A 72,089-nucleotide genomic window follows, 5' to 3' on the forward strand; every position below is an offset into this window, starting at 1 on the left:
CTAACATTATTTTGAAAATTGTTGGAACACCATGACCCATCTGGTCAATAAGTGGAACCATAAGACGAACACGTTCCAGTTTGGGGGTTTTAAGATCACCATGACCCTAGAAGATATGTCACGAATTGTGGGTCTTAAGTGCCATGGAAGTGTTGTCCTAACACAGGATTCAAACTCTAACCCAAGGGATAATTGCACGGGCCATTTAGGAATGTCAATGGAGGAATTACGTGAGTGTTGTTCTGGTGGAGGCAATTCCTCAATGATAAAAGTTTTTTTTTCTGTAATAAATGGGAAGGCCAGTCCGCTGCATGTGCATCTGAAGCAGTTGACCAAGAGTTGCGTGGCTTCCTTCTTTATTTTTTTTGACTTACTTTATTTTTGTTCTGGTTCAAGAATAAGTTACTTGTGGCTGCATTTTCTGGAAGACTTAGATGAAGTCAACAACTAGGCATGGGATGTTTCTATGCTCGCATACTTGTACAGTCAACTTTACCGTGCGAGTAGGGGTACAAAAACTGTCGGGGGAGAGGGGGTGGCCATTTGTTCAGGTATTTGTTTATTACATATTTAGTGTTTATGGACTAAGCTCATTGAAGGTTGTAGTGTTACTCATATATTGTTTTTCTAGGCCTGGACATGGGAGTATAGCCTTGCGTCCTCAATGGAGCCCTGCAGTTTGTGGTTTTCTTAAGATCAGTGAGTAGGCTTTAATAAATGTCAAGGAGAAAAATGCTTAATTCATTTTAGATGGGCTGCAATTAAATAAGGTAAATGGTTTAAAATCGTTATAATGTTTAGCATTCTTAAGTAATCATCGCTTTAGGATTTTGTCTTTCTTAGTACAAATCGTTATCTCCTTTGCATCTAACTTTTATTAGCGTAAATCGTTATAATGTTTAGCATTCTTAAGTAATCACCGCTTTAGGATTTTGTCTTTCTTATTACAAATCGTTATCGCATTTGCATCTAACTTTCAGTAGCGTAAATCATTGTAATGTTTGACATTCTTAAGTAATCATCGCTTTAGGATTTTGTCTTCCTTAGTACAAATCGTTATCGCATTTGCATCAAACTTTCATTAGCGTAAATCATTGTAATGTTTAGCATTTTTAAGTAATCATCGCTTTAGGATTTTGTCTTCCTTAGTATAAATTGTCATCGCATTTGCATCTAATTTTCATTACCATAAATCGTTGTAATGTTTAGCATTCTCAAGTACTCATCGCATTCAGCATTTTGTCTTCCTTAGTACAAATCGTTATCGCATTTGCATCTAACTTTTATTACCGTAAATTATTATAATGTTTAGCATTCTTAACTAATAATCGCATTCAGTATTTTGTCTTCCTTAGTATAAATCGTTATTGCATTCAGTATTTTGCATGAATAATTATGTCTATATCTAAACCACAATCTTAATGGTATAGGTTGTGTGGAGACCTTATGGGGATGGGGAGGACGAGGATGATGAAGTTGTTGCCAAGGCTGCGAGACTATCTGTCTACGATATTTGGCTCTTTAGCAAATATGAAGTTGAGTTATAGCATGGTAGTCGAGTACTCTTACAAGCTGGCTTGGGACAGTCGATACCAAAATTGATTATGGCATTAAAAAGGAAGATGAATAGTGGTGGGGCCAGAAACGTGAATTGGCATGAACGCTTCAGGAAATAATTGGATAGCTGGAACAAAGGAGGTGTTCGTGCCATACTATATGATTATAAAGAATGACAATATGACCCCAACTATTTCAAACAATATTGGCACCCTATGCATGGAAATCGACAGATTGAGGAGAAGCAACCTGAAAGTGAGTTCACTCTTGTCATCGAGCATGTCATCCTCCAGCATAGACGTAACGTTCATCATGTCCATTTGGCAGATACTACGATTTCCTTTGTTGCAGTACATGATAAGGAGCAAACACAGCTCGAGAAGGTATCATCTGACTAAAGGTTAGCAATGCTGGAGAGTGAGAATAAAGAGTTACAGAAGGATATGCAGAAATTGAGTAAACAAATTGGGTCACTGATTGAGATGATTACCAGTGGGTTTAATAAGATCAAGGGAACGAAGAGGCCATCGAATAAAGAGACTCCACCAAGTCCAAGAAAGAGATGATTTCTATGTCCATCTGAGTCGTCAAGTGCAAGTGATTAAACATATGTGATTTGTGTATCCCGATAATTCTATATTGTAATTCTGTCATTCTTTATTGTAATTATATAATTCTTTCCTTAATAAGTGTAACACAGAAGTGCCACTGAAAAATCGACAAGACTACATAGACTTAGGTTTGTAATTATATAATTTTTTTATGATTTGTACTTACGTATAGCGTTTACTAGCTTAGGGTTTATTATGTATCATGATTCTTGTGATAGCGATTACTCTATATAGCGCTTACTATATATAGTGATTATGAAGTTACCACGATTTGTACTTACGTTTGCTAAATCATATAGCGATTACTAGCTTAGGGTTTATTACTTATAGCGTTTCTTGTGATAGTGATTACTTAATATGTCGATTACTCAGTATAGCGATTATGAAGATACCATTATTTGTATTTACATTTGCTAAATCATATAGCAATTATTGGTTTAGGGTTTATTATTTATAGCATTTTCTGTGATAGCGATTAATAGGTATAGTGATTATGAAGTTACCATGATTTGTACTTACGTTTGCTAAATCGTACAGTGATTACTAGTTTTTAGATTATTATGTATAGCGATTACTCGGTATAGCGACTATGAAGCTACCATGATTTGTACTTACTGTTGCTAAATCATATAGCGATTACCGGTTTAGGTTTTATTACTTATAGTGTATCCTGTGATAGTGATTAATAGGTATAGCGATTATGATGTTACCATGATTTCTACTTACGTTTGCTAAATCCTATAGTGATTATTAGTTTTGAGTTTATTTGGTATAGTGATTCATGTAATAGCGCTTACTATGTATAGTGATTATCAAGTTACCACAATTTGTACTTAGGTTTGTTCAATCATTAAGCAATTACTGGTTTAGGGTTTATTATTTATAGTGTTTCCTTTAGTTGCAAGAACATCACATAACATTAGTTTAGGGTTTAGGGAGACGTCATTTGACACGCTACTGATGTTATGCAACGTGTCATTCATTTACATATACTAACATTGTTTTGATGATACTAGAAAATGAAATGACATCTTTTAATTAATACGCAATGTAATTTATTTATTTATTAATATTCTTTTTGCGTGATTTTTAAAAACTAGCAGGATGTGAAACGACGTGAAGAATAAATGAATTAAGTGTCATGTTCTACAAGGAACACAAGACATTTCCTTTAAGAGCATGGAACAAGTGATGTTTCATTTAAAGAAGAAAAGGAGCCTTTTTTATAACCTGCTTCATGAGCAACGAACAAAAAAACTGATGTTTCCTCTAACCTCCTTTGTTGCAAAAGTTGTATCGATGTCGAAGGACGCTACGATTCAATCGAACGTCCACAAAAAAGAGTACCTTCGATTCCTGTGACATGCTTCATCTTTTTATGTCGTTTACAGTTCATTTACTGAACATAATGCTATAGTTATTTTATTAAATATTCAACTAATTTCAGTGCAACATCTATAAAACAAGGTGCCAGAAAACTCAGCAAAGTGCTCGAAGAGAACATCGACCGGATGCGAAATGAATTTGCAGAAGGACACACTATCAGTAATTTTGTATGTATGAAACAACTATCAGTTATATATTTACGTATGCCATGGGTATGTATATTAACAAGTGCACATTTGTTGTAAACAGACTATACACAATTTCGTCATGTATATTCAAAGCAAGGGAAGAACTATGTCGGTCTGTGTCGTCACCCCTTATTTTATGGTATATTGGTTATCTTATATGTTTATTTTCTTTTTTTATTTACTAATATACCTTCATATTTTAAACTTACTATTATTACTGTTTCGTTCAATAGAGTATTGTCCGCTGAATGCCATACGCGACTGGATTTCTAGATGAAATACAATACTTGGGTAACGATGAGCAAAATGGCAGACTTTTGTTCAAGTGAAAAGGTGTGACCATATCGATTTGTAAGATGTTAAATCTATTTAAGATCTTGTTTTGATTCTTAATATCGATTTTTAAGCTATCAATAGAAATTTGCATATCGATTTAAAATATTATTTTGATTCTTAATATTGATTTCTATGTTGATTCTAAATATCGATTTTTAAGATATTGTTTAGATTCTTAATATCAATTTAAGATATTGTTTTGATTCTTAATATCAATTTCTATGTTGATTCCAAATATTGATTTTTAAGCTATCAACATATCGATTTAGGATATTGTTTTGATTCTTAATATCAATTTTTAAGATATTAATACAAATTTTTAAATCGATTTAAGATATTGCTCTGAATCTTAATATCGATTTCTATGTTGATTCTTAATATTGATTTAAGATATTGTTTTGATTCTTAATATCTATTTTTAAGCTATCAATAGGAATTTCTATATCGATTTAAGATGTTGTTCTGATTCTATGCTGATTCCTAATATCGATTTAAGATATTGGTTTGATTCTTAATATCAATTTATATGTTGATTCTTAACATCAATTTTTATGGTATCAGTATGCATTTCCATATCTATTTTTTAAGATATTTTATAATCGATTTGCAGATATTGATTCCTACATTGTGGCAATCGGAAAAGCATTGGGTCTTATACGTGTTAGATGTACGAGAACAAAAAATATGACTATACAACTCCTTGAACTATGACATTGGTGTAGACCGTGACATTGTGCATTTGGTAAGTTTTTATCTTTACGATTATCGTATCTTGTACTGTGGCCCAAAATTTACTTGTGTTTGCATAAACCACAGATTGGATTTTTCAAAGACATGTTGGGTGTCAACTTTAGCCCATGGAGGCTTTACGTCGCAGAGGATGCTCCTTTACAAAATAATGGCGTAGGTTGTGGCGTCTTTATAATGAAGTATATTGAAGCAATATACTATAGATGAAAACCAGAATTCACCGTTGTATGTTGTACACTTAAACAAGTTTTATTATCCTATATTATTGGTGACTATATTTTTATGTTGGTCTGACTTTCAGGGTTTTTTTTTTTAGGATGATATACCTGGATTCTGCACATAACTATGTGAAAAATTGAAGGATTTTCTAGTTAGAGAAGATACAAAAACCCAGACTGCAAAATTACCTAAAAAGTTGTGAAGGATGCAAGGCCCCTAGGAGTAAGAGGAAGTCATTTTAAATGTCTGCTTGTTCTCAAGGATAACATGAAGAGGGTTACGTTCTACTGCTGAGAGAGAGAGAGAGAGCAATTTTTTGTTTAACTTTCAATTTTCAAATTTTTTGTTTACAGGCATTTATAACAAATTTTGTAAGACTGTATAAAATTCACATTGATCCATAAACCAAAATTATGAACCTGACACACGTGTGTTGAATACGCAAATTGCCACCTCAAGTGCCCAAATCGCAACAATATAAATTCCGCAGGCATACATTTCAAAATCATAATACAATTATCTTATAAATTGACATATCTTATAATTTATAGGATATTATATCGATTTTTGTGAGATATTGTTTTGTTTGTTAATATCGATTTGAAATATATTATGCTGAATTGCAGTATATCGATTTGTAAGATATTATGTATTTTCTAGTGTCGATTTGTGAGATATTGTTTTGTTTGTTATTATCGATTTATAACATATTATGTTGAATTGTCGTATATCGATTTATAAGATATTATGTGTTTTTTAGTGTCGATTTGTGAGATATTGTTTTGGTTGTTAAAATTGATTTGTAATATATTATGTTGAATTGTTGTATATCGATTTGTAAGATATCATGTGTTTTCTAGTATCGTTTTGTGAGATATTGTTTTGTTTGTTAATATCGATTTGTAATATATTATGTTGAATTGCTTTATATCATTTTTTAGGATATTATGCTCAATTGACGTATAACGATTTATAATATATTATGTTGAATTGTCGTATATCGATTTGTAAGATAATATATGTTTTCCAGTATCGTTTTGTGAGATATTGTTTTGGTTGTTAATATCAATTTGTAATATATTATGCTGGATTGCCATATATCGATTTGTAAGATATTATGTTGAATTGTCGTATATCGATTTGTAATATATTATGTGGAATTATCGTATATCGGTTTGTGAGATAATATGTGTTTTCTATTATCAATTTGTGAGATATTGTTTTGGTTGTTAATATCGATTTGTAATATATTATGTTGAATTGACGTATATCAATTTGTAAGATATTATGCAGAATTGCTTAATATCGATTTGTAATATATTATGCTGAATTGTCGTATATCAATTTCTAAGATAATATGTGTTTTCTAGTATCGATTTGTGAGATATTGTTTTGGTTGTTAATATCGATTTGTAATATATTATGCTGAATTGTTGTATATCGATTTGTAATATAGTATGCAGAATTGCCTTATATCGATTTGTAAGATATTATGCTGGATTACTTAATATCGATTTGTAATATATTGTGTTGAATTGTCGTATATCGATTTGTAAGATAATATGTGTTTTTTAGTATCGATTTGTGAGATATGGTTTTGTTTGTTAATATCGATTTGTAAGCTATTATATTGAATTTCCGTATATCGATTTGTAAGATATTGTGTATTTTCTATTATCGATTTATGAAATATTATTTTGTTTGTTGCTATCGATTTGTAATATATTTTGCTAAATTGTCGTATATCGATTTGCGGGATATTATGCTGAATTGCCGTATACCGATTTGTAATATATTATGCTGAATTGTCGTATATCGATTTGTAAGATATTATGTGTTTTCGAGTATCGATTTGTGAGATATGGTTTTGTTTGTTAATATTGATTTGTAAGCTATTATGTTGAATTTCCATATATCGATTTATAAGATACTATGTGTTTTTTATTGTTGATTTGTGAGATATTGTTTTGTTTGTTACTATCGATTTGTAATATATTTTGCTGAATTGTCGTATATCGATTTATAGGATATTATGTTGAATTGTCGTATACCGATTTATAATATATTATGTTGAATTATCGTATATTGATTTGTAAGATATTATGTATTTTTTAGTATCGATTTATGAGATATGGTTTTGTTTGTTAATATCAATTTGTAAGTTATTATGTTAAATTTCCGTATCGATTTGTAATATATTATGCTCAATTGATGTATATCGATTTGTAAGATATTATGTGTTTTTTAGTGTCAATTTTTATGATATTTGTAGTATAATTTCTATTGTAGAATTACAACAAAGAATTATAACATTGCAAAACAAAATTATCGATTTATAACAAAGAATTATAGAACTACAACAAAGAATTATAGAATGCTAAACATTACAACGATTTGTAAGATATGAAAGTTAAATGCTACAACTATTTTGTAGCCGAAAAATCCACACGTGATTCTTGTGATGCGTTGCTCACTTTTGAATTGAACAGAGCCTGTCATGAAACAGAACAATATCAAACACTACATTAAGTTGAACAAGAAATGCAAACATCCTCCCAAAATTGTTACATACCAAAAAACTTGTCAAACTCATGCCATCGTTTCACTCAAACAGGTTGGGTGGATTGCAGGTTCCAACATTGTAGTGTACGTCTGTATGGTATTGTTGCATGTTGGAAATTACACAAGTTAGATATTGATAGGTTGCACATAATACAATTTACATGGGAAACAATATATTGTATTACATATATGTTCATGCGAAGTGCTTGGTTGCTTAGGGGTTGGTTGTTTCTTAGACATTTTCTTGCCAACCAATTCCAGTGCACCCTTTATCCTCTGACGATTGCGATCAGAGGCAGGTTTCCTTTGATACCCTTTGTTAGGTGAATATTTTCATCATAATCTACAATGTTTACTCCTGACTTGTTGAATATGATGTTTTACGCTTTGGTGCAACTTCTCACAAGGGTCAGGTGAAGCGTGATTTTTACCTACGTTGTTCGATCCCGTTTGTTTAGATTGGTCTTCACGGTCTGCAACGGACTCATGGTAAATTAACTGCACTTTTTTTAAGTAATTTTCTTGATACTTTTCTCATACATACATAGGCTTCTTCGCTTTTCGATGTCAAATCTACAACATGCATAAGTGACCTACATAGTTTTTTGTAACAAGAGGCTATCTGGCATTTCTTATCAACACTAGATGGACTGACATTATTTGTATCTAGCAGTTCAATATTTGCTTGTCTCGTCCATCTTCGCATTATATATGACTCAGGTATTTCTTGTATCTTCTCTTGATTAAGTGTCTTTAATGCATGACGACATAAAATACCTTTGAATTCAAACATTTTGCACGTACATTCAACTGTTTTGTTATCAATATTATACGTAACATGTGCTTCTTGCCTTTTTGGATGCTCTTCGCCCTCCCATACAACATGGTATTTGTGCATATTCTCATATTGCATATGTCGTTCTATGTTTCAATTCATGACCTGTATAACCTCCTTCTTAGTTCATTCAAATACAGTTAGTGTATACAGAAGGTCACGTTAATATTTTTATGCCCAAAGTTACAGGGTGGGTGTTGAAGCATTTCACATCTTGTTCAAGCTCATTCTGTCCAAGACCGTCTACAAATAATTCATATTGTTCCATGAAATAAAACATTGTTAAACATGATTACAAGGTTTTTTTCAGTGTGACATGCATAGATTCAGCTCTTTGTGTGTTTATCATACATACACAAAACTATTGTCTTTCATATGTCAATGCTCACTTCTCTATGTCTGCATATAAATGTTGTAACTACACACAGTCTTCAAGGTCATACATCTGAATCATTTGCTCCCAATCAGACATAAAGGTGACCTTGTCTATGTTCTCAAGTGCATACTGTCTGAACTCTTTATCAAACCTTGTCTTCTGATTAAAAATGTGTCATATGTTTTTTGCTGCATTTTGAAAGATATGCTACAAACATAGGCGATGATGTGCATATGGCCATACATGAGACACTGCAGCTGCAATTGCATGATCACCATCTGTAAGTACAGCTCCAGGGTGCTTATCATTCATTGCCTGTGTAAATACTTTGAACAACCACTCAAAGGTTTCCTTGGTCTGGTCATACAAAAAGTGTGGCCTAATATGCAACTCCGTGAGTGATGGTTCACTCCGACAAACTGTGCAAATTGCTATTGTTCCGTATTAATCTTCACTATCGTATCAAAAACAAGTACATCATTGAAGCATTCATAATCCACTCTTGACTTTGAATCTGCCCAAAACATATTCACAGCATACCCATCTTCATTCAGTTGCATTGCACTAAAGAAACTAGGATCAATGTTTGATTTTTTTTGTAGGTAATCAACCAAAGAACATATTCCTCCATTCTTCATGTTTTCTGGCATCTTCCTTCTCAAGTGGATTCTTAGATCCATAGGTGTGAATGGTACATTCTCGCGACCATTATCTACGCGCATGCATAAATTATATGTCTTTCTTGGTGCAATGTCGGCGCTATCAGCTATTTCAGCAATTGCAGCATGTGCTTCAGTTATTTTATGATGTGACCTTAACATAGAAGTCATAAATGAAGCGGCTAATTTATGGTTATAATCATTGATTAAAGTACGAACTACATATTTCCCATTCGGAAGTCTTCTTAACACCATTCTTGCTGGACAGCTGCATCTTGAATCTGGCTTGTTTCTTGTTAGATTTTCACTTGATTTCTTCCAACCTTGCTTAGAACAAACATATGCCTTTCTCACCACGACACCCTATGCATTTTTTGCCCAAGAATACCTTCTAACACTGAAGCCAAGTTTTAAGGCATAATCATTGTAAAATTTGTATGAAACTTTCTCATTATTAAGTTGCATTTCCTCTACGGGAACAGAGTCAAGTGTACTATTATGTAGACTTGAGGTGCATGCACCTTTGTCAAGTGCATTTTCATGATCGTCTACCTCATTATCGAATTGCATTTCGTCTGCTGGAATATTCAAGTCAAGAGTGAATCCAATGCTTGCACCTTTCTTATCATGTGCATCATTAGTGCACATATTCAATTCTTCAGGTGCGTCGATAGTATGGATGTTTGTTGCTTCATGACTTCCCAATGATTGAGATACATCATCTTTACTACAACTAGTTGATATGCTCAGCACTATCATGAGCAAAATATCAATTTCGTTAGCTAGCGCATACGTTTACTACGATTTATTCAAGATGCATATAACAACGGTATCGATTAGTTAAGCATAATAGCTTACAAATCAATATTAACAAACAAAATCATATCTCACAAATTGACACAAGAAAATACATAATATCTTACAAATTGATATACGATAATTCAGCATAATATATTACAAATCGGTATATGGCAATTCAGCATAATATCTTACAAATCAATATATGGCAATTCAGCAAAATATATTACAAACCGATAGTAACAAACAAAACAATATCTCACAAATCGATAATAGAAAACACAAAATATCTTACAAATCGATATACGGCAAATCAACATAATATATTACAAATCGATATTAACAAACAAAATAATCACAAATCGATAATAGAAAACACATAATATCTTACAAATTGATATACGACAATTTAGTAAAATATATTACAAATCGATAATAACAAACAAAACAATATCTCACAAATCGACAGTAGAAAACACATAATATCTTACAAATCGATATACGGCAATTCAGCATAATAGATTACAAATCGATATTAACAGACAAAACAATATCTCATAAATCGACAATAGAAAACACATAGTATCTTACAAATCGATATACGGCAATTCAGCATAATATATTACAAATTGATATTAACAAACAAAATAATATCTCACAAATCGTCACTAGAAAATACATAATAGCTTACAAATCGATATACGGCAATTCAGCATAATATATTATAAATCGATATCAATAAACAAAACAATATCTCATAAATTGACACTAGAAAACACATAATATCTTACAAATCAATATACAGTAATTCAGCATAATATATTACAAATCGATATTAACAAACAAAACAATATCTCACAAATCGATCTACATATTACTACAACCACGATTTGGTTACATTGCATATACTGAGTGAATGGACGATACTGGATGGGGTAGAGGCCCTTGCTCGCATCTGTAACCAAGCATTTTTGTCAGGAGATCCCACCGCCTTACAAATATCTTCAAGTTTTCAATCGTTGAAATGATATAATCTACCTGCAATAATAAAATAATGCCTTAATGACACTCACGATGATATACGTTCTTCAACAATAACATGATGACATGGAAAGGTACTCATGATGCTTTAATGGCACTTGTTGGAATGTTTGCGCGTCATTGCTTTTTTCCATACTGCCTAACAAAAATAAAGAAGAAGAGAAGACTGTAAAAAGTGATGGCCGACAAATCCCCCTTTGACGCTCACCAATGATCGAACCAGTCGTTCGATTTATAGTTATCTCCACGAGGTAAGAACGAATCAGGAAAAGTTTTCTATCTAACACAAGGCAGAAACAAGAAGGCGGTCATGTGTTGTAGCACAAGCTAAAAACAAAGGTGGAACGTGCAAATCTATATACGAGGAGCGGGAGGACATTTTCGTCCAACGCATATTTATCTTACAGGAGGACATTTCTGTCAAAAGCATATCTACCTTTTTTATATGTTATTTTATTATAAAGTCATCGTGGGCAACATCAACATATGAATTATTGCGGATCCCAAGATATTCCTCTATACACACCAGAACACGTGAATTTGTGTTCTGGAGAGAACACACAACACTCTCCCTTGATAAAGGTGCCATACTAAAGGGATTCAAAAAGTCAACTACATAAACAGATTTAGTGTAAATGGCAACAGCTAGCATGTGTTTTAGAATTTTCTTGACAAGCAAGTAGGGAGATGGCTCTATTCGTGTTCAAACCTGAGAAGCCTTAGTTATAATAGTGCAACTACAGTACATAAAATTGGAATATTTCAGGGAATGAAAAAATAAGAACAAAGAAAACGACTTGCAGAATCTTGTTATAACAACAGAAAAGTCATATCCGACTCTCATTGTATAAAGGATATGCTTTGAGGCTCCAAGTTTAGTGATTGGGAACCTCAAAACCAATATTAGCATTGTTGTAGGAGCATTTTGGGTGCCACTTGGACATTATGCACGTGAAATTCTTTATTCCTTTTATTTTTCTTTTTTCTTTTTTGTTATTTGATAAGCAAACTGGGGATGACCCTCGTGGGATTCAAACATGTGACCTCTCTGTTGTGCACAGCTTTACCATTTGGCCTTTCATTGGATCTCTCATTATGGGCATATGCCATGTTTAGTAATTACCATTCCCATGAACCTCAACATTTCATTCAGGGTGCACAGATCAGATGCAATCACATTCAGTGTAGCCATCCTTGGTGATTCATCGACTAAATCATCATCGATGAATCACAACTCTCATCCAAAACAATTTGGGACCATAATTTTCATTGAAAATCGTTGGATCTTCAAGTTGCCGATTAAATTTGGGGCCAAAATTCAATCTAAGATTCATATTTGAGGAAAAAAATCTTATTCAGGGCAAATATCTAATTCAAGATCCATATTCGGGGCAAAAATCCAATTTGAGATCCATATTCAAGGCAAAAATTTCATTCAAGATCCATATTTGGGGCAAAAATCCAATTTTAAATCTGGGCAAAAATTCATGATTTTAAATATAATTTTGTAATCGAATCTATATTCAGGCAAAAAACCATAATAAACTTGTTAAAACATATAAAATGGTAGACGGATCGGGTCATACGATCCAAAATAAAATAATTTGACCTATTATTAGTGATTGTCCAAGTTGTCCACACATCATCATCAAACAACAGACATTTGGAACATAGTATTTGATTACAGTCCAAACAAACGTTGGACTTGAAACAGTTGTTACAGAACAAACAGAACCAATGTTATGTTCCGTTCTTTTTGTTCATTTCGTCCAACTCTGGACAAGCCATCAAACATACCCTTGAGATCTCTTGGCAGAACCATGGTCTGGGATTTATATCGAAACATGAACCAATCTAGCCCCGTCTCGACTCAGTTAAGCTTGACTCGTAGCTCATCTGTGCTTGTAAATGAGCCAACCTTGTACATTGCTCTAAGGCTCGGACGAGCAAACAAGCCGAGCTTGAACAGCCTCTTGAGCTCAATAAGCTCGAGTAGGCTCGATAGCCTTTTATGAGCATTTCAGACCCACCCCTTTACCCCTTCTTCAACTAGGGTTTTACAGTTTCCTCTCATTTTTTCTTGATCGATCTCCCCTCAGATGGGCCTCCCCCTCACCTTGTCCCAACGGTCGTCGCCTCCTCGTCAGCTCTGAACTTCTGATGTCGTCGCCCACCAGGCCACCACCACACTCCCGACACCATTGCCATATGTCTCTTGATAATCTCTTGTGTGGTTGTGCCTCCCGGTGGCTACCTGCCGACCACCACCATAGAGCTTCTTCTACCATGTAAGGTCTCTCTCTCTCTCTCACACACACACACACATGGAAGAAATGAAACTTGTTCTTTGGTTCTCTTTTTCTATCTTCAGCTCATTCTTTCCTACTGAAATTGCACTTGCAGGGTTTGAGCTTGGGGTTTTTTTGTAGGCCGAAGGGATTTGTGGTTCCAAATCACCACTCTCGCTTTCATTCTATCATAGTTTGAAGGCGGTGTGGTAATTTCTCTTTCATCTTGTTCTTGTCGGAAAATCCATCTGGAGGAAGTAGTATATGTGTCGGAGATGATATTTGGGCACCTCCTGACGAATAGCAACTATGATGATACCCTCAAGTAGACGACTAGTGGTAGAAACAGGTATGGTCTTAAGCTTACAAACATATCCATGACCGAATTCATTATATAGACGGCCAATAGAAGGCGCCAAAAGAAGTATAAGCATGTACCCAAGATTTTTTTCTCATCTTTCTTGGAAAGCTTTGAATCGTTGCTTAATTGTTTTTGCATTTTGGGTAATGTTGGTTGTTTTTTTTTTCCTTTTCATGTATACTCACCTCATCTTTCTACGAAAACAAAAATTGGTTGTACTATAAGGCAAAAATGATGTGTTTCCCAAAAAATCATACAATTTTCAAAAATCTGTGTGATGTCTAAATTGGTGAAGCGGGTTATATGTCCCCCCCGAACAGGGCATCTCATGTTCGGGGGTCCCAAAAAGCACCACGTATTTAAGCATGTGCATCTCGTATCCCCATGTTTTTCAGCATTAATTAGCATTGGAGTTTGATGTGATTGCAAAGACTTAAGTACTCTCTCCTCCATTGGTGCCAAAAAAAATATTGATTCTAGAAAAGGAGTGATTGTAAAGACTTAAGTGCCCCGAAGATGATTATTTAAGACTCAGTCTTTGCACTGCAGGATTATCCGAGAAAGAAATCTCTCCTGGAGGAGGCCATGAACATCAACCCTCTCACTCACTCTCTCCCTTCTCTTTTTGCTTCTGTGCACATCCAACAAAAGATCCTACATTGCTCCATCAAGCACCGACTGACCTGCACATTGACTGTTGTGGAGCCTGATTCAGAGTTTTTACCCTTACAGGAGGAGGGTTTGGGGGATCCTCCCAGCATGGGTAGCATCATTCAACTAAATGAGTTGTAGATCCTGATTCAGAGTTTTTACCCTTACAGGAGAGGGGTCTAGGGGCTCTTCCCAACGTGGGTAGCATCATTCAACTTGAAGAGTTGTGGAGTCTGATTTAGAGTTTTTACCCTTACAAAAGGGGGGTCTGAGGGCTCCTCCCAATGTGGGTAGCATCATTCAACTTGGTGAGTTGTGGAGCTTGATTTAGAGTTTTTGCCCTTATAGGAGGAGGGTTTGGGGGCTCCTCCCAGCGTGGATAGCATCGTTCAACTTGATTCATTGTGGGGTCTGATTCAGAGTTTTTACCCTTACAGAAGGGGGGGTTGGGGGCTCCTCCCAGCATGGGTAGCATCGTTCAACTTGATTCGTTGTGGAGCCTGATTTAGAGTTTTTGCCCTTATAGGAGGGGGGTCCGGGGGCTCCCCCCTCGGCACGAGTCCCGGGTGTCGTGGTCAAAAAAAGCATAGGGTGTTGTGGTGAGAAAGACATATGTTTGTTCCAAGCAAGGTTGTAAGAAATCAATGAAAAATCCAACAAGGAGCATGCCAGAATCAAAATGTGAATGTCAAGTGAGAATGGTGTTGTGCAACTCAAATAACACAGAATAATAGGGGTTTGGTTTTTAGATAAAATGGAGAATGAAATGACAATAGAAATCACTGAAAATTCACAAGAATAAACTAGACTCAATAACGAAGACATCACTTTTTATGGATTTGGAATATGATCTCTGGTTAGGAAGATATGGCCCTGACAAGTTGGTTCTAATTCGGGTAGCGATTTGCTTACTGAATACCACTACAAATCGCTATAGTGATTTGCGGAAGACACTACAAATCGCTATAGTGATATCCAACAACACTATAAATCGTTGTGGGGCTCGTTGGAGACTCAAAAATACTATAAATCGCTATAGTGATTTGCGGAAGACACTACAAATCGCTATTGAAAAGCCGGATAACACTATAAATCATTATGGGGCTCGTTGGAGACCCGAAAATACTACAAATTGTTGTATGAAAGCCCGATAATACTAAAAATCGTTGTTGGAAGCCCCCAAAAAAATTTGGTCCGGAGGGCGCTGCCCCCCGCCAGGGGCAGCCCCTCCTGGACCCCCGCCCGCGGTCAGCGCAGCGGGATCCACGCCGGGGGGGAGCCCCCGAACCCCCTTCTGTAAGGGCAAAAACTCTAAATCAGGCTCCACAACTCATCAAGTTGAATGATGTTACCCACGTTGGGAGGAGCCCCCAAACCTCATCCTGTAAGGGCAAAAACTATGAATCAGGCTCCACAACTCATCAAGTTGAACGATGTTACAATCAGTGTGCAGGTCAGTCGGTGTTTGATGGAGCAATGTAGGATCATCTTTTGGATGTGCACAGAAGTAGAGAGAAAAGGGAGAGAGAGTGAGAGGGTTGATGTTCATGGCCTTCTCCAGGGGGAACTCTTTGCCTCCCTTGATTTCTTCTCTAGAGAGAGAGAGGGTTTTACAGTGTTTTACGGAGAAGGAAGAAGAAGAAGATGACGATGAAAAGTTCAAACGGACATTTTTGATGGCTCAGGTCAACATCATCCTTGACTTTCTGGATTGAGGACATGTTTGTCCTTTTTTTGAACTGTTTGTTTTTTCTTTTTTGAATGAAGGGCATTTTTGTCATTTTCTCAAATCATCGCTTTATGAGAAGAATAGCAAGAAAGGGTACTTAAGTCTTTGCAACCACACCAGACTCCAATGCTAAGTGATGTCAACATACACGGGAATACAAGCCTCATGTGCTTGTATATGTGGTGCTCATTCAGACCCCCGAACACAGAGGTGGGATTCAGTGAATCATCGGGGGAGAACATACACCACCCTCCCCTAAATTGGCAACTTTTTTGCTATAAAAGGATTTTTTTCACCCTTTGCACATGTAAATTTTCTCTATACGAGAACTTTCCTGTCAAATAATCAAATATGTGAATTTTCTCTAGAATTTGCGAATTTTCAAATAAATATATGAATTTCCTTTCACACAGTTGTGAATGTCCTTACCTTTGCATATGAATATGCTTACACATTTACAAGTGTCCTGCATGTGCCCCTTATGCAATTTTTAGTAAAAGGAATTTGTTGAAAAATAACGACACTTGTGACGTTCCGTTAACAACAGTTCAAAAATGCACTAAGGCCTTTAATGAGCTTAAAAAACAGATGGGCCTTTAGGATACTTCAAAAGTACTGTTGAAACCTTTAGTGTTGCTTCAAAAGCACATATTTGGGGAGAGGGATTGCAAAATACAATACTAATTTTAAGAGAAAATTCACAAATGTGGGAGAAAATTTTCATATTTGAGAGAAAATTCACATATTTGAATATTTGATAGGAAAGTTAACATATCTAGAGGAAATTTGCATGGACAAAGGGTGAAAAGGTTCATTTACAGTCTAAAAGTTGCAAATTTGGACATTGACTGGATTTTCAAAAAAATTAGGATTTTTTCAAAAAATAAGTCATTTTTGTCGTACATAATAGACATTTTTTGTCTAAAAGATGGGTTTCTGTTCCAACATTGTATGTCAATGATCTGCATTTTTTACCTCTCTCTCTCTGTTTGTTGAGCTCGGGTCAGCTTGGCTCGTTGTGCTCAGAACTAGCTTAATGAACCAAGCCGAGCTCAACTAGATATTTGGCACAAGCCGAGCCTGAACACTAGTGATTCGGGCTTGAGCCGAGCCTGTACATGGAATTGGTTGGACGAGCCAAGGCTGGCTTGTTTAGGCTCGGCTCATTTACCATTTGAGTCAGCTTGAGCACGAATCGTGTTCAAAGCTAGATGAACCGAGCTTGAGTCAACTGAGTCGAGCCACAAGCTGGCTCGTCAAAAAAAGACATGAATTTTACAATGACAACAATGAGATTTGAACTGCAAACCCTTTACTTACATGCCATACATCCTCAAGGCTACCTACTTATGATATGTTACACTAAGGTGTTATTTCTTATAATCTTATGAGCTTACACGAGCTGAACAGAGCTGAACACCCTTTGTTTGTGCTCATCTTGTTTTTGGTTAACAAGTTGCTCGTGGCTCGGGTTGCCAGCTACATGAACCGAACACGAACAAGTTCATGGTGAGCCGAACCATGAGCAGCTCGGCTTGTTTCTCAGCCCTAGCCACGACCTCTTGAAGTGGTAGTTACCAAATTCAGTGCTTACTGCAAATACAAAAGGGAGATGTTCTCACCTCCCTTCCCAAATGCACAGACTACCACATCATTGCCATTCTCCCATACAGCCACCACGAACTTAGTTTGACCAAGTATTACCAAAATGCATAAACCCTCATCCCAGCAACCAGTTTCCCAAACAGAATTTTACATCTTAACAGGATAATAGGCTAGGGTGGCAACAAACATGATATAGAATGGATTTGAATGAGCAGAACCGGCAGCTAGGCTGGGGCTGAATCAGTATTGGCAGCATCGTTAATATGTTGGCAGATACATGATGTGTGAAAGGGTCCAGAACTATTTTATTACCTGTAAGATAAACTAATTTGTCCATCAGCTTTACAAGATTTCCTACACTTCCTTTGTCAGGACAAAAACAGTGAAGATCTTGCAAAGATGAAAGATGAATTAGTTTAACATAGTTTTTACAGTAGAAAAACATTTACCGCTTCAAGTGCTTTTCATTCTCACACGTTTCTCCAAATGAAAAACGAAGTCTAATTACAACATAAACTTTATATAATTCAATTTTTTCATCAAAATAGTTCGGTTCAAAATGTCTTCTAACAAATAATCAAATAACAAAAACCATCTGAATGTTAAGATTAAGGGGAAAAACATTGTAAAATTAAAACAGCTTTCAGCGAAAAAAACACAAGGGCAGGAGATATAGGACCAGAGCCTACATAAAGCCTACCCACATACCAATGCCCAATCTCCTGCTGTAAACGGCATAAATTGTCTGTACCTAATGTCCACCACTGTAAACGGCATAAATTGTCTGTACCTATTGTCCACCACTGTAAACGGCATAAATTGTCTGTAGGCTCTGGTTGGGAGCGTTGAATTTGAGTTCCAATTTTCCCAACCTCTAGTATTTGGGAGCAGCACATTGCAATTGAACAATGGTGTTGCCACAACACTACACTGGAAATGGAACCCAAAATCCCCAAGAGGATGTTTTCCGCAAATCTATCCCCAACGCTATATTTTGAAATACCATATTTTTACCAACACCACAATTTGACAAACAATATTTTGGAAACTCATGGAAAACAATATTTTGGAAACGCATGGAAACACCCAAGACGAGCCATAAAAGCAAGTATTCAAAGGAATCAATTGAAGATGGGAATAAACGAGCACAGAATTTTGATTCACAAATTTCTTGTTTCCAGAAATGATAGTACCACTAATTTCTTGCTTCCTACAACAATAGCATAGGGCACTAACCAGATATTCTACGGTTCAGACTCGTAGTTTGGTTTGAAGAGATCACCAAGAAACACTCAGCATACCGATCACCAAATTAAAGACACTCGTGGTGAAACCACTACTAATTCCAGTTTATTCCCCGTAGACAAAAATTAGGATCGAAGCCACAGAAACAATCTACACAAATATTTCCATCAAAATCTTTTAGATGAGAACAATGGGGGGAGGGAGGAAAGGATGGTCCGCATAAAGTTTTATGAATTTTTTTTCCTAGTCTTGATTCCCTTCAAAACTGAAATTTTAGAGACCTTCAAGGAAACCACTAAAAAAGAGTGGCTCTTTGATGCACCCAAGCATAAACAAAGGAGAATTACAATACTAAAAAGAGGAGAAAACTACAGCATCGAATCAAACCGCAAAAATATTTTCTGGATGCACCTCTGATCCAACCCCCTACAAGAAACTCAAAATCACTCATGATTAACACTCTCTGACTTATCTGTGTCCATGGGCTCATGTGGCACCACGCTTTCTCTCTGTGGCTCTTGGCCCACGGAGGACTCGGTATGCTGATGCTGCTCAGAAGGCTGTGGTGGCGGAGGGGTCTCTGGTGTCTGTGGCTTGGGAGGTGCCGGACTGGGCTTCGTCATGATTGACCTGCAGAACCTGTTGAAGTGACAGAATAGTTAGCAAGGTCTTGTAACATAGAGATTCAAGGTATCCCAATATAGACATACAGGCTTTTTCATTCAAGCAGTAGCTAGATTGTATAGCAGTAAAAAAGAAAAACAGACCAATTCAACCGACCAAATAACCAAGAACATCATTCTCAACTCATGGTGAGGCCTACCGTTCATCAGCAGGAGCAAACTAAGTTACCAGTTAACAACAAATTATATGATCCACCATTACATCAATCCATTTGCGTGTGCATGTATGTGTGTGTGTGTGTGGAGAGAGAGAGATGCACGTAGTAACACACACACACACAGAGAGAGAGAGAGAGATGCACGTAGCAACACCACACCCAAGGGCTACAACCACAATTACAATACTCCAATTCTTCACTTCCAAAAAAGTTTGATCGACATGTAAGATAACCAAATGGAAAGAGAAGACAGCACTACCATCATCAAAGGAAATTCATTTAAAAGGCAAAGAAAATGTTGGCTTTTTATGCCATGGATGGGTCTGATACCTAGCAAAGCAACTAGATTTCATAGAGCAATGAAAATTTCACTACATATCCAAATGTTGAACACATTCATGCTTTACTGTAAAAGCTGTTTAATGGAGAGAGAATGGATTTCATGAACCCATGAATCATTGGAAGAAAACAGCTTGCCTCATTGGCATTCATATCTTACAAAATAGAGTAATGGAGAGAGCATGGATTTCATGAACCCATGAATCATTGGAAGAAAACAGCTTGCCTCATTGGCATTCATATCTTACAAAATAGAGTTACCTTTCATAGGAGCAGATTGTTACAAAATATGCAGAAGAGCACTAACCATAAAAATTGGTATAATTGGCTTACCTGTCCAATGTCTCAGCCTTTCTTTTCACGTCAGCCGACAGGAGGACAGGTGGGGCGTACTGGGGTAAAGCATCCTGCTGCTCCTTTTTCTCTTTCAGCCATGCTTCTGCCTCCCTACATTCGTTGACAACCTACAACAGCAAGAACTATCAAATATCCTTCAAATAGAAGCATCAGAAAGAAAGCTATGATATACCCAACAAACAAGCTTCAAACAAAGAGGCAGGAGGGTCCCAACTCCCCCTCGCAACCCATTAGAAAAAGCAATCCTGAAACTTATGTGATCCCTAAAATAAAGAAAGTGGTCCAACTAAAATACGAATAACAATTTTTGAAGCATCTGCCATTGGGATCACACACCGAACATTCAGAACTTGAGGGATGACTGTGAACTGCCAAACAGGCAAATACAGGTTTGCGGGGAACCATGCCACAGCCAGCAAAGGAATCAAACAATGCAATAAATCACAAAAATGACTGCCCATGGCACCACATATATTCAAGACCCTCACCAAGCACTTCAATAGTGATAAGGTTACTAAGCTCTACAAGTGGTAACATATCCTATGATATATCAACAGAACACAAATACCTTTTGCTTATCATTGATGTCTATGTGGTCAAATTTTGGATCTTTTGAGAGTGCAGCCCCGCAGAAGCTATTGATGCAGTAGACAAGTTGTTCAATAATAGGCCCTCGGTCCACAGTCTCCTTATAGCGTTGTTCAATGGGATCACCTTGCTGCAACCAAAATTATAAAATCAAGTTTTCCCAAAAGGCCAGACCTAACAACATTTTCAGACTCACCAGATGATAATTAATGGCATAGACATGACAAACACGCACCCGTTTGTCAAGGCATGACATACAAGACCCAAATCTAAAACTTAATGAGTACCTTCTTAAGCTCCACCAACTTGGCAATGTAAACACCTTTAGTTTCGTCTTCCCCATCCTCATATAACCAATCCTCCACCTCCTGAAGCTTAGCAGAAAATTCCTCCCTCTCATAATCAGTTACGAATTCTTGATATTTGTCATGAAGCTGTCACAAAGAGAAAGCGTGTCTCAACAAATTATAAAATCAAATCTATCACATCTTACATGCATTAATATCCATTAATGCACAAAGCCACTGTCACAGCAGAATTTTCTATACCTTATTTCTCATATCATACACATATGCCTCCACGGCATTCTTTTTCTCCTTGGTTTCCTCCATGACCCGGTCCTGCAGGGCCATTTCAAATTCCTTCTCCACAAACTTCTGCACATCTGCTGCTGCCATCGCACCATAAACCATCTCTGATACAGACACCTTAGCCTTCTTTACCTTCTTTTTAACTGTCTCTACCTGCACAAAGAAATCACCTGTTGTCAATGAAATCGTACAAATACTCTCATCCACAAGGAACATACAAACACAGCCTATCAAAATTTCAAATTGAAACAATCACATCCCATGCACCAACGTCTCCCCCCCCCCAAACCACCACCATCATCAAACTGTCGAACAAAGAAATTTAGAAAAAAATACAAAGGATCAAGCAATCTACATTCAGATAAGTACATCTATAGGTACACACATACATAACTGTGTTCTTAGAGCAATAAAAAACTAATGATAACCACATGTATTAAGCAAAAATTACCTATAAATATGATTTTTTGCGTTTAGGACATCTAGGAGCTCTCTCTCTCTCTCTCTCTCTCTCTCTCTCTCTCTCTCTCTCTCTCTCTCTCTCTCTCTCTCTCTCTCTCTCGTGTGTGTGTGTGAGCGTGCACATAAATGGCAAAAAGCTAAAACTAGCAGGTATTTTATCAGCTAGACCCAAACCTATGGGTATGTGGAGCTGGATGTGGTATCAGTAATCTCCATGCCTGGAAGGATCTAGTCTTATATAACTAGATCCAACCAGATATGGATACGGGTCACTATGAAAAAAATTGGGTCAGGATTTTGAGACACCTAGTCCCACCCCCATATCCAAACCATTGCCAGGTCCAGTGTGTTCATTTACAGTGATTAGGATCAAATGCAAGCATTTGAAAGGAACCTAGTCACAGCACCCATAGCAACATTGAAAAAAAAAAGAGATATCAGCGCAAACAAAATCACTAATAGTAAAAATTTAGCAGCAGTCTTTAGAAGCAAAACAACCAAGATCATCATGCTTCCATGTCTCGCTGCCGCTTTTATGTTTGCCTCCTTGACTAGGCATCTGCAGCAATTCAGCAGCTGTAAGCCAAAGGTGAGATAAAGCAGCAGAACTACATGCCATTGGCAGGCCAAAGTTAAGATGGTAATGAATTACAAGCTTTCTGGAAATTTTATGGTTAACAAGGATTTAAGAAATATATATATATATATATATATATATATATATATATCGTAAGGCAGAAATGGCAAAAGCTAAAATTAGTGGGCAATTATTGCAGTCCAACAGCCAGACCCAAACCTTTTAGTCATATGGAGATGGATGTATCAGTAATTTCCATGCCTGGAAGGATCCAGTCTTATATAACTAGACCCAACCAGATATGGACATGGGTCACACTGAAAAATGTTGGGTGAGGATTTTGATACACTTACCTGCCCCAGATCCAATCCATTGCCAGGTCCAGTGTGCATGTTTACAGTGATTGAGATAAAGTGGACGCATTTGCTGGGAACCTAGTCACAGAACCCATAGCAACACCATTGAAAAAACAAGCAAGCTCTCAGTGCAAACAAAATCACTAATAGTGAAAATTTAGCAGCCATCTTTAGAAGCAAAACCACCAAGATCATCATGCTTCCACGTCTTGCTGCCACTTTTATGTCTGCCTCCATGACTAGGCATCTGCAGCAATTTAGCAGCTGCAAGCCAAAGGTGAGATAAGGCAGCGGAACAACATTGCATTGGCATGCCAAAGTTAAGATGGTAATGAACTACAAGTTTTCTGGAAAACTTATGGTTAACAAGGATCCAAGACAGGCTCCCAGGTATCAAGCATTCAAGGCAGAGTCCCAGGTATCAACTCAGTTAAGAGAACCATAATCAGTTGTCCAATGAGGATCACATAGCATCTACCACAAACCAGTTATATGAGATGAAACATATGGATGGGCTGGGCACAGTGAGCACTAATAGTGAAAATTTAGCAGCGATCTTTAGAAGCAAAACCATCAAGATCGTCATGCTTCCACATCTTTCTGCCAGTTCTATGTCTGCCTCCATGACTAGGCATCTGCAGCAATTCAACAGCTGGAAGCCAAAGGTGAGATAAGGCAGTGGAACAGCACGGTAATGGCACGCTAAAGTTAAGATGGTAATCAACTAAAAGCAATCTGACAAAATTGGGTGAACAAGGCAGATTATCAACTTGGTTAATGCAACCTGAATCAACTGACAAGTCCAAGGAAAACCCCGCAACATTTACTTCAAACCAGCTATAAGGGATGAAACATAGATGACCAGGTAAAGTGATCATTTATCATTCAAAGTTATACAACTGGGACCAAAGTCATTCAGAGAGAGAGACATACAATGCTTGGCATATCAAGATCAGGATTTACATTCCCATGCTGTAGGGAACACAAGTAACAAAACAAGAAAAAGGGAAAAAAAAAGGTACAAGCAATCAAGGCACATAATAACTCATAATAGTCAAGGACTATGACGGGAAGAATCCATAACAACATGTTATATTCATATGCAAACAAGTTTGTGTATGCATGGCCAAGAAAGCTATTCCCAATAGTCAATAGAGAATTAATGAGAAAATTTTAATGTGGATAATTAAAGGCAGAACTAGGAACATGGCCTACATGTCCCTTGCCAAAAATTGATTTCTGCCTCCCTGAGTTAGACTCCAACATCCAAAAGAGTGGCTATAACGTCACAAATTGCCATCTGAGTTAGATTGCAATGACATGATTTTATAGCAAAACGTATAGATAAATGTGACTAGGTTACAGAAACCCATCCTAAATCAATCAATGCCAAAAATGCCACCTCAAAAAAGATTGGTAACAGATTATATGGTGAGCACCCTAACATAAAATGTAAAGCTCACCTTATATCCAAGCTACATATAAATCTTTGAAATGTTAAGGTTAATCAAACTTTTCACCAAATGAAATAAACACATAATTATTGTACAATAAATGATATTGATTAAAATAATCACGAAGCTGCTGGCAATAATGTTGCATCAACAAATCCAAAGTACTCTTCAGAACATCCAGAAGGTATGTTTCACTAGCTTCCCACGGACAAAAACACAGTTGAGTTTACACACTGGACTTCGCACTGCAGAAGGGTAAAATTGTTTCTCACAACCAAAGAGGCAATTAACCAGATAATGCCTAGAAAGGCAGCAACTAATGAACAATAGGTATTAATGAGAAAAGGAGAAGCAAAAAGGGTCTGTCAATCTCTGAAAATAAGGCAAAATAATACTGTAAAACCTAAGCAAACAGCCAAACCATAAGAAACAGGACGAGTCCATAAGAAATGTTGAAAGGTCAAAACCAAGGATTAAATTTGACTGAGAATATTCTTCCCAAAAAAAATGACTGAGAAGCATAATGCACACAAGGAAATGCTTGGAGTCTAATTTTCAAACCTTAGCATCTGCTTCCATCTGCACAGGTTTGTAACTCTCAGGAACACCATTTTCAACACCCGAACCAGATGCATCACAGCAAGCTTTGGCATCCTGCACATTTACATCACCATCAACACTGGCTGCAGGAGCTGCATCACTTGGGGTATCATCTATCTCCATTTTAGTAGGTTCCTTTGTCTCCTTGGAAGGTTCTTTAACAGGTGATGCTGGTACCTCCACTTCTTCTTCCAACAACTGTAACGGTCATTTAATTGCCTTAAAATATGTGTGAAATATAACTAGAAACAGTACACATGACAAAACTACAGAGACTTACAGTTGCAGACTCAACAGATACTATCCCATGTATGTTCAAGCGAACTTTTAATTTCAGCTTTGCACGTTCTCCTTTGGCAGATTGGAATGGACCGATCTAAATACAGAAAAAAGACAAGAAAAAAATCCATGAGAACCATGCTGAAAAAGGTTAAAACACAAATTAATGTCATGAAGGAAGAAGAACATCGCACCGTGTAAGTGCTTATCTTCGGCTGTGCTTGCATCTCACTAACATCACCATAAAGAACATCAACAGTAAATGACTCAGACCTATAAAAGGTTAAGGCCTTCACACTGGGAACAGGATTGCCCTTTGGAAAAACAACTGTTGTTTGCTGATGATCAACTGATGCACCATTTTCAGATTCAGGGGCAGCACCTTTCCAGGACAAAGCAACAGGGAATGGGAAGCTCTCATTCACCTAACAAGCACACAAACACTTCAATTTGAGAATATTCATTATGTATGAATTAAACCTCCACAAGACATCCACTGCAACACTAGACAAAAAATCAAACCAAACCAAACAAAATTCTAAACGACCAAAGTCGTAATGATATAAGAAAATTTTTAAAAAATGAAAAAACACACCAAATTGGAAATACTATTAAAAAGTAAACTATACAATAATGCTATCTCTCTGACCAAGACAATGGCTACAAATAAATTAATAAAAGGGAAAAGAAAAGGAAAAATACGAGCAGTTAACCATGTCAAATTCAGGTCTGAAAATTTTGTCTTGATTGCCTATGAAATAAAGGAGGTGACATGTTACTAATGTTGAAAAATATCCAAGCAGCCATCTACCGCCATTCGTTAAGTTATTTCTGATCCTTCTTGTACAAGATAAGCAGTTTATTTTCAATCCCCGTACAAGATTTGCACTCATGCATATACATGCACACCAATTCTCAGATTAATCAAATTTCTTATTGTGTTCTTTAGGTCTTGACAAAAACAGAAAAGGGAAAATATCAAGATCAGAAAACTTCAAATGAAAATATGGCAATAGAATTGTGAAGTGCTTGTTATACATTACAAGTTTTTGCCTTGAGTTGTTTCAATTTTTATTTTTTTCTCAACATCTCCAAGACTTACACCAACAAAGCCATTTTTTCAGATTTTTCCAATAAAAGCACTTTTCAATATTACCAGAAGACTAGCATTGGTGACTCGGTTACATACATTGGATAATATGTGTTCTGTCAGTAATACCATATTGTCTAGTAGACAACACCAGTTCTTTAGTTTTTTTTTTCAATGTTATGTGGATTAAGAAGTAAAGATGTGATCGAATAGCCAATTTAGTAGGAAACATATTCTGGAGCATGCAATTGCAACATGTTGAACATATTTTTCAAAAGCATGAGAGAGAGAGAGAGACACAAGGAATATACCTGAAACTCTCGCACTTTAAAAGTAGGGCTCAGGATGGCACATTGAAGAGCACATCCACGTGCAACACACTCGCTAGCATTCATTGTTCTTCGAGGCTCTTTCCCAAAAAACTCTGTCAGAATCTTAATAATAGCAGGGACTCGTGATCCTGAACCAACAACTTCAACTGAATGAATGTTTTCAACCGTAATCCCAGCCTCATGTATGGCCCTTTCCAATGGACCCTTCACCCTCTCCAGAATTGGAACACTGATCTGTTCAAACTCATCCCTCTTGATGAATCCTCTCACATCCTTCTCATCCATCAAGCACTCTATGTTCAGTGGTGCCTCTGGATTCGCACTCAACACTTTCTTCAGCTTCTCACATGCTGTCCGGAGCCGCTGACAAGCTCGTGCATTTGAGAAAACATCAATCTTATACTCCTTGAACTTCGATGCAAAATGCCGAAACAGAACCTCATCAAAATCGCGTCCACCCAGTGACCGATCAAAAGCATGGGCAAGAATTTTGAGCTGTCCCTTCTTAAACCCAGCAATGCAGACCTGCATACTAGCATGACCAACATCAACAAATGCAACATTTATCTGATCAGATTCTGGCAAGTCAGTCTTGTAAATCCCATAGGCTAGGGCTGTAGCAGTAGTTTCATGAATGAGCCGCAGAGGGTGTAATCCAGCAATGGTAGCAGCATCAATGACGGCTCTCCGCTGCAAGTCAGTAAAGTAAACGGGGATCCCTATGGAACAATCCACTACAGCTGCATTGAGGTTATTCTGCGCAATTCCCTTGAGGTTCGAGAGGACCATTCCAAGAAGTTGTGTAGGTGTAAAAGCCTTAGATTCTCCAAGATAACGAGCATGTATGAGAGGGAAACCATCAGGACCTTCTGTCACAGTAAAAGGCAAAGACTGGAGGTCACGCTGGAGCTCAGGGTCAGAGAATGGTCGACCAATAAGGCGCTTGATTTGGCTAACAGAGTTTTTAGGGTTCATTACTGAAGAAGCAGCGCCTGCTGTACCAATGAACCTCTGCTTGTCACCAAAGCATACAACAGCAGGGGTTTCTCTCTTGGACTCATCATTAAGGACAACGTCAATCCCGCGCTGTCGGGCAACAGCAACGATACAACTTTCATTCCCGAAGTCAAAACCAACAACACTCATTTTTGTTCCAATTATCCAGAAGATAGGTCTCTACAGGCAATCTCGCAAAGGAATGTTGAAAAGTTATACCTCCCGTGTTCTGTTGAAAACAATAAGGTCATGAGAAAAAGTTTAGAAATCTGGGGTCCATTCAGATATAAAAAAAGGATAATATGTAATGCACAGTAACATCTGTTCGTCTGGCATAAAAAATAAATGCAGTTACAACCCATATGTCTTTAAGAAGCATCCATGGTACAGAAAAAAGAAGGGAGGAGAAGAGAAAAAACAAAAAAGGAATCTCCCTCATGTTTTAGATTGGTACCCGAAAGCCTCCATGTCAATATGAAAATAGAAAGTTAGGATGGTGGAAACAGTTCCAGCTAGATAATAGGCATGTCACCATAGTGATTGGTTCAGATATCCAATGATGTTGATAACCCTTTAGCCACTATGCCCTTTCCAAGCCCAATTAGCCAAAGTGATTACATCTAGTTTGGAGTCTCTTTTCTTTTTCTGAAAGAAAGATGGGTTTGGAACTTTTGTCATCCAAATTGAACATTAAAATGATCATTAATTTGGACAAAACAGCATCTCAAGCAGCACTAAACATCAAACTGGAAAGGAAACTCAGCCCCATTTATGGTATTGCATTTTTGACATCTTGAGATGGAATAGGGATATCTTTACCCATACATGTGTTAAATCACGAAACAACATAGAAAACTAGAAGGAATACAAATGCAGTCAAGTCGACCAACTCTTCACACGGTAACAATAGAAGTCAGTTAAAATGCCTCACAAGTTTCTTTCTTTTTTTTTACTTTTCTCATACATATATCGAACCATAACAAAAGCAACCAGACACGAATAAAAAACAAATTTACCACACACAAGAATGAAATTTGACCCCAGAAGCTCTTCATCCCAACCCCATCCCCTCCCTTAAGCCGCTCACAATACAAGCATAGAGCAACCAAAAGCAAATGTGGCAAAAAAATGGGACCAATAAAGGAATCACAAAGATAGATCAAAAAAGACCCAACGGGTTTGGGCCGTTTGACGGGCAGCCTAGGTTCAAATCCCAGGGGCATCGACTCCCTGGGTTCAAGGGGTAAGCCCTCGGAGTTTTATGCTGACAGGACAGCGACCATAAGTGAGGCAGGCTGAACTAGGGCGGCTAGGTCCTCTGAACCTGGGCAATTTCTCAAAGTAAAAAAAAAGATAGATCAAAAAGTAAAATCCCGGATATGATGGCATTAAGAAAAGAATTTTTCAACATAAAGCATTCAAAGCAGCATTTTGAAATAAACAATAAAAAACTTATAGGTTCCTTCAAAACAAAACACAAAACATATGATAACTTCACACTGGTACCAATATCCAAAGAGCAAGATGGATGCCCAAGCATTACTGAAAAACAAAGACTTAGATGGATCTGAATCAATATTTCTTGGAAACTAATGAAAACAATGTAAAGAAAATGAAAAGAAAAATAATCAGCCAATTACTGATAGAAAAAAAGTACCATATCAAAGAATGTATCTGGCCTACAATTCAACTTTATTCCCGACCATTATATAGAAGAAGATAAGTTGCCCGTACTGTAGATGGAAAAGGAAATCTATGACTTAAGGCAAAGCACCACAATGTCATACGTAGGGAAATGAACAATAAAAAGTCACGAAATGAAGACACAAGCATGAAACACAAAGAAAAATGCCGATTTCAAACACGTCACATTCAGCTTTCCAGATCCAAATCAAGCAAAACGTGTTGCCATTACAGAGAAATGGTTAACCTACAATAAGGCCATAATCAAAGAATCAGGTCTCGAAAAAATCTGATAACAACAATCATATAATCCCACATACACAAAGAACATAAGTTTAATAGAGTGTCGCATCGAAGAGCCAAATCATTGGAAACCCAAAAAAAAAAAGAACTAATCATCAGAGAAACGAATGGCCAAAGAGACTATAAATGCAGCCTCGCAATGGGCGATCACAAACCTAAAATTTTCCATGCCCACAAGAAGAAAGCATAAGAAAATCCAGATTTTTGTCGCTCCAAATGAAGGTCTACGCTTCGAAGCAGCTAAGCAGATGTTTTCCAACACCAAAAAAATCATGAAAGGAATGAGACTAATGTTTACTAAACTAAAGATTCCAAATTCCAAAACAGATGGATCACCGGAACGCTAAAAGGCCGACATTAGCACATCGGAAACAGATCGAAAGGCCTAAACGCAGAACACCGCGATTCCTGATCGCTACCACATTAGAAACACTAAAAAACTCACAAATGTGAGATCCAGAGTTTTCAAATCCGAGACTCCCGCCTCCAGATCACGAAAGGAACGCCACAGATCAGGACATCAAAGGACCGCAAGACCGAAAAACACAAAAACCTAACGATCGAGTCGCAAGAGAAAAACCAATCGAAAATTTTGGAATTTCTCCGAGAAAAAGAGCAGCGGAAGATTCGAGATTCCTTCAAAAAAGCGTATGAGGATATTGAAGAAGCGCTGCGATTCTAGGGTTGGGGCTTCTGCGACGCAAGGGGAGAAGAAAATTAGGGTTTTCTGGGGGTCGGGGAGGTCATTACCTTCCTGGGGGCGTCCGTCTCTGCCGAATCCTCGAGAGCGAGATAGAGGGAAGGAATGGGAAGAAATGAGAGAGAGCCTCCTTCCAGAACCCTCTATAGGAGAGAGAGAGAGAGAGAGACTTAAAAAGGCAAGACAGGAAGAAGGAAAATCCCGGAAATAGGAAAATCCGGAAATTGCGGAATGTTGGAAATTTAAGAAGGGCCTGGCAAAGTTTTTTTTTTTTTAAATCGGATATTTTTTTAGTTTTTTTTTTAACAAAAAATTACAATAATGGTTTTAGTCTTTTAAATAATTACTAATATGGTGAAGTCACTTTAATGGACGGTTCGATTGGTGGACGGTTTAGATGAATCTATCCTAAAATAAATGAGATTCAAATTGGATCAATTAAGAAACTTAGATGAGGATTGTAATTAATGGCTAAAAAATTAATTAAATTTTTATAAGAGGATAGAGTGGCGTGACCCCCTTCTCTCTCTCTTTATGGCATATAAAATATAAATTAAAACAAATAAATAAAAAAAAACAACAAGAAATAAAAGAAAGAGATAAAAAAAGAAAATCAAGAGAAATATAAAAGAAAGAAAAAGTAACTCAAGAAGTTGCCATGAGTGCGAGGAATCCCTAGAAAGGGAAGAGGGTGGTGCCTCACATCATTTTCAGACTGCCGAATCTGATAAAAGAATTTCACAAAATTAAAGAAGATTCTTGATAGATTCGGCAGTCTGATATCCTGGGATTCTTTTCTCATGATGATCTTTCTGCACTCTTTTTTGACAGAATTTGAGCTCTCTTGGATTTTTCGGGAATTACATCATCCTTCATTTTGGAGATGTCCTAGCTTTTTCTCTCTTTATTTTTTTGGAAGGGTACATCACAAACTCCTTCATCTCAGAGATGTTCCGATCCTTCTTTTCTCTCAAGGATTATATTGACGGTTATTGGCTCATTGGTTAGGAATCTCTTGATGATAACAGAAATTAAATACCTTTTAGGGATTGTCGAGAGGTCCATCACACTCGCCTTCATCTCGACGGTGATCTGGACTTTCCCTAGAAGGATCCGTCACAAACTCCGTCATCTTGGAGATGATCCAAATCTTCTTTGGCCCCGGGGGTCGACTCGTCTAATTCGCCTTCATCTTGACGACAGTTGAGAGATCCCTTTTGCAGATATTTAATTGCAGCTTAGGTGATTGAGGGGACATGGAGATTGAGTGGATTTTTCTGTATCACCCAGGATATTTCGACTGATTATTTTCCAAGAATGATCTTTAAAAATATGTCATTGACTGTGATCAATATCAATCACTTTTGGCTTTGCAACAACATTGAATTTTCTTTGCTGGCCATATCGCGGATTTATTCTTCATCCTTTTGGTTGGCCAATAGAAAGATTTTGAATTTTGAATCATTTTTCGCAAAAGCTTTGTCACTTCGGAAGTAATACTGAAAGTATTCTGAGGTACAATTTTATGCGATAAAGATTTTGGAATCAACAACTATTTTTTTTTATGGCAAATTGGCAAAATATTCTTGGAATCCTTGGTGAAGGAAATCATTTGGGATCTAAATGACACATCCGTGGCTAGATTCTTCTCTCCTTTCCCCAAAGGAGAGACTCAGGCTTGACCCTTACCTGAACGGGTAACAAAAGATACTCCTCTCTTCCCTGAAGAGGAGGTGTTTGCAAAACGAACTTTCGAAGAGAAATAAAGTTTTCGTCAAAACTCCCTATTTCTAGGCTTCTCTTATGGAAAGGGGGCCGCTAACAGAGATTGAAAGGATATCATAGAGGAACGAGTCCATCACACTCTCCCTGGAAAAAGGGTCCTCGACGACGGGGGTGGCCTAACAAAAGACATTTAGGGTTACAAGGAGGATGAGCTTCCGTCAAAACTCTCCCTGGAAAAAGGGTTCATTGTGTGACAATAAAGATTGTTTTGCAAACTGTTCGTGAATCATGAGTCCCTTCAAACTCTCCCTAGAAAAAGGGGTTCAACAAACGTACAATAAAGACATGCGAAAAAGAATGAGCTCCCTCAAACTCTCCCTGAAAAAAGGGTCCCTCGCAAGAGAAGATGATTGAAATTGGTATTGGGTGACCCAAAAGGGTCGAAATTGGGAATGACATGGGTTTGATGGGGATTCAACCTAAGAACGACATTGGTTCAATTAAGAACGACATTGGTTCACTGGGAACGACATGGGTTCGATAGGTATTCAGCCTACGAACGACATTGGTTTAATTAAGAACAACATTGGTTCACTGTGAACTACATGGGTTTAATAGGGATTCAGCCTAAGAACGACATTGGTTCAATTTAGAACAGCATTGGTTTCGCAGGGGTTCGACCTACGAATTATCAATTCCATAGGAATTCAACTTAAGGATCATAGCTTAAGAATGAATGATTCCAACTTGTGAGCTTTGAATGGACCAGGTGCTAAACTGGGTTTTTGAGAGAAGATTCGAATCGGAATTCAACTCTTCAAGGAAAACTAGATGAATTGGATTTTAAAAGAAAATTCGGGTCGGAACTCGGATCTTCTAGACCAATTGCCAAATTTGCAGGAAAGTTTAAGTAGAAGTTCGAACTTTTAAAGGAAAACCAAGCGAATTGGATTTGAAAGAAAATTCAAGTCGGAACTTTGATTTTCTAGACCAATTCTGAATTGGATTTGGAAGAAGATTCGAATCGGAACTCGACTCTTCTAGACCAATTCTAGAATCTAGAGGAAAGAAAATTATACGAATTGAATTTGTAAGAAAATTCAAGTCGGGACTTGGATTTTCTAGACCAATTCTGAATTGGATTTGGAAGAAGATTCGAATCGGAACTCGACTCTTCTAGACCAATTCAAGACATTTAAAGGAAAGAGAAGTTGATAAGTATAAAGATGACATTTGGGACTAGTTCAACTAGTACGAGCATCAGATTTTGGAAGAGTACCAATATGAGCACTGGGTTTTAAAAGGTTACCAGTACGAGCACTGAGTTTTTTAAAAGGTTACCAGTACGAGCACTGGGTTTTAAAAGATTACCAGTATGGGCACTGGGTTTTTTAAAAGGTTACTAGTACGAGCACTGGGTTTTAAAAGATTACCAGTACGAGCACTGGTATTTTAAAGATTACCAGTACGAGCACTGGGTTTTAAAAGATTACCAGTACGGGCACTGGGTTTTAAAAGGTTACCAGTACGAGCGCTGGATTTTGGAAGGTTACCAGTACGAGCACTGGATTTTGAAAGATTACCAGTACAAGCACTGGATTTTGGAAGGATACCAGCATGAGCACTGGATTTAAAAAAAAGCACCCGCACGAACGCTGGGCTTTGAAAAAGTCTGACCAGTGAATACTGAATTTAGAGGGTTCGACCAGTGAATACTGGATTCAGGAAGTTCGACCAGTAAAAACCGGATTTAGGAAGTTCGACCAGTGAATACTGGATTCAGGAAGTTCGACCAGTGAATACTGGATTCGGGAAGTTCGACCAGTGAAAACTGGATTCAGGAAGTTCGACCAGTGAAAACTGGATTCAGGAAGTTCGACCAGTAAAAACCGGATTTAGGAAGTTCGACCAGTGAATACTGGATTTAGAAAGTTCGCTTCACCCGAAGGTTGACCGGTAAAAATGGTTTTGATAAAAACTCGGCCCGCAGGACGAACTTGAAAAAGGTTGGTGTTTAGAAAGCGCTTGATGATTGTAATGTGAGATTTTCAATCTTTTACCCTCACGCTGACCTAGACAAATGTCGGGGTCTCAGGATTTATCCCTTATCCTGAATGGGTAATCGATGCAAATGCAAATTGATGCAGATGAATGCGAATGAATGTATGCAAATGCACATGAATGTAAATGGGTGCACATGCGCGCACAAGTGCGTGAAATGAGAGATTTGTTTATCCTGCCTGCATACAGAAAGTTTTGAAGATAAAATGAAAATTTTAAAAATGCCTCAGTGTAACTGGGAAAGAAGAATTTGAACAAAAGGATAAATGATTGATGTTTGAGGAGCGCTCTCTGAAGGTGACACGACAATTGGCTTTTGATTGATTCAGAAGAGACTCTGAAGAGGTCATTCCTCATAAAAGAACATTTTGCCGAGGAGAATAAAAAAAAAAATGGCACCGAGCTTGCGAGAAAAACTGACAACTTTATTGATGTATTGAAGGAAAGGTAATAAATAGAGGAAAGACAGACGAGATTACATCATCCCTTTGAAATAATAAAAGCAAGAAGAGAAATTAGGAAAGTGCTAGTGTTATCAATTTTTTGAATGATTGGGGAGAAACATGATCAGGATGAATGGTCCTCCTTTTCATCTCCAACGAGAATATTCTTGTCAATGACGTCTTGGATAATATTTTTAAGGACAAAACAATGCTCGGTATCGTGACTCATTGCCCGATGAAATTTGCAGAACTGATCTTTAAACCTTCCCATGGTCATAGGAGGATTTGCTATCTTGGGGAGTCTAACCTTCCCTTTGGCTATCATGTATTCCAGAACTTGCTCCAGTGGCTGTTCTAAGGGAGTAAAATTGCGATCGTACCCCCAACCATCATGCTTTGGTTTTCCTTGGAATTTTAATTCGAATTGGACACTTGAGGAAGACTTGTCATCTCGCTTGTCCATTTTATCCTTCCGACTTGCGAGGTCATTTTTCTCTGAGTTTGGATTTCCTGAGCCTCCAGTATGATTTTTTCTACCTCCTCTTTTGTTTTGTCCATTGCTACTTCTGGTAGAATTGGTAGAAAATGTGGAGTGAGCCTTCAGAGACCCGACTGTATCTTTTGTGTGCATGTATTCCAAGAAACTCTCGAGTATTTGATCTAACGGGGCCATCTTGTGGTCCTGGTTTGGATCATCACGCTGCATCTCTTGTCCAGTACTTGATTTTTGCTGAGACTTGGATAAGACAGTTGACCAATACTCTTTCTCATTTTCAATGAAGAGATTCTTGTCGATATGATCTTGGACGATATTTTTAAAGACGAAACAATGTTTAATATCGTGCCCCGTTGTTTGGTGGAATTTGCAGAAGCGGTCTTTCCATTTCCCTAGGGCGACCAGAGGATTAGCAATTCTTGGAAGCTTAACCATTCCTTTGCTCAGCATGTATTCAAGGACCTCTTCGAGGGGCTGATCTAGAGGAGTGAATTCGCGATCGTAACCCCAACCGTCATGCTTTTTCTTCTCTTTCTGTTGACTCAATTTTTCACTCTGCTTTAAAGATTTCTCTTTCTGACTTGTATGATTGCCCTTGTCATCCTTGCACCCCTCGCGGTGGGCCTTAACAGAATTTGTCTTTTTTGAATCTTGATTATTCCTGACGGGAGTGATGCTCTTGTAAAAATCTTTGCTCCTGAAGACCTTCTTGCCCTTGTCGCGGGCTTGCAAATCTTTAATCTTCTTTGCCATTTCCTTCAGCTGTATTTGGAACGGATCATCCATTGCTTGATTTTTCCCTTTATAGGTTGTCCCTTGCCTATGAGGGGATCTTTGAAATGCTTGCCAGACTTCATACTCTTTATCAGTGCCGCCTACTGATTCTGACTCATTAGATGTATCCTTGTGTTGGATATATTTCTTGGATAGTTTTAAAACTTTCATGGCTGACCGGCCTTTTGCCCTCTGCTTGACCTGGATCTTTTCTGTACTAGCTTCAGCTTGTTCTGTCAACATTTTGGTCATCATCTCTTTGAACATAGCATATATCTGAGGATCAACATCATCCTCTGCTTGCTGACCTTGACTTCTGACTGATCGGGGTGAGTCCATTTCCTCTTCTGAAGTGACTGAGTATGAAACGCCTTCAACTGATGAGGTTTTCTTTTCGAACCTTGTCTGACCCATCGAGTATCACAAATGTTCTCCTGAATGTTACTGATGCTCTCTACAAGGTAGAACTGATGATTAGGCTTTTGAAGGAAATTTGGTTGAAGGAAAATATTTGTTGAGAATTTTGGTAGACAATTGAAAGAGTATCCCATTACTAGGGATTGAGTCGTCGCTGGAATTACGACAATTGCGCTGTTATTCTTTGCAAAATAAACAACTGGAAATATGCCTTGTTACCTAGGCGAGGTCGTCAAACCAAGATGAGATGTAAAATAAAGGAATTTTATTGAGGGGAAAAACATGATTTTATCAATAATACTCTTGACAGAGGGGAGGGGGACAAACAATTTTCCACCACCCTGGATAATCAGAGGACACTCGAGGACCAGGAAAAATAGTAAGACTGACAAAGGAATCCCAGCCATGTCTGGCAGAATGGTATGCTCCGGACCACTGATCTGATGCGAGGTTGAATTCTGGCAGAACCCCTGCTAGTGGACGAATCTCTATGCGCTTCTGCCTCTGAGAGAACTGCCTGACACACCGCTCTGCGCAGAAGAAGGGGCCAAGTAGTCTGAATCGCTTGCCATAAGCATAAGTGTATCTGGGAGGTGATTCCTGACGATCAAAGTAATCCCATACGACCTCTTCCTCCTGAAGGTTGTCGATCAAGAACCGGTATCGCGCAACTGGAAGAAGCTTTTCACCATTGTATCTGAAGGAACTGGTTCGGACTGGCACATGCCGGAGGAACCAAGACTGCAAAGCATAGGTGCACCCTTCGACTAGGATCGACTCTCCGAGTGTGAAACGGATCAACCCTCGGTATAGAAAGGCCAGTGCGGCCATGGCTATTGAGAGGCGGCTGGTCTGTCGACTTCCCCATCTCCTTAGAAGCTGAACTATTCTGATATCCATGTAATTCCGTCCATCGGGAAAGAAATCTAATCCCACCGTGCACAGAACCATCACGTGTTGAATTCTCTCTTGAGCTATTCTGGACAACGAGCTGACTTCCACTAATGTCCCATACTGTCTGTAGATTTCGAGCAGATCCACATATTCGTTTCCATCTTCTTCAATCAGAGGCCAAGACTTGCGTCCTGTCATGTAGGCTAAGGCATCCTTAGGGTCCAGACCCTTAACATTAATCAGAAATTGTTTCTCCAATGGATCTCCAGGCTGACCGACTGGCTCGGGCAATCCCATAATCTCTGAAAATTCATCCATCAGTACTGTCATTTCGCCCCACGGGAACCAGAAGGTAGAAGTGCTCGGATTCCACCACTCTGCTAGTGCATGGATCAGGTTGCCGTTGACTATCTGCTTTTCCACTGCGGATGCCAGTTCCAATCCACACTCGTCCAGATGGTCCGGAAACATACGAGAGAAGTTCTTGAACCATGAATAGTACCATCGGGAAAAGAAGGATCCGGTGCTGAGGGCTCGATGTTCGGGAAGACTTTGTCGCACCTCGTAGGAGATGTGACCCTCAGGGAACACTGAATCAAGCTGACTGGATGCCATCGGACTGGAAAACATGGAAAATTGGAATAAGACTTGGAAAATACAGGAATTTTGAGGAAAATGCAGGCAGGATAAAAATAAAGCAGGAAATTCGAGATCCAGAAGACGGGAAAGATGGGAAATCACCTGGAGTTTTGAAGGAAATGAAGGGAAATTTGGAAAATCGTCCAGGGTTTGATGAAATATGAAGAAATAAATGGAAAATGAAGTATTTGAAAAATCGTCCAAGGTTTTAAAACATGGACAATACATGGACATAGATTGGGGAATTTTGAGAAAATCGTCCAGTATTTTATAAAATTGGAGAAAATATGGAAAATAAAAAGGAAATAACATATTCAATCAAATTCTGCATAAACAAGTATGTACATACAACATTCCCTAAAAGCTGACTCTAGATGCACAAATTTTGAAATAGCTGTAGGACCTTAATCCTAACTCTAAGGTTCAGATCAACTGTATCCAATCCAGTTATGCCTATATACTCAAGCCAAGGCTCGATGTACGTGGCATAAAATCAATTTCTCCGGTTCTAGGTTCAAGTTTTCCAACATCCTTGAGCACCTGCCGATATACGTTGGACTATGGCCCTTGGTACGTGGCAGGGGGGTTTTCACCCAAATAGGTGGCCCAGTTGTGAGGCTCTGTCCCGAACTATGGTTCTGGAAGAGAGCCCAGCAACGTGAAGACCAGGACAATATAGGTAGGGTGATTTTTGAAATATGAGCACATGCAAGAAAACAGAGGGCTCTAAGTCCTAAAGAGATAGAATTTTGAAATATTTGAAGAAGCAAACATTGTTTTCATACAATTCCTAAATTGAGGAGTGTTGTATTAGACCTAAGTTTATGTGAGCATGAATAATTCTCCTCAATATGGTCCTACCAAACCATACCTAGTCTATATGCATTCCATGTCAGCTGGGTTCAAGTCTAGGCTCCTAGGTTCACATGATATCATAAAGAAAAGCTGACATTCCATGGAAATCGATTTTGATAATTTGAACTAAGTAGAGCATTAGATTGATCAGGCAAAGACAGGTCCCATCACGGTCGCCGAACCTGTTATCATCGCAAAATTTTTAACTTTTGCGAGTCAAACTGACCTTTGAAAAAGATTTTGAAAATAACTCGCCTCTGTTTTTAAAATGCGGGAAAATTCCGTAGAATGGGACTCGCCTGTCGGTACGAGGTTCAACCGTTCCTGCCACCTTTAACAGGGGTAATTGAACCAAGGATCAATCTTATGCTCTGCTCTATTCAACTTGTCTAAATCATATTCTAATTTCTAAATGCACATAGAATCAGGCATGTGCTATGAATTTTCAGAAAATGCACATTTGAAAACATGATGTTTGCTTTGAATGATTGAAATATTTAGAAAATGTAAATCTTGGAAATGATATCACATGGAAAATCGTGAATTAGGACTTGAAAGATATTTCTGAGGAAAGCAAAAATCGATTTCTGGGGAAATCTTGAGATTTTATGAAAATCAATTCTGAGAAAACTTGGTTTTTCTGAATTCCAACTTTGAACTTGAAAATATAACTTTGAAATTTCAAATTTTAAACTTGAGAAACACTTGAAATATACTTTGAAATTCAATGTCTTTGGGAAAATCGATTTTGCTATAAGACTTGGGATATTTTGAGAAAATGAATTTTTTTGAATTGGAATTTGAATTGGAATTGGCAAATGCATGAAATGAATGAATATGATTTTGAGGAATTAAGAAATACTTTTTGTATTTTTGAGAAATGCAGTGCATTTTGAAGTTAGCCTAAGAGTGTAGGCTGAATGTGGCTAATGTGAAGATCATAAATCTGGGTATCATTCATATTCTGACTATGGCCATAAATACGAATTCCACCAAGTTTATAAACTTCATAGAAGCTAGTGCATGTGCCATTCGTGTAGACCATGGTGAATTTGCAAAAATATGCATGAATCATCATCCATCACATATTAAAATTATAAAAATAAGCTATATGCAATGCAACCTAAGCTAAGCAGGAAATGTAAAATCTTATTCCAAAGTTTAATTACAAATTACATCACTATTGAAATTTAAATACATGGAAAATAAAGTCTTCAATGTACCTGCAAAACTAGAAAACTTTGTTAATGAATATATGTTGGCTTTTCTAGATTTATCCAACAATATCAGGAAATTATTGGATTTTGCTAGATATAAGCCTTTTTGCCATGATTCACTTAAATCAAAATGATAAAGTATGAAATAAAATTGAATAAATAAGGAAGATAAAATATGAAATTTCGAAATTGGGGTCCAAATGACCAAAATACCCCTAATAACAAGACTATGGCCTTGAAATTAGGGTTTTTAGAAAGATATTTTGATAAAATGCAAGTTTTGAAATTTGAATGTAATAAACTAAGCTAAATATGATGTGACATGCTTAAAAATATGAAAATTAGGGTTAGGGATTTCGAAATTTAGGTCAAATGACCAAATTGCCCCCGATAGCAAGACTATGGCCTTGAAATCAGGGTTTTTAGAAAGAGATTTTGGTAAAAATTTAGGTTTTATGCACTAAATGAAATCAAATGAGCACAAAATTAAACCTAAAGCATCCTAATATGATTATGAACATGATTAAACCCTAAAAATATATGCCTATGCACGAAAATCCAACAATATCACAAAAACTGTGATTTTAGCAGTGTTTTTGGATCTTTCAGGAACCCGGTTTTGCAATTTGCTCAATTCAGCCATTAAATGGATTCCAAAATCCATTAAAATTGGTATCTGCACTTGTTATAACCCTAATATCGAATTGGAATTATAAAAATAATTTTTTGACATTAAATTAATCCAAAAATTGCATTAAACCCTAAAAATATGCTATTTTTGACCTAATTCACCAACCAGTCTCAGTCCAAGACCTGAACCAGGGGTCAAATCTCCATGGAAATTTATGAAATTTTACAGAGACTAACTAGGAAGAAAAACAGAGATTTCCCAATTCACAGATCGGAAAAATCATCTCTGGTTAGGGAGAAACCCTTCCGGCAATCTGAGCTAAAATATATCACTTTTAATAGGGATTAAAACGGCTACTTCAGATTGAAAATACAGGCATAAATAGAAATCTTACACAAAAATCTCTGAAATTTTAGTGGTGAATAGTAGACAGAAAAATAACAATACTCACTTTTTACAGATCTAAAATCGGATCTATGGTTTGGGATTTATGACTGACACAAGTCTGATTAGGGTTTTGGTAAACCCTAAAGAGTTTTAAACTTAAAAGAAGATTTCCTAAAAGGGGAAAAATACTAAACAGTGATCAAAAGGATATTGATAAAAGAATTTCACAAAATTAAAGAAGATTCTTGATAGATTCGACAGTCTGATATCATGGGATTCTTTTCTCATGATGATCTTTCTGGACTCTTTTTTGACAGAATTGGAGCTCTCTTGGATTTTTCGGGAATTACATCATCCTTCATTTTGGAGATGTCCTAGCTTTTTCTCTCTTTATTTTTTTGGAAGGGTACATCACAAACTCCTTCATCTCAGAGATGTTCCGATCATTCTTTTCTCTCAAGGATTATATTGACGGTTATTGGCTCATTGGTTAGGAATCTCTTGATGATAACAGAAATTAAATACCTTTTAGGGATTGTCGAGAGGTCCATCACACTCGCCTTCATCTCGACGGTGATCTGGACTTTCCCTAGAAGGATCCGTCACAAACTCCGTCATCTTGGAGATGATCCAAATCTTCTTTGGCCCCGGGGGTCGACTCGTCTAATTCGCCTTCATCTTGACGACAGTTGAGAGATCCCTTTTGCAGATATTTAATTGCAGCTTAGGTGATTGAGGGGACATGGAGATTGAGTGGATTTTTCTGTATCACCCAGGATATTTCGACTGGTTATTTTCCAAGAATGATCTTTAAAAATATGTCATTGACTGTGATCAATATCAATCACTTTTGGCTTTGCAACAACATTGAATTTTCTTTGCTGGCCATATCGCGGATTTATTCTTCATCCTTTTGGTTGGCCAATAGAAAAATTTTGAATTTTGAATCCTTTTTCGCAAAAGCTTTGTCACTTCGGAAGTAATACTGAAGGTATTCTGAGGTACAATTTTATGCGATAAAGATTTTGGAATCAACAACTATTTTTTTTTATGGCAAATTGGCAAAATATTCTTGGAATCCTTGGTGAAGGAAATCATTTGAGATCTAAATGACACATCCGTGGCTAGATTCTTCTCTCCTTTCCCCAAAGGAGAGACTCAGGCTTGACCCTTACCTGAACGGGTAACAAAAGATACTCCTCTCTTCTCTGAAGAGGAGGTGTTTGCAAAACGAACTTTCGAAGAGAAATAAAGTTTTCGTCAAAACTCCTTATTTCTAGGCTTCTCTTATGGAAAGGGGGCCGCTAACAGAGATTGAAAGGATATCATAGAGGAACGAGTCCATCACACTCTCCCTGGAAAAAGGGTCCTCGACGACGGGGGTGGCCTAACAAAAGACATTTAGGGTTACAAGGAGGATGAGCTTCCGTCAAAACTCTCCCTGGAAAAAGGGTTCAACAAACTCTCCCTAGAAAAAGGGGTTCAACAAACGTATAATAAAGACATGCGAAAAAGAATGAGCTCCCTCAAACTCTCCCGGGAAAAAGGGTCCCTCGCAAGAGAAGATGATTGAAATTGGTATTGGGTGACCCAAAAGGGTCGAAATTGGGAATGACATGGGTTTGATGGGGATTCAGCCTAAGAACGACATTGGTTCAATTAAGAACGACATTGGTTCACTGGGAACGACATGGGTTCGATAGGTATTCAGCCTACGAACGACATTGGTTTAATTAAGAACAACATTGGTTCACTGTGAACTACATGGGTTTAATAGGGATTCAGCCTAAGAACGACATTGGTTCAATTTAGAACAGCATTGGTTTCGCAGGGGTTCGACCTACGAATTATCAATTCCATAGGAATTCAACTTAAGGATCATAGCTTAAGAATGAATGATTCCAACTTGTGAGCTTTGAATGGACCAGGTGCTAAACTGGGTTTTTGAGGGAAGATTCGAATCGGAATTCAACTCTTCAAGTAAAACTAGATGAATTGGATTTTAAAAGAAAATTCGGGTCGGAACTCGGATCTTCTAGACCAATTGCCAAATTTGCAGGAAAGTTTAAGTAGAAGTTCGAACTTTTAAAGGAAAACCAAGCGAATTGGATTTGAAAGAAAATTCAAGTCGGAACTTTGATTTTCTAGACCAATTCTGAATTGGATTTGGAAGAAGATTCGAATCGGAACTCGACTCTTCTAGACCAATTCTAGAATCTAGAGGAAAGAAAATTATACGAATTGGATTTGTAAGAAAATTCAAGTCGGGACTTGGATTTTCTAGACCAATTCTGAATTGGATTTGGAAGAAGATTCGAATCGGAACTCGACTCTTCTAGACCAATTCAAGACATTTAAAGGAAAGAAAAGTTGATAAGTATAAAGATGACATTTGGGACTAGTTCAACTAGTACGAGCATCAGATTTTGGAAGAGTACCAATATGAGCACTGGGTTTTAAAAGGTTACCAGTACGAGCACTGGGTTTTTTAAAAGGTTACCAGTACGAGCACTGGGTTTTAAAAGATTACCAGTACGGGCATTGGGTTTTTTAAAAGGTTACCAGTACGAGCACTGGGTTTTAAAAGATTACCAGTACGAGCACTGGTATTTAAAAGATTACCAGTACGAGCACTGGGTTTTAAAAGATTACCAGTACGGGCACTGGGTTTTAAAAGGTTACCAGTACGAGCGCTGGATTTTGGAAGGTTACCAGTACGAGCACTGGATTTTGAAAGATTACCAGTACAAGCACTGGATTTTGGAAGGATACCAGCATGAGCACTGGATTTAAAAAAAAGTACCCGCACGAACGCTGGGCTTTGAAAAAGTCTGACCAGTGAATACTGAATTTAGAGGGTTCGACCAGTGAATACTGGATTCAGGAAGTTCGACCAGTAAAAACCGGATTTAGGAAGTTCGACCAGTGAATACTGGATTCAGGAAGTTCGACCAGTGAATACTGGATTGGGGAAGTTCGACCAGTGAAAACTGGATTCAGGAAGTTCGACCAGTGAAAACTGGATTCAGGAAGTTCGACCAGTAAAAACCGGATTTAGGAAGTTCGACCAGTGAATACTGGATTTAGAAAGTTCGCTTCACCCGAAGGTTGACCGGTAAAAATGGTTTTGATAAAAACTCGGCCCGCAGGACGAACTTGAAAAAGGTTGGTGTTTAGAAAGCGCTTGATGATTGTAATGTGAGATTTTCAATCTTTTACCCTCACGCTGACCTAGACAAATGTCGGGGTCTCAGGATTTATCCCTTATCCTGAATGGGTAATCGATGCAAATGCAAATTGATGCAGATGAATGCGAATGAATGTATGCAAATGCACATGAATGTAAATGGGTGCACATGCGCGCACAAGTGCGTGAAATGAGAGATTTGTTTATCCTGCCTGCATACAGAAAGTTTTGAAGATAAAATGAAAATTTTAAAAATGCCTCAGTGTAACTGGGAAAGAAGAATTTGAACAAAAGGATAAATGATTGATGTTTGAGGAGCGCTCTCTGAAGGTGACACGACAATTGGCTTTTGATTGATTCAGAAGAGACTCTGAAGAGGTCATTCCTCATAAAAGAACATTTTGCCGAGGAGAATAAAAAAAAAAATGGCACCGAGCTTGCGAGAAAAACTGACAACTTTATTGATGTATTGAAGGAAAGGTAATAAATAGAGGAAAGACAGACGAGATTACATCATCCCTTTGAAATAATAAAAGCAAGAAGAGAAATTAGGAAAGTGCTAGTGTTATCAATTTTTTGAATGATTGGGGAGAAACATGATCAGGATGAATGGTCCTCCTTTTCATCTCCAACGAGAATATTCTTGTCAATGACGTCTTGGATAATATTTTTAAGGACAAAACAATGCTCGGTATCGTGACTCATTGCCCGATGAAATTTGCAGAACTGATCTTTAAACCTTCCCATGGTCACAGGAGGATTTGCTATCTTGGGGAGTCTAACCTTCCCTTTGGCTATCATGTATTCCAGAACTTGCTCCAGTGGCTGTTCTAAGGGAGTAAAATTGCGATCGTACCCCCAACCATCATGCTTTGGTTTTCCTTGGAATTTTAATTCGAATTGGACACTTGAGGAAGACTTGTCATCTCGCTTGTCCATTTTATCCTTCCGACTTGCGAGGTCATTTTTCTCTGAGTTTGGATTTCCTGAGCCTCCAGTATGATTTTTTCTACCTCCTCTTTTGTTTTGTCCATTGCTACTTCTGGTAGAATTGGTAGAAAATGTGGAGTGAGCCTTCAGAGACCCGACTGTATCTTTTGTGTGCATGTATTCCAAGAAACTCTCGAGTATTTGATCTAACGGGGCCATCTTGTGGTCCTGGTTTGGATCATCACGCTGCATCTCTTGTCCAGTACTTGATTTTTGCTGAGACTTGGATAAGACAGTTGACCAATACTCTTTCTCATTTTCAATGAAGAGATTCTTGTCGATATGATCTTGGATGATATTTTTAAAGACGAAACAATGTTTAATATCGTGCCCCGTTGTTTGGTGGAATTTGCAGAAGCGGTCTTTCCATTTCCCTAGGGCGACCAGAGGATTAGCAATTCTTGGAAGCTTAACCATTCCTTTGTTCAGCATGTATTCAAGGACCTCTTCGAGGGGCTGATCTAGAGGAGTGAATTCGCGATCGTAACCCCAACCGTCATGCTTTTTCTTCTCTTTCTGTTGACTCAATTTTTCACTCTGCTTTAAAGATTTCTCTTTCTGACTTGTATGATTGCCCTTGTCATCCTTGCACCCCTCGCGGTGGGCCTTAACAGAATTTGTCTTTTTTGAATCTTGATTATTCCTGACGGGAGTGATGCTCTTGTAAAAATCTTTGCTCCTGAAGACCTTCTTGCCCTTGTCGCGGGCTTGCAAATCTTTAATCTTCTTTGCCATTTCCTTCAGCTGTATTTGGAACGGATCATCCATTGCTTGATTTTTCCCTTTATAGGTTGTCCCTTGCCTATGAGGGGATCTTTGAAATGCTTGCCAGACTTCATACTCTTTATCAGTGCCGCCTACTGATTCTGACTCATTAGATGTATCCTTGTGTTGGATATATTTCTTGGATAGTTTTAAAACTTTCATGGCTGACCGGCCTTTTGCCCTCTGCTTGACCTGGATCTTTTCTGTACTAGCTTCAGCTTGTTCTGTCAACATTTTGGTCATCATCTCTTTGAACATAGCATATATCTGAGGATCAACATCATCCTCTGCTTGCTGACCTTGACTTCTGACTGATCGGGGTGAGTCCATTTCCTCTTCTGAAGTGACTGAGTATGAAACGCCTTCAACTGATGAGGTTTTCTTTTCGAACCTTGTCTGACCCATCGAGTATCACAAATGTTCTCCTGAATGTTACTGATGCTCTCTGCAAGGTAGAACTGATGATTAGGCTTTTGAAGGAAATTTGGTTGAAGGAAAATATTTGTTGAGAATTTTGGTAGACAATTGAAAGAGTATCCCATTACTAGGGATTGAGTCGTCGCTGGAATTACGACAATTGCGCTGTTATTCTTTGCAAAATAAACAACTGGAAATATGCCTTGTTACCTAGGCGAGGTCGTCAAACCAAGATGAGATGTAAAATAAAGGAATTTTATTGAGGGGAAAAACATGATTTTATCAATAATACTCTTGACAGAGGGGAGGGGGACAAACAATTTTCCACCACCCTGGATAATCAGAGGACACTCGAGGACCAGGAAAAATAGTAAGACTGACAAAGGAATCCCAGCCATGTCTGGCAGAATGGTATGCTCCGGACCACTGATCTGATGCGAGGTTGAATTCTGGCAGAACTCCTGCTAGTGGACGAATCTCTACACGCTTCTGCCTCTGAGAGAACTGTCTGACACACCGCTCTGCGCAGAAGAAGGGGCCAAGTAGTCTGAATCGCTTGCCATAAGCATAAGTGTATCTGGGAGGTGATTCCTGACGATCAAAGTAATCCCATACGACCTCTTCCTCCTGAAGGTTGTCGATCAAGAACCGGTATCGCGCAACTGGAAGAAGCTTTTCACCATTGTATCTGAAGGAACTGGTTCGGACTGGCACATGCCGGAGGAACCAAGACTGCAAGGCATAGGTGCACCCTTCGACTAGGATCGACTCTCCGAGTGTGAAACGGATCAACCCTCAGTATAGAAAGGCTAGTGCGGCCATGGCTATTGAGAGGCGGCTGGTCTGTCGACTTCCCCATCTCCTTAGAAGCTGAACTATTCTGATATCCATGTAATTCCGTCCATCGGGAAAGAAAGCTAATCCCACCGTGCACAGAACCATCACGTGTTGAATTCTCTCTTGAGCTGTTCTGGACAACGAGCTGACTTCCACTAATGTCCCATACTGTCTGTAGATTTCGAGCAGATCCACATATTCGTTTCCATCTTCTTCAATCAGAGGCCAAGACCTGCGTCCTGTCATGCGGGCTAAGGCATCCTTAGGGTCCAGACCCTTAACATTAATCAGAAATTGTTTCTCCAATGGATCTCCAGGCTGACCGGCTGGCTCGGGCAATCCCATAATCTCTGAAAATTCATCCATCAGTACTGTCATTTCGCCCCACGGGAACCAGAAGGTAGAAGTGCTCGGATTCCACCACTCTGCTAGTGCATGGATCAGGTTGCCGTTGACTATCTGCTTTTCTACTGCGGATGCCAGTTCCAATCCACACTCGTCCAGATGGTCCAGAAACATACGAGAGAAGTTCTTGAACCATGAATAGTACCATCGGGAAAAGAAGGATCCGGTGCTGAGGGCTCGATGTTCGGGAAGACTTTGTCGCACCTCGTAGGAGATGTGACCCTCAGGGAACACTGAATCAAGCTGACTGGATGCCATCGGACTGGAAAATATGGAAAATTGGAATAAGACTTGGAAAATACAGGAATTTTGAGGAAAATGCAGGCAGGATAAAAATAAAGCAGGAAATTCGAGATCCAAAAGACAGGAAAGATGGGAAATCACCTGGAGTTTTGAAGGAAATGAAGGGAAATTTGGAAAATCGTCCAGGGTTTGATGAAATATGAAGAAATAAATGGAAAATGAAGTATTTGAAAAATCGTCCAAGGTTTTAAAACATGGACAATACATGGACATAGATTGGGGAATTTTGAGAAAATCGTCCAGTATTTTATAAAATTGGAGAAAATATGGAAAATAAAAAGGAAATAACATATTCAATCAAATTCTGCATAAACAAGTATGTACATACAGCATTCCCTAAAAGCTGACTCTAGATGCACAAATTTTGAAATAGCTGTAGGACCTTAATCCTAACTCTAAGGTTCAGATCAACTGTATCCAATCCAGTTATGCCTATATACTCAAGCCAAGGCTCGATGTACGTGGCATAAAATCAATTTCTCCGGTTCTAGGTTCAAGTTTTCCAACATCCTTGAGCACCTGCCGATATACGTTGGACTATGGCCCTTGGTACGTGGCAGGGGGTTTTCACCCAAATAGGTGGCCCAGTTGTGAGGCTCTGTCCCGAACTATGGTTCTGGAAGAGAGCCCAGCAACGTGAAGACCAGGACAATATAGGTAGGGTGATTTTTGAAATATGAGCACATGCAAGAAAACAGAGGGCTCTAAGTCCTAAAGAGATAGAATTTTGAAATATTTGAAGAAGCAAACATTGTTTTCATACAATTCCTAAATTGAGGAGTGTTGTATTAGACCTAAGTCTATGTGAGCATGAATAATTCTCCTCAATATGGTCCTACCAAACCATACCTAGTCTATATGCATTCCATGTCAGCTGGGTTCAAGTCTAGGCTCCTAGGTTCACATGATATCATAAAGAAAAGCTGACATTCCATGGAAATCGATTTTGATAATTTGAACTAAGTAGAGCATTAGATTGATCAGGCAAAGACAGGTCCCATCACGGTCGCCGAACCTGTTATCATCGCAAAATTTTTAACTTTTGCGTGTCAAACTGACCTTTGAAAAAGATTTTGAAAATAACTCGCCTCTGTTTTTAAAATGCGGGAAAATTCCGTAGAATGGGACTCGCCTGTCGGTACGAGGTTCAACCGTTCCTGCCACCTTTAACAGGGGTAATTGAACCAAGGATCAATCTTATGCTCTGCTCTATTCAACTTGTCTAAATCATATTCTAATTTCTAAATGCACATAGAATCAGGCATGTGCTATGAATTTTCAGAAAATGCACATTTGAAAACATGATGTTTGCTTTGAATGATTGAAATATTTAGAAAATGTAAATCTTGGAAATGATATCACATGGAAAATCGTGAATTAGGACTTGAAAGATATTTCTGAGGAAAGCAAAAATCGATTTCTGGGGAAATCTTGAGATTTTATGAAAATCAATTCTGAGAAAACTTGATTTTTCTGAATTCCAACTTTGAACTTGAAAATATAACTTTGAAATTTCAAATTTTAAACTTGAGAAACACTTGAAATATACTTTGAAATTCAATGTCTTTGGGAAAATCGATTTTGCTATAAGACTTGGGATATTTTGAGAAAATGAATTTTTTTGAATTGGAATTTGAATTGGAATTGGCAAATGCATGAAATGAATGAATATGATTTTGAGGAATTAAGAAATACTTTTTGTATTTTTGAGAAATGCAGTGCATTTTGAAGTTAGCCTAAGAGTGTAGGCTGAATGTGGCTAATGTGAAGATCATAAATCTGGGTATCATTCATATTCTGACTATGGCCATAAATACGAATTCCACCAAGTTTATAAACTTCATAGAAGCTAGTGCATGTGCCATTCGTGTAGACCATGGTGAATTTGCAAAAATATGCATGAATCATCATCCATCACATATTAAAATTATAAAAATAAGCTATATGCAATGCAACCTAAGCTAAGCAGGAAATGTAAAATCTTATTCCAAAGTTTAATTACAAATTACATCACTATTGAAATTTAAATACATGGAAAATAAAGTCTTCAATGTACCTGCAAAACTAGAAAACTTTGTTAATGAATATATGTTGGCTTTTCTAGATTTATCCAACAATATCAGGAAATTATTGGATTTTGCTAGATATAAGCCTTTTTGCCATGATTCACTTAAATCAAAATGATAAAGTATGAAATAAAATTGAATAAATAAGGAAGATAAAATATGAAATTTCGAAATTGGGGTCCAAATGACCAAAATACCCCTAATAACAAGACTATGGCCTTGAAATTAGGGTTTTTAGAAAGATATTTTGATAAAATGCAAGTTTTGAAATTTGAATGTAATAAACTAAGCTAAATATGATGTGACATGCTTAAAAATATGAAAATTAGGGTTAGGGATTTCGAAATTTAGGTCAAATGACCAAATTGCCCCCGATAGCAAGACTATGGCCTTGAAATCAGGGTTTTTAGAAAGAGATTTTGGTAAAAATTTAGGTTTTATGCACTAAATGAAATCAAATGAGCACAAAATTAAACCTAAAGCATCCTAATATGATTATGAACATGATTAAACCCTAAAAATATATGCCTATGCACGAAAATCCAACAATATCACAAAAACTGTGATTTTAGCAGTGTTTTTGGATCTTTCAGGAACCCGGTTTTGCAATTTGCTCAATTCAGCCATTAAATGGATTCCAAAATCCATTAAAATTGGTATCTGCACTTGTTATAACCCTAATATCGAATTGGAATTATAAAAATAATTTTTTGACATTAAATTAATCCAAAAATTGCATTAAACCCTAAAAATATGCTATTTTTGACCTAATTCACCAACCAGTCTCAGTCCAAGACCTGAACCAGGGGTCAAATCTCCATGGAAATTTATGAAATTTTACAGAGACTAACTAGGAAGAAAAACAGAGATTTCTCAATTTATAGATCAGAAAAATCATCTCCGGTTAGGGAGAAACCCTTCCGGCAATCGGAGCTAAAATATATCACTTTTAATAGGGATTAAAACGGCTACTTCAGATTGAAAATACAGGAATAAATAGAAATCCTAAACAAAAATCTCTGAAATTTTAGTGGTGAATAGTAGACAGAAAAATAACAATACTCACTTTTTACAGATCTAAAATCGGATCTGTGGTTTGGGATTTATGACTGACACAAGTCTGATTAGGGTTTTGGTAAACCCTAAAGAGTTTTAAACTTAAAAGAAGATTTCCTAAAAGGGGAAAAATACTAAACCATGATAAAAAAAATTCGAAAATTTCACAGCAGATAGATCTACTCAATGTGAATCCATAGCACTTTACAGATCTAAAATCGGATATAAGATGAGAGAAATATCATAACAGCAAGTTACCTTCTTGATCTTAACCACGATTTTAAAGCTTTAAAAACCCGATTTGATGTCTGATTTTTTTGACAGGGTTCCCGAGTTCTAAAACCTCTGATTTTTCTATAGTAACTCAATAACTCATTCATTCATCACATATAAAAAAATCAGAAATAAACAATGAGAACTTAAATCCGAAATAACATTATCTTTACTGTTCTAAACCTAAAAGACACAGAAATTTAAGAAACTTGAAAAACCATGCATTAACTAATGTAAATAAATAAAATAAACCATAAAACAGTAAATAAAACTTATTTCTATGCTATAGAACGTAAAACAAACATGAATAAACCATGAAAATAAAATAAAAAGAGGGAATCAATGGCTGGAATTTGATATCACCTTTAAAACATAGATTTAACCCATTAAAAAGGGTAAATCATATATTTTATTGGTTAATAATGCAAAGAATCATGTTAAAATCAATTCTAATGGATTAAAATCTCTGTAAATTATCCAAAACAGGGTTAGATCACCTTCTTGGATTGTTCTTGCTGGTTCTTGATGGTTCTTGAGGTGAAACCATGGTTGATCTTCCATAAGGAGGGGTGTCCAAGCCTAAATCTAGGTTTAAAGCATTAAATAAAATAAGAAAAGTGAAGAAGTTCATACCTTGGAGTTGCAGCAATGGAGGAAGGGCTGGAGAGGAGAGAGAAGCTCCAAAAATCCAATAAGAGAGAGATATGGGAAAATCGACCCCCCTTATGCCTCTATTTATAATAAAAAAATTAGGTTTAAAAATTGACAATTTTGAAAATTTTGGACTCTAAAGGGGGGGGGGGGGGGGGGGGGGGCGATTTTGGGGTGGAGTTACCTATATGCCCTTAGTCTAAATTATCTTAAATAGTTCCTAATTAACCCCTAGCTAAACCTAAGAATCCCCCAAATGTGGTGCCACTTGGCATTCTCTCACATTGGGTTTTTAAAACACTTTTAAAAACCTTTAAAAACACTAGTTTTAAAAACTAACTTTCAAAAATGAGTTTTTCAAAATGATTTTGACTCTTCTAAACCTCTAACACTAACCAAGACATCAACTAACCCTAGTCTAGCCCTGACTTACTCGAATATGGCGCCACCCCGAGTGGGCCCTACTTGAGTTTTTCAAAAAGCGATTTTAAAACTTGAAATTGAAGGAGTTTTCAAAAGATTTTCAAAAGATTTTCAAAAGTAAACTTAAAATTAGGATTTTTGAAATGGCATAAGGTCCTAACTGAGTTAGAATTCCTCTGGATATGGTGCCAACTGAGTGGGCCCACATCGAATTTTGAACATTTTTGAAATAAACACTGAAAATGGCTTTGAAAAGGGGTTAAAATCAGTATTTGAAATTCAAGATCTTTGAAAATAGGGTCTCAAGCGAACTGGAACTCCGGGTTAGAGTCCTGAACTCTTAGGACTCTGAGATTTTAGATTTTAAAAGCCAAATGAAAGAATTTTCAAAAGATTTTATCAAGAAATGATGAAATAAGTCAGAAAACACAGTCAGGGTTAGACTCCCAACTCGACCGAACTCTAAAATAGAGTCCTGAACTAACTGGACTCTGTGAAATGACCTAAATTTCGAAAACAAATGAAAAAGATTGAGAATGGAAGTAAAACAGACTTAAAAACCAAACTTCTGACCGGATTAGGACTCTGAGACAGAGTCCTGATCGGACTGAAACTTTCAAAAATTTGAGAAATTTGATGAATAGAGGCATTCAGAAGCGACACCATCTAAATGAGTCTCATCTGTGAATTGAAATCGATTAAAGTTTGAATTTGAAAGGAATCCAGATTGTTTTCTGAGAAAATATTTCGAAATACAAAGTCCTGGGGTTGGAAAATGACAGAGTATTGAATAAAAACCCAGGTTTTGAAATTGATTTTAAAATAAAGTTTTAAAATTCAAATCTGGATTGAATGTTTTGAAATAGGAGTGCTGGATCTCGAAAATGAGATGCAATGTCATACAATGCTATGCAGAATGCGTGCAATGACATGCAATGATCTGTGATGACTTATGAAATGGACAAACACTGGATGAAGGTAAAAATTTGGTGTGTTTACATTAGGATAGGTCTTTTAAGTCGTGTCTTATTTAGGCTCAAATCAAACTCCAACCCGATTACAAGTTTACATGGAAAAGGCAGTTTTGTAATAATCTTTTTACTCGGTCCAAATTTACTACATATTTGGAATCCGGATTGAATTCTATCTGATCGGATATGCTTTTGATCCTGATTTGTACTTGGATTTGGCATAACCGGCAAATATCCCAACCTTTTGGACACCTACCGCTGAAAATTACTCCAATTCAAAAATCAAGGTCGATACTCATATGTTGCCACGTCAACAAAGGACTGCCTTGGGGTATTAAAAAGATAAAAGTGACTTTTTTAGCACAGAAAGTCTCATACTAGCACGTTTCACAATCTCAATAGCAGGTTCAAGCTGGGCTCTTCTTAAGCAAAGTAAAGTTGAAGTCAAATTATTAATCCTTACAATAGCAGCCGATTTTAATGGTAACCTATGAAGCATCACGCACCCTCTTCTTCAAATAAGTCTCCCCCCCCTTCTCTCTCTCTCTCTCAAGCATCTTCTTCTTCAAGTAACTCTCTCTCTCTCTCTCTAAGTGCAAACTTAAGCAAGCCAAAGCAGAGTTGATCAAGGATCACAAAGGATGGAAGCACAGCCTACTGCCACCATCCTCATAGACACAACAAATGACAGAAGAAGATTGGGAGCACACGATCTTTATAATGGCTTCATTATCATGGAAAGTTGAAATCGTTACCATTTTTTTTTTTTTGGGGGGGGGGTCAGCCATTATGGATCATGGAGCTCCACACACTTACCAACCTCAGACTCCTCTTCCCCTTCAAATGGTCTGCAGGTGACTGAGATCTTGGTTGATCTGGGCAAACACACAGACACCACGTTGTCATGGTCTTTTTTCTTTGTGTCTTCCTAACTCATGCGGAAATGAAGATTGATGGGTTGTCTAGGCCGTGCGACATACAACTTACCTTAAATGAGGAGCTACGTAAGCTTAGCGGAAGCGATATCAGAGTCATGCATATCTCATGCATGTTTAGCACAACGGAATATCAGAAGCGATAGAGTCGAACAAGTCAATAGAGTGGGACAATTCCAATTGTCAGTGCGAAGAGCCTTCAAACCTACGAGGGACGGGTGCATCGCCTTCATGTGATGAGCGTACAAGCAATCGAGGGTCGATATAGCCAGCTACACATCCAAATAAGCATCTTAGACCTTAGAGTAAGCATCGAGTTCCAAAGACGCACCGAACGAGAGGTATATTGAATTTTAGTACCTGTAGGCCTCGCAGAGTACAACTTGCGCCCTGTGAAAAACCCCCTGCTACGATGAAGAAGACCTTTCGGCCCCCAACGTAAGCCAGTTTCTAGTTTGACGTAGGGAAGCTCCCTAACCAAGAGGAATCACCATCGCTTGACACGCACTCGTCGAGCCCCTCACAAGAGTGCGATGTTGGGCGGCAAGACAGGCAGCTAGAGCAGACCCCATGCATGCCTGCTGATGCCGATAAGAAATTTACATATTCATGAGCACCCTCGTGGAGTCTGATGTGATACTCACAAGATTTAAGGGTTGCCCACTTCAGACTACACGGTGGTGCACCAATACAAGTCAAGAAGAAGGTCCCCTATATAGGTGTTATGGGCGCTGACCCTCCTGCCAATAAGAGGAAACTAATATCCCTTGAAAACATATCACTTTTGTTCCCAATGAAGTTCTCAAACATAGACTTTGCATTTCACTGAAATAATCACACCAACGTCTTCATCACATCTGAATGTGCCGACGAGATTTTGACAATGACTCAGTAATTCTCAACGTGCAATGAGATGCGCAACCCCAAAGTTCTGGTGAGCTTGCGTGACACTTTAGGATGAAGTTGCTCCTTTTTGTGATCTGACTTTATACACGTGTTCCCCACGTATGATTGTGCGAGAATACTCAACCGTGGTACGTGAATTCCACATGGAAGTGTTTCATTTGCAAGCTTGAAGTTGAGATGGGCCACGGGTGGCATAGCACCCACGAATCATGATACATGATTGTGGGTGGCCGGAGAGACTCCCGTGGCATGGAGCATAGAGCTAAGCATATACATTTAAGAAGTAGCGCACACACTTTAGGCTTGCTTGCTGAGCTGCTTACGAGTAGTATAGCATTGTCTCGTGCTATCACCGCATGCCATAGCCAAGGCATGGACTTTCCACTTAGCAACTCACATATCACCATAGGCCCTACTGCACCGCACATGCACGTGCGTTGCTTTTGGCTGTTGACAAATAAAGTTTGGCACAATGTGCCCCATTTGCCTGAACGAGCTCAGTGTGGGAGAGCATATGTCCCAGTTGCACCCTTACTTGCATGTGTTTCACCCGAGTTGCATCCAAATGTGGGCTTCATAGAGCTGGACATGCTCGATCTGCCACACTTTGTTCAGATTTGTGACATAGATCACATAAAAATATGGATTAGAGACTAATTGTTTGAAAGGCATTGAAGAATATTATGTAAAGTAACTATTTGACATCAACTTTAGCTTACTGTCAAGGTAACAATAAGGTTAAATGAGTCTCTCACTTTGTCATGTAAATAGATAGGTACCTATGGATTGAAAATTGGTTATATAAAGAACTTCTTGATGTCAACTTTGTTTTATTGCTATTCCGAGTTAGTTCATGACTCTTTATTATGTAAGTAGATAAACACATACAAACATGGGAAAACAAAATTTTGTCATTGGCTGCTAGAATCACCCTTGTCAATTCAGTCTTATTGGCTATTTCCCAATATTTGATGTCGATACCTTAGGCAAATTAACAAGGCCATTAGAACTTTCCCATGGGGTCACAATAAAACACATCTTGTTAGATGGGACCTTGTCGCATACCCTTTGGAAGTCGGTGGTTGTAAACACCCAAAATTTTCCAACTTTCAAAAATTATCATTTCTAACCTTGGGTCCTACCTTCTTAGTCATTTAGAAGGGCAATTGGGTCAATTTCTAATCATTTCTCGGATTCACTTCCTTGTTGAAGATCCGAAATCCAATTTGATTTTCCATACTAGACCCAACCTCGGATCTAGATCAGACATCCAAATCCAACTATGAGCCCAATTCTTCTATTTTCAATCCAAATATAAAAATCCAAAATCAATTTTCTGTATGGTTCAAGTATTTTCATTCAGATCTAATCTCTATTTGGATCCATTGCTCTCATTTCTTCTCAGTTCGAGATCCAAACTCGATCTTTACTCAAAATCTCAGATCTAGATCCGTTTTTAAAATTCAATTTTTAAAATTAATTCTTCTATTTCAAAAGCTCTTCTTTGCAAAATCCTCAAACTTCAAATTCAATATTTTTTGCAAAATCTTTCAAAACTCCATCTGGATCTCGTCTCCTGAGTCATTCATATTTTTCTAATATTTTAGATTTTCTTTCAAAAAATAAAAAAAAGCAAAAATTCAGAAAGTAACTTTAGGTCAAATAAGAAGGGGTTTTTGAATTTTTTTGCAACTAAAGCCTTCTTTTTAAATTTTTAAAAATCCAAAAGGGGCATTTTTGAAAATTTTGAAACCTCCCTCTCCTTTATAAACTCATGTAAAGGAGAGGGAGGGAATCATTTTTTTTTGAAAGGTGGAGAAGAGCACAAGCTCTTCTTTCCCTCCCTTCCAAATTTTCTTCTTCCTCTTTCCCTCCTCTTCTCCTCTCTTCTTTTTTCTTATCTTTCCCCTTTCTCTCTTCTGATCTTTCTCTTTTCCTTTCTCACGGCTAAAGACGAACAATCCGGCGACAATGCAAATCCTCTCTTCTTGATCTGATCAAATCCGGAATCGGTAAGTTTTCTTCTTCATCTTCTCTGCTCCTCTTCTTCTCTCTTCTTCTTCATCTTCTTCTCCTTTGTACCTCTTCTCTTCTTCATTCTGCGTTTTAGGATAGTTGATTTGAAGTAAAAAAAAAATGAAAGAAAAAATTGGATCTACTTTTGTTCATTCTAAGTTTTAACGTTTGTTGTGTTTTCTTTTTCTGGATCTAATCTTCATTTTAACATCGTGATTTCATCTGTGCAATTGCATTTCATCAAATTCATTTTGCATCTGTTTACTCTGTGTTTTACCGTGATTTGCCCTCTTTTTACCATGATTTTTACTTTGTTTCCTGTGATTTACACTGATACATCATCTGTGTGTGTTGATGTATTGTAGCATCTTCATCTTCACCTGAACATCATCACCGTTACTTGTACATCGAGTCTCATATCAGCGTTCACAGGCTATTCTGAAATTCATTTTCATTACAATCATCTGTGGGTGTGATTTCCTGTTTTAGCAACATCATCTGCATTTTTTCTGATTCAGCGATTCATCTTCATCGAGCATTGCATTTTACTTCTCAGCATCACTGCATCCAGTTCTGATTTACATTTTCATCAGCATCTTTTGTTTGTTGTATCATTCCTGCATCCCTGTGTCATCTGCATCTCATTGATTTAGCATTTGCATCTCAATCTGCATCATCTGCAAATCACGTCTGTAAGTTTCATGATCTCATCGGTATTTTGATTTCTGCAATTGCAGCTGATGTGATTTCATCAGTGTTTCATCTATGTTTGATTTCAGTTGTGTGCAACATTGCATTTTACCGAATTCAATTTTTGTGATTCTGATGTTGCCACATTTCATTTTCTGTTTTCCTGCATATGTTGATTCTTTTTGTCTCTTGCATTTTAGATTCAACATTATGTTTCATTGTTTTTATCTGCAGCATCAAATCTGACCCAACCTATTCATTTTCTCTACATCATGTTGCCCATTTTCTGCATTTTAGCATTTCATCAGATTTTTTGTGCATATGTTCATACACATTCTTTATTTCTTTTTCTTATATACCTGCATAATAGATTTTTCAATTCTCTATTATACGTTTGTTATCTGTGGCATCATGTTTGCTTTATCGCACATCATCTGAATGCTCTTTGATCATCACTTCATAGCTACTGCATATGCTCCTTGTGTTGAGGCTATGGTTGCAGACAGTGCAAGCATACTTTTTTTGTTGCAAATGTTGCATAGCTCTCAAAATTGTAGAGAAGCAACCCTTCATGTTCTATATGCATTGGCAAGCACTCCTGAGCTTGCATGAGCTACAACCAAACATGGATGTGTTGTTTACATTCTAAAACTTCTTTTGCCTTTGCAAGAAGAAATCCCTTTGCAGCAAAGGGCATTGTTAGGCACCTTCATATTGCATTGACATCCCTTCATAATTTATTGACAAACAGTCCAAGACTTGCAACAACTTTTTTCTACCAAATAACAATTGGTTCCTCTTTTTCAGTACTTTTCTGTACCTATGGCTTCTGAAAGCAAGATTTCACAACTTTGTCTCAATGTGTTATCACAACCTACTGCATATGCATTTCATCTTAGAATATGTATACGCATTGCATTTTAGCATATGCATATGTATTTCATCTTAGCATATGTATACACATTGCATTTTAGCATATGCATATGCATTTCATCTTAGCATATACATATGTATTTCATCTTAGCATATACATATGTATTGCATCTTAACATATGCATATGCATCATCTTAGCGTATGCATATGGATTGCATCTTAGCATATGCAGATGCACTTCATTTTAGCATATGCATTTCATTCTCAGCATAAGCATATGCATTTCATTCTCAGCATGCTGCATATGTATATGCATTTCATCCTATGCATTTTGCATATTATCCATGTTATATTTCTTTCATTTTATCCTGTAATTTCATTTGTTATATTCAATCTTTTATTTCTTGCCATTTAGTAGTTCTTAATCATAATTTTCATAATTTCCATCTTCTTTCAATCTTTCATTTCTTGTATCTCATATCTTTGTTGCTTCGTATCATCTTGTGTTTTGCAGAAAATATGAAAGATATTGATTTCTCTTTTAGATTAAGAAATTTCAATATTCAGTATTAATTTGGAGTTGTAATAATTTCATCTAATTTCTATTTTTGTACATAGATTAGAATGGATGAGCATGTAGTTGCACTTTGAATCTTCTTAATTGATTGTGGCATCTTATTTTTATTTAAAAGGGGCACTATGGTGAAACACGAATGGCACATGCACCATTCTAATAAGAGGTAAATAATCCTACGTAGACGATTCACATTTGTGGCCATAGTCAGAATGCGAACAATACTTATGATTTTTATCTTTTATTAAATAAAATTTGACCTACACTTTAGGCCCTTTTCGAAAAACATCATATTTTCTAAAAATAATTTCCTTTTCTTCCTCTATCAGAATTTAAAATATAAATTAATTTGAGATATATTTGTAGCCATAGTCATGAATATATTAAAAATTAATTTTGTTTTAAATTCTATGAAAGTACAAAATCATATTTTAAAATAAAATTTCTTAAATTTCCTTATTAAATGTATTCATCATAAAATTATATAATTTCGCTATTTTTTAATTTTTTAATTATTTCAATGTTAAAATATTCTAAGTGATTTTCGAAGTTCATTTTCAAAATTACTTTTCAAGGTGAATTTAAGTTTATTTTCGAAAATCAATTTCAAATTTCAGATTCAAAGTCTAAATTCAAAATCCCAATTTAAAAGTTTACTTTTAAATTCCAAATTTTAATTTCTAAATTCATTTTTTAATTCCAATTTTAAAGTTCAATTTCAAAGTCTAATTTCAAATCCCAATTTCAATTTTTAAATTCAATTTCAATTTCAAAGCTAAATTTCGATTTCAAAATTTAAACTTAAATTTCAATTTTCAAGCTTCAAATTCAATTTGAAATTTTAATTTCAATATCAATTTGAATTTCAAATCCAAATTCAATTTTTATTTCAATTTCCATTTCAAATTTCAAATCTCAATTTTCATTTCGAATTTTACTTCAAATAGTTTTCTAAAGTCATTTGAAAACATTTTTAAACATTTTTCAAAGTGTATTTTCAACTCAATTTTGAAATTCACTTGGGATTATAATATTTTTTAAAGTATTTTCAAATCAAAATGATTTTAAAGCATACATCATATTTTAAATCTTTATTTTTTAAAAGTTCATAGCACAAACATGATTCAATATGCATTTAGGATTTTAAAATAATTTCTTAGTCAAATTTAGGCAAAGTGATGTCTTCTTTTAAATTGTTGTAATTTTGAAAAGATTTTTATATGTAAAACATGTGAAAACCAGACATCAAATAATAAAAACCGGTTCTCACTAGTGGATGAGACCGGGTCGAACTTAGGGAACGAGAATATTTCGTATTCAAACACACAATTCTAAACTATTCTTTATTGCCGAATTATTAAATGAAAAATGTTTAAGAAAAGTAAAAACAACTAACTATTACAACAAATGAATACCCTTTGTAGAGGGCGTAAAGTGCAATATTTACAAACCCATAATTAAATTCCTAATTCTAAACTAAAAAGTAAAAATCTTCTATCTTCATACTTCGTGTCACGTAATCGCTTCCGCTCCACTCCTGTGCTATCCTGCACAAATCAAAAGAACACGAGCAGTACAAGATATAGAAATAGAATCTATACTAAACATTTCAATTAACTAATAGTGAAGACAATTAACCACTAACACTTCATTAACACAACATGAACATAAACTATTGAAAAACATAGGAAATCAGTGAATTGACAAGAAAACAAGAAAATGAGCTGCAAAACAAGATGTAAAACATAAATTTAATTGAATTAAGAAGACAAGAAATCAATCTATTAAAAAAACAGAAAAAAATGAATGTAAAACAGGAAGTAAATGTATTACAAAAAAAACAGTATGTATTTGTACTAAAAAATAGAAAAATGAAATGTAAAAAAAAAAAAACAGGAATTGAAAGAAATAATAAAAACTGGAAAATGACTAAAAACCATCAAGAACTACAAAATAGGAAATTAACAGAAAAACAGGAAAATGAATTGAAAAACAGAAAATGGAATGATTTGTAAAAAGATCAGGAAATGCATGATAAAAAAACAGAAAAATGAAATACTTAAAAACAGGGCATCAGAAACAATTAAACAATACAGACAATCAAATTGTAAGAGAAGCTGGAATTTACTGCAAAAAAAAAACCAGAAAACACAAAGGATTAACAAACATGAATTGAAATGTATTTAAAAACAGGAATATATAAAAAAAAACATGACATGAATGTTAAAAGCTGGACAATTTAACTGAACAAACAAGAAATTGAAAAGAATACGGAATTAAGCAAACACAAAAGAAATGAACAGGTAAGTAAAAGAAATGGGAACGAAACAAGAATTCATGCTTGAAATGAAAGCAAACAAGACATTGCTAAACTGAAAACAAGGAAACTCGAAAATGAAAACATAAAATTAAAAAAATGACGGCAAACAAGAAATTAAAATCAAAATTAGATCTATGCTAAAGATGAAAACAGGAAATGCAATAATTCAAGAATTAGGAAACAAGAATCTACTGTGATGACTGAATCATAATGCAAAAACAATGAACAAAAAACAATAATCGACAAAAACAAAACAGAAACTCAAATCTATGAAAAGATTGCACAAATCTATAAATGATTAAAACCGAAAACAGAGAAACAAATGCATAATCCAGATTTCGATCTATTTTTTTTCTTTTTATTCCTCTTTTGTTTTTTTTCTTTTCAGAACTAACACAGCACGACAGAAACGAGTTGAAAGAAGAAGAAGAAGAAGAAGAAGAAGAAGAAGAAGAAGAAGATAATCTGAAGAAGAAGAAGAAGAAGAAGTTGCAGAAATTACCTTGAATCAGAAGGGTTAGAAGAGAAATGGCGGCCTCCACCGTCCATGTCGTCGCCGGATTGAGGATCCACCACCACCACCGGCTGGAAAAGACAGAGAAATAGGGAGAAGGGGAAGAAAGGGCAAGGAAGGGACCGACAATGGTGGAAAAGGGTGAGAAGAGAGGGAAAGAGGGGAAAGAAGAAAAGCTTCAGCGTAAATGGGGGAGACGAGTTATTTTTTTATTCGTTTTTCAGCTTTTAAAGAAGCAAACCGGTTTAAATCGATTTGTAATTTTTTTTTTCAGTTTTTAAAAAACACAAACCGGTTTGAACCGGTTTGTTACAATTTGTTTTTTCAGTTTAAAAAAAAACCCAAACCGTGTAATGGTTTGTTTTATTATTTTCAAAAATTCTAAAAACAGTTTTAAAGAATTTTATTTGCTAAAAAACTCATTTGACTATTTTAATCTAAAGACTACTTAAAAATATTTACACTAAACCTCATTTCAACTTATTTTTTTAAAACTAACTAACTATATTCTCATTTTTGTTATTTTTATTTTATTTTTAGGAACTCACAATGACAAACATTAAAATATTCATTAAATTGCAAAATAACACTAATTTTCAAGCATTTTCCATTTTTAATTCATTTTAGCTCATTCACTCAAAACCAGCATAAAATTGGGTTTTAAATCATTTTTTTTATGAAATCATGCATATTTTTGATATGAAATAACCCTAAAATATATGCGTGATCAAATACCCCCATGCTTATGTTTTGCTAGTCCTCGAGCAAACTAGAAAAATGCAAGAAATCAAACTATCACCTAACTCACTTTCATAGGAATCACAGTTGCATTTAGCTCATGCAACAAGCCCTTTCAACTCCTGGGTTACCCCAGTGGACGAGTAAGGTCTCGTGAGGGTTTGCAGTGATGATACCCACAAACATCTCTGTCATGTATGCATAATATTACACATCCTCATAAGCAGTAGATAATCAAAGACTTTATTTTCATAAATATTTCCTGTTATTTCAAAATCACAATATAATTAGAGTCTTTTATATACCACCATAGAAACATAATTTCTTTCACTTTTCTAAATATCACAATTATTTATGTTTTATTCTTGGAAAATCCAATAAAAATATATTATTATTTACTTATTCTCACTCATATATTTTCTGCACAGGTTTTCTCAATCACACTTCTAAGCACTGAACTTTTCTTTTTTTTTCCAGCTTTTTTCTTTTCTTTTCACGCTTTTTCTTTTTCTTTTTGCGCATTCATTCTTTTCTTATAGTTTGCATGTGGTCTGCTTTTATGCCTTGTGCAATGTCAATATCTTCTATACTTTTTTAATACATGCCAAAAGATATCAACTAAGACATAAAAGTGACTTCCTTCATTCACCTTTGCAACGTGAGAGTCAAACATTTCAACTTGTATCTGCTCTCAGCTACTTAGGATCACGAAGTTTTCCACTCTCCTTTTCGAAATGGAATTAAAAGTTTCAACTTACATCTAAGTTCCATCTACTAAGGATTGTGGAATTATCCAAACAACCTAACACATGCTCTTTTTCACTTTTTGAACTTTTTTTTACGCTTTTGTTCATTTGCTTAGTTTTTCAAAAATAGAACTGTGCATATTCATATTTGCGATTCAAAATAAATTCTAACATGTATCTATCATCATTTCTTTGAAATCCGCATAAACAACCATAATTTTTAGATCCATGTCAGAGAAATTTTTTCGTGGGGATTGAAAATCCTCTAAAAATATCAGATTTGAAATAACATTCATATAAGTTCAAACTCTTTCTTTAAAAACCTACTTTTCATGAGAGATGTGTAAACATGTGCAAGAACGTAAATAGAAATATTAAGGTGTGCAAACTTCACCCTCCCCCATGCTTGAATGACACTGTCCCAGTGGCACTCCCCCATGCTTATATGAAACTAAGTGAATGCACATGAGACGAAATAAATGAGGGAAAAGAGTAGAATAATCTGACATGAATTAAAAAAATGCACGTTCTATGAATGTAATGTATACATGACATGAAACTCATAAAAAGAGATAAAAAAATGAAAAATAAAAGCAAAAAAAATCTACAAATCCTAAAAGCGAATGTAATACTGTACAAAATATGTGTTGCCTTCCATAAAGCACTAAGTTTCACGTCTCCAGCCAGACGGATCCCTGGAAAAACCTTCATTGTCCATGAGATCAATGGACATGAAGTCAGGCTCAATCATGCTCTATGAAGAAAAGAGTGTCATCTGTGATACTACGCACTGTGTTTCCATCTCGTCTACCTCTAAATGTGGTATCATGACTCTCTCGACATGAAGAACGGAAATTAGCCTCATCTGAGAGACTAGTCAAGAAATGAGAGTCTAGGACCAACCGACTATCAATGAATGCAACTTCAGACAAGTGGTGAATATGATCTGGCTTGACTTGGGCAAGCACCTTCTGCATCTGTACTTCTTGCTTACTAAAAGGAATCAGTGATCCTAAAAGCTGAGAGAATGAGGCTTTATGAATATATGATGATAATGCATGCTGTGGGTCAGGCCCCTTCTGTTGAGGTATCATGGAGATCGACTCGTCAGTAGAAATGATATGGGGCTCATGAGTCAATTCCTGAATGGAATGATACGCCTTCCCGCTATGAAGGGATATAACAGATTTAACCTGCTCATGATGTGAAGCAGTGCGTTGCAAGTCAAATGACATGGAATCATCTCCCTTTGAGACAACAAGCCTACTAGATAGGTTCCCCTCGCTTTGCCTACTGAAGGTCTCAACCAACTGTCCCATTTGAGTCTCTAGCTTGGCTATTGACTGCGTATGAGAGCTCAAAACTTGTAATATCCTATCTTGGAAGGATTGACTAGGTGACGACTCATGAGAATGGGGTTGAGTATAAGCAGGTTGGGCTGGGGGATGAACCTGTGGAAAAATGGGATGCGAGTAACCTTGTGAAGGGTTACTGTGTCTATACTGTGTCTGAGAGGGCTGATAGGATAGGGAAATGGATTGGTTTCACCAACCTGGGTTATATGATGATGTAAATGAATCAGGCATGGGTTTAGCGAAACCTTGGGCAACATTCACCTGCTCCTGAATGACTTCAGGATATAGCGACGCTGCAGGATACTCTACAACACAGTGTGCAGGGCTAACACAAAGCTCGCACACTCTTTCTACCGGACTTCTCAAAGAATTGGCTAGGAATTGATCTAACTTCCTAGTCAACTGGTCAACCTTGGTACGCAATTCTAACTCAGACCCAACTTCGGAAATCCCTATTTTCCTAGGACCACTAGACACAGGTGTAGTCCTATCGAGCCGTGAAGACAAAGCATGATGCATCGTGTTTTCACTCAAGGTCTCGAATAGAGACCACACGTCGTCCTCACTCTTGAGCATAAAAGTGCCCCCACAAGACAAATCAACCATTTGACAGTGCTTTTCAGTAAGCCCGTCATAGAAATACTGCACCAACTGCCAACAAGACACCTGGTGATGGGGACACTTGCATAGAAGATCTTTCAATCTCTCTCAAGACTCGTGAAACCGTTCTCCCTAAATTTGAGAAAAACTGGTTATAGCTTTATGAAACTGATTCGTTTTACCAATTGGGAAGTACTTTTTGAGGAATTCGCGCTGCATTCTTTCCCAAGTAGTAATACGAACCGTCTGAAGAGATTTTAGCCAGTGCTTGGCTTTATCTTTGTGAGAGAACAAAAACAAAGTCAACCTCATAGCGTCATCTCCAAAGTTATTGATTCACACTGTCGAGCAAATCTCAAGGAATTCATCGAGATGACGATATGGGTCCTCATTGCTAAGGCCATAAAACGAAGGTAGCATTTGAATCACACTGACCTTAATCTCAAAATGGCTTGCTCCTACATCAGGTCTCGTGATGCAAGAGGCGAGAGTATACGTATTTGGCATAAAGTACTCCCTCAAAGGACGAATCAAATGATGATTGTCAGCCATTGCATACACCTTGGAGTAGACCGGTGTAGCACACATCCTAACTTTGAGTTTTCTACCTAACTAACGCACTAAGCGGCCAAACCACGCAAACCACAAAGCGAGTAAACTAAAAACAACAAAACTAAACAAACACCACGCAGTTACACATAACAGAGATTATGCAAAAGAAATATGAAATCTATGTGTACGGTACCAATCGTACACAGTCACCTCTAAGGGGATCCTAGTAGGTAGGCTGTGCAGAAAAGTAAGCTCGTCTCTACGATATGCACATACGTGGTTCTACTCCTAAATGCAAACAAACAATAGGCAATAAAGTGAATACTAATATTACGCCGTTCCCCGGCAACGATGCCAAAAATTTTGATGTCTTCTTTTAAATCGTTGTATTTTTGAAAAGATTTTTATATGTAAAACATGTGAAAACCAGACATTAAATAATAAAAACCGGTTCTCACTAGTGGATGAGACCGGGTCGAACTCAGGGAACGGGAATATTTTGTATTCAAACACACAATTCTAAACTATTCTTTATTGCCGAATTATTAAATGGAAAATGTTTGAGAAAAGTAAAAACAACTAACTATTACAACAAATGAATACCCTTCGCAGAGGGCGTAAAGTGCAATATTTACAAACCCAGAATTAAATTCCTAATTCTAAACTGAAAAGTAAAAATCTTCTATCTTCGTACTTCGTGTCACGTAATCACTTCCGCTCCACTCCTGTGCTATCCTGCACAAATCAAAAGAACATGAGCAGTACAAGATATAGAAATAGAAACTATACTAAACATTTCAATTAACTAACAGTGAAGACAATTAACCACTAACACTTCATTAACACAACATGAACATAAACTATTGAAAAACACAGGAAATTAGTGAATTGACAAGAAAACAAGAAAATAAACTGCAAAACAAGATGTAAAACAGAGATTTAATTGAATGAAGAAGACAAGAAATCAATCTATTAAAAAAACAAAAAAAATGAATGTAAAACAGGAAGTAAATGTATTACAAAAAAATAGTATATATTCGTACTAAAAAATAGAAAAATGAAATGTAAAAAAAAAACAGGAATTGAAAGAAATAATAAAAACTGGAAAATGACTAAAAACCATCAAGAACTACAAAACAGGAAACAAACAAGAAAACAGGAAAATGAATTGAAAAACAGAAAATGGAATGATTTGTAAAAAGATCAGGAAATGCATGATAAAAAAACAGAAAAATGAAATACTTAAAAACAGGACATTAGAAACAATTAAACAATACAGGCAATCAAATTGTAAGAGAAGCTGGAATTTACTGCATAAAAAAAAAACAGAAAACACAAAGGATTAACAAACATGAATTGAAATGTATTTAAAAACAAGAATATATAAAAAAAACATGACATGAATGTTAAAAGCTGGACAATTTAACTAAGCAAACAAGAAATTGAAAAGAATACGAAATTAAGCAAACACAAAAGAAATGAACAGGTAAGTAAAAGAAATGGGAACGAAACAAGAATTCATGCTTGAAATGAAAGCAAACAAGACATTGCTGAACTGAAAATAGAGAAACTCGTAAATGAAAAAAAAAATTAAAAAAATGACGACAAACAAGAAATTAAAATCAAAATCAGATCTATGCTAAAGATGAAAAGAGGAAATGCAATAATTCGAGAATTAGGAAACAAGAATCTACTGCGATGACTAAATCATAATGCAGAAACAATAAAGGAAAAATAATAATCGACAAAAACAAAACAGAAACTCAGATCTATGAAAAGATTGCACAAATCTGTAAATGATTAAAACCAAAAACAGAGAAACAAATGCATAATCCAAATTTTGATCTATTTTTTTCTTTTTATTCCTCTTTTGTTTTTGTTTTTTTTCTTTTCAGAACTAACACATCACGACAGAAACAAGTTGAAAGAAGAAGAAGAAGAAGAAGAAGAAGAAGAAGAAGAAGAAGAAGAAGAAGAAGAAGAAGTTGCAGAAATTACCTTGAATCAGAAGGGTTAGAAGAGAAATGGTGGCCTCCACCGTCCACGCCGTCGCCACATTGAGGATCCACCACCACCACCGGCTGGAAAAGATAGAGAAATAGGGAGAAGGGGAAGAAAGGGCAAGGAAGGGGCCGACGATGGTGGAGAAGGGTGAGAAGAGAGGGAAGAGAGGGAAAGAGGGGAAAGAAGAAAAGCTTCAGTGTAAATGGGGGAGATGAGTTATTTTTTTTTTCGTTTTTCAGCTTTTAAAGAAGCAAACCGGTTTGTAAATTTTTTTTTCAGTTTTTAAAAAACACAAACTGGTTTGAACCGGTTTGTTACAATTTGTTTTTTCAGTTTTAAAAAAAACCCAAACCGTGTAATGGTTTGTTTTATTATTTTCAAAAAATCTAAAAACTGTTTTAAAGAATTTTATTTGCTAAAAAACTCATTTGACTATTTTAATCTAAAGACTACTTCTTAAAAATATTTACACTAAACCTCATTTCAACTTATTTTTTTAAAACTAACTAACTATATTCTCATTTTTGTTATTTTTATTTTATTTTTAGGAACTCACAATGACAAACATTAAATGTAAGGTCCGCGAATATTTTTGAGGAGTTTACTGCTTATTTAGTGTTAATATGTATGCTTACGCGTAATTACGAGGTTATATTGCATAATTAAGTATATTTTAAACATGCCTTGTGTTTTGGCTTTGTACGCGCAACCCGAAAATCGCGTAAATATACAGTGTAAGTAAGAAGTGCCTAATTCTGGATGAATTAACCTTTGAAATTTTAAGGGTTAATTTAAAATATGTTTTTATAGTTTGTCCCTGAATTTGGGATTTATACGACTTAAAAACCTTGTCAGTGCATGTGAATTACGAGTTTTGGACCCGAAGTCATAATACGCTTTATTCTTGCAAACGGAAGGTAATTTTATTGAAAGGCCTCGACCACTTTGTATTAATTGAGAATAATTAGAGAACTGAATGATTTATTTGAATTTAATTAATATTTTAGTGCATTAATTAAGCGTAGTTTTGAAGTTTAACTAGTGGCGATTTTTGGTTTTGGGGCGGATCAATTAGATGAGGACCCAAATCCATTGGGCGCCCTCTCTAGTGGACATCCTTAGTCTTGGTTGACCAGCTAGTCAAGGTTTGACCAGCTGGGTGGCACTTTTGTGACATTTTGCATGGCATTTGAAAAGGAGGCCACTATTGGCCCTTGGTCTTTTCAAAAACCCCATTATGAAGCATCATAAGGGGGCACACTTCTCAAAGAGAGCATGGGGCTGGCACCCCATGGCATTTTTGCAACACTTTTGAAGAATTTCAAACAACAAAAACCGATTGGCTGAGCCTTAGGGGCAGCCCTTGTAATTCCTTTAAGTTTTAAAGGTTTTTCTAAAACCCTTTCAATGGCATTTTTGAAAAGACTTTTTAAAAGTTCAAAAGACCGACATGCATTGGGTGTGGGTTGGCTATGGGGGGGGGGGGGGGGGGGGCGTGGAGCACTCCAGCCGTCCATCACCTCTCCTTTAAACCTAACCATTCAATCTAAAAGACCTAACCTATTTAAAGATTGAAGAGAGAGAAATAGGAGACACCTTGGGCGTTTTTCCTTGAAGCTTCTCTCTCCTCCCCCCCTTCCTTCTCCAAAAAAACGTGAGTGAGTGGTGTGAACCCAGATGCAACTTCAAACCGTAGCTTCAATCTTTATCTCCTCCATTGTTGACTCAAAGCCTCAAAGGTGAGACAAACGTCACTTCCAATGTGTTGAAAAAAAGGGAGAAATCATGAGCTTTCTTTGCATGATTGTGGGTTTCATTCTTAAACAAAATTTTACATGTTCATGCTTTTCTTTTCGTGAGCTTTCCTCTTATCTACCATCGTGGGTTTCGATTTGCATAGGCTCTACATGTTCCTGCATATGTCGTGAACTACCATTGCATGCATTCTTCTTCAGATTTGTGAGCTTCGATTGAGCATATTTGTAGTACTCTTACTTTTGTTTTATGTGTTCACTTGCATGCACTGCGGAAGAATTTCCAATTTCACTTTGGTTGGAAGCCATTTCACATTTAGGTATTTCTGTTTTAGCATGCTCGCATATATATTGCATTAAGCAAATCATGGTAGAATGCCTCTCCATGGCTCGCGTTTTCCCATTACGTGTAATTGTTTCTTTTCTAGTTTTGTAGTTTTGTTGGAAACGGTTTCACGCTTGCTTGCGTTTCCCTTTGAATCAACACATCTTGTTTATTGTATTGCAAGTGAGTTTTGGTTGGCAAGGAGACCGTGGACAACCCCACGCCATGCTGCTCATCCTTTTTGAACCAACTCCCGTTGGATTAGCTGCCGGCCTGGGCTAGTTGGGTCGAGCCTAGTTGGTGGTGCACATCAGTCTTACGCCTTTTCCATCCTTTTTGCTGCTATTTCTGAGTTGTTTCAGCATGACCAGGCTGCTGGACGTGTCCAGCAGCTAGTGACCTAGATCGCCCCAGCTAGAACGTTCTCTTTTCCTTTGGTTAAGCGTGATCTCTAACCGAACCCACCAACTCGGGTGGGTGTGGGCCGTTTTCCCTCTGGTCGGACTGGGTTTGGACCGAATATGGTCTAGACCAGTCATGGGACTATCCTAGTATAATCGGTTGGGCGTCATGCCCTGCACACCATCCATGTTTCTGTTCGGTTCGGGCGTAAGCCCTCCTCGCCCTCCAGCTGGGCTTGGACTGCTGCGTCGGTTGCAACGTATGGGCTGCAACCGGGTGCAGACTGCAGGGCCTTTACCCTTTTTCCTTGGCCATTGGCTGGCGCCAACTTAGGTCTGGACCAGTCGGTCCAGACCTGGACATCGTTAGGTGAGCCTGCTGCAACCGAGTTGCAGTAGGAGGGTCGCCTTTGGTTGCGAGCTGAAAGGCCTGCGCCCCCTTCGTTTGCCGATGGCCGAACCCACTTGGGGTCTGGACACGTGGTCCAGACCTTGTCGGGCCAGAGCACAATTGTTTGGTGGGTCTGGACCAGTCGGTCCAGACCTGGGTCTTTGCGATGTCGCAACCCGTGCGGGTAGTCTTTCCATGAACATCCCTTTTGGTCCCGGTGGTGCGGCTCCAGCAACAAGTAGCTGGCTGTCACCTCGTCGTGGGTGCTACCACGTCTTGGCAGCACAGCCCAGCGGGACTTGCTTAAGTTCGCTGGTGCCCCATGGCATCGATACAGCTACTAGATAGGTAGGTCAGCTTGGGACAACTCCAGCCGCAACTGGATTTCTTTCTTTTGCCACACCCTTAGCATTGTTGCTGTATTTTAGCAAGCCTCCTAGCTACAGCCGATGGGCTACAAGGTCAATTGATGTGGGTCCCGATATCCCCATGAACCCATGAGTGTTTTGGCTAACTACAATTGTACACATTGTCTGATGAGAAGTTACGTTATCGGTTGCATTAAGCCCAATGCTATGGTAGAACCATCCTTTTTAGTAGTTTAGTCCACCCTCGTTGTGGATACAACCACTTTAGCATAGTACGCAAATGCTCGCTTTGCATTAGATCGCGTTTTTCGTGCTAATGGCACCCTATTGAAGGCTTCTAAGTAAATTAAGGGTTTTTGCTTAGTTAAGGAACCATTGTTTCTTGTCAAAATGAAATAA

The 72,089-nt window shown here is 37.2% G+C and overlaps 1 protein-coding gene across 1 annotated transcript; it reads right to left on the minus strand.

The window, feature by feature from the left end:
• Nucleotides 1–19,348: 19,348 nt before the first annotated feature.
• Nucleotides 19,349–30,894, minus strand: LOC149829974 (heat shock 70 kDa protein 14-like). The gene is made up of 10 exons (XM_090016204.1): nt 30,795–30,894; nt 27,042–28,287; nt 25,835–26,065; nt 25,642–25,737; nt 25,323–25,559; nt 21,871–22,065; nt 21,610–21,756; nt 21,303–21,452; nt 20,711–20,841; nt 19,349–19,836 (listed from the first exon to the last, which is right to left on the minus strand). The coding sequence occupies exons 2-10, from the start codon at nt 28,206–28,208 to the stop codon at nt 19,641–19,643; spliced, it is 2,550 nt and encodes an 849-aa protein (XP_089872330.1). The 5' UTR covers nt 28,209–28,287; nt 30,795–30,894; the 3' UTR covers nt 19,349–19,640.
• Between the last annotated feature and the right edge of the window lie 41,195 nt (nt 30,895–72,089).

This window comes from Nuphar pumila, chromosome 8 (genome assembly GCF_984573655.1).
Source record: "Nuphar pumila chromosome 8, dmNupPumi1.hap1.1, whole genome shotgun sequence".
Classification (NCBI taxonomy): Eukaryota; Viridiplantae; Streptophyta; class Magnoliopsida; order Nymphaeales; family Nymphaeaceae; genus Nuphar; species Nuphar pumila.

Excerpts from the sequence above, each read along its gene's own strand:
- LOC149829974 (XM_090016204.1), bottom strand. The coding sequence starts at position 28,208 with ATGAGTGTTGTTGGTTTTGACTTCGGGAATGAAAGTTGTATCGTTGCT. Across the intron at positions 21,453-21,609 it reads AGTTGGTGGAGCTTAAGAAG|CAAGGTGATCCCATTGAACA; the intron begins GTACTCATTAAG and ends TTTTGGTTGCAG. Across the intron at positions 20,842-21,302 it reads ACATCAATGATAAGCAAAAG|GTTGTCAACGAATGTAGGGA; the intron begins GTATTTGTGTTC and ends TTGCTGTTGTAG.